The sequence below is a fragment of the Camellia sinensis genome, chromosome 6 (genome assembly GCF_055761805.1).
Source record: "Camellia sinensis isolate YWXY chromosome 6, ASM5576180v1, whole genome shotgun sequence".
NCBI lineage: Eukaryota > Viridiplantae > Streptophyta > Magnoliopsida > Ericales > Theaceae > Camellia > Camellia sinensis.
The window spans coordinates 135,451,702-135,523,790 of NC_138966.1; the positions used below are offsets into that span (position 1 = coordinate 135,451,702).

Sequence of the window (72,089 nt, forward strand, 5' to 3'; positions counted from 1 at the left end):
ATCTTAACCATGCACACATGCAAGGCATGTAACATGTTAGGAAACTTAGCAAGAAATGCATGCCAAATGCAACACCATTTAAACATGCAACAAAATGTCTTGAGCCAAGTACCTAAGCATACAAACATGCATGCAAACATGGTTGAATACCTAAGCATATAGAAGCAACTTTCAAGCACACTTAAAAGGGGCAAACATTGGCACATAGCATACATGATAAGCTTTGAAAAACATGTAGAAGATGATGCCAAATCAACCTACCAATGCAAGCAAAGCATGCATCCAAGCCCAAGGACTTAAACTATGATCATATGACACACGACGCAAATGATCAAAGTGAATCAAAACAGTCCCAAATCATGCCAAATGAAGGTCAAAGACACACCTAGATGGCATTTAAATGGCCTATACATGGAAGCATACAAAAGGGGCCAAACATGGAGCATAAGATGCCAACCTCTTAAAGTATTAAAGGGGCATCAAATGCAAGCATACAAGCATGCTATAGGGACTGAAATGGCATGATAAGTGGTTCTAAACCACTGAAACAAAGCAAGTAAAGCATGCTAGGGGGGTCAACACTCAAGGCCTACAAGGAAGATTGCATGGTAGCTATACAAAGCAAAGCATGGATGACCTAAATGACCAAAAATAGACCTTAAGCACACTAAAACATGCATAAAAGCTTTACAAAGCTAAGCCAAAACAAGTAAGCATAGTGGTCTAAGTGCTAAATACATTTTAAGGCAATTCCATGGCATTACAAGACAAGTATGCAAAGCAAGCATGGTGTGTCTAAACCAAGTAAAAATAGTGCTATATCATGGCAAAATAAGCACAAATAACACTTAAGACATGGCCAACATGAACTTAAAAATGGTGCTCACACATGAGGCTAAAATGGCACTTTTTGAAGACAACAAGGAGAGGGGATGACCCTCTCCTCCTTAGGACCTTAAACCACCATCCTCACCACTGAGGAGGCCCAAACAAGGTGGTCCCGAAGCTCACCAAAAATAGCACAAAATGGGGTCAAACAAGGCCTAAGAGGGGGTAAACGACCCCAAACACAAAAGTGACCTTAATGAAGTATCTTAAACACAAAAAAAATATAACTTTTTTATGTTATACACAAAGCCCAAATCCGCAAGCAAGACAAGCTAAAAGGATGTGCAAAAACGGGGAATAAAGAGGGAAAATGGGTTACCTTTGAAGACCAGCAAGAACCAGCAGCCTTTAGACCCAAAAATGCAACCCTCAACCTCTGAAAACAATCTCCAAGAACCTCCAAGTGATGATGGAAGTGTGTGGCTATGAAGTGGTGTGCAATAGGCCAAGCTTCTCTTAGGAGCTTGGATCAAAAGGGCCAAGCTTCTTGGAGAAGCTAGGCAAAGAGGTCAAGAGGTTCAAGCTTCTTCAAGAAGCTAAAAAAAAAGGGTCAAGCTTCTTGGAGAAGCTAAAAAGGGGCAAAAGATTCAAGCTTCTTGGAGAAGCTAAAAAAAGGATCAAGCTTCTTGGAGAAGCTAAAAAAGGGTCAAGTTTCTTGGAGAAGCTAAAAAGGGTCAAAAGGTTCAAGCTTCTTGGAGAAGCTAAAAAAAAGATCAAGCTTCTTGGAGAAGCTAAAAAAGGGTCAAGCTTCTTGGAGAAGCTAGACAAAGGGTCAAAAGGTTCAAGCTTCTTAGAGAAACTAAAAAAATGATCAAGCTTCTTAGAGAAGGTAAAAAAGGGTCAAGCTTCTTGGAGAAGCTAAAAAGGTTTAAGCTTCCTCAAGAAGCTAAAAAAAAGGTTCAAAAGGGTCAAGCTCCCTCAAGGTCTCAGCCAGGAAAAGTGGCCGATTGATCAAAAACAGTGGCCGGCCGGCCAAACACAATGCCGACCGACCATCAATAGTGCCGACCGGCCATCACCTATGGCCGGTGGCAAGGAAACAAGGCCGGTGGCCTCAAGCCATGGCCGGTGAGGAGTGGGGATGGCCTATAAGCTATTTCCCACCCTCAGAAGCAAAACCACAAGTGTTTGATGCAAAACCAAACACAAAACAAACAAGTCGAGAGGTCTTGAGGTAAGGCGCATAGCCGAAACCTTTGAGAACTCAAGACGAACACAAACAAGGGTAATCATCGAGTGTTCAAACGATGACGTCCAAGTCTTAAGGACCGTCAAAATGGCCTAAAATCAGAGGGCTAGGTTTCAGAAAGAAGATTAAGGGGTTGTTGGGACCTCGGCGAAACCCTAGGTATATGCTGGTAAGGATTGTTTCAGTTTTTTCCTAAGAATTGATAGGTTCTATAGACAAATCCCAAACCTAAATCTATGAAGGCAAAGATTGAAAGCAAAAATTGAAGGTAGAGATCTGGCAAAGACACAAAAAACAGAAAACAAAGGCGAAGTTTCAGAAACAAGAAGAGGGATGGGCTATCAAGAATATAAAGAATACGAGAAATAAAGGACCAAGATCAGTGACAAAAATACAGTGAAGTGGTGCAACGATGCGTGTGTTCAAGATATAGGCAAGGGCCAAATCAAGGAGTAAACACATTCAGATGTATGATTCACAAAATAGATATTTGAGCAAGACAGTAATAACAGGAGATTCCAAAAATAGTCAAGAATTGAAAACAGAAGGAACAGCTGCTTACCAGAAAAAATGAAGCCGATGTGAGGACTGCCGAAGACAGTCGGTAGTTACAGATGTGGCAGAACGACGAAAGTTCCACCAGGAAGACAAATACAGAGCTTGGAGCTTCAGCAATGGCAGATTCGAAAGAACGAGTTTTAGAGAGAGAAACAGCAAATGCAATAGCGAAGAAATGAAAGAAGAAGGAAGAGTTTTGTCAAAAAAAACCAAAAACGGCGGCGAAAGGTAATCAATGCGCCTGGAGCAGCGCATACGTCAGGCGGCGTGCGCAAAAAAAACGTGGTTTGTAGGCGCGTCACAAAGACGGCCCAATAAGGTAAAGACGCGTAAAAGAAACGGTTGAGAAGTGATGCATGACAGCTCATGCGTGTGGAAAAGTTCATTTGAGTTCTTGTTCTTGAAAATCGAAACATGTCAGCTTAAAATAAATGATCTCGGCTGAAGAGTTTGTAAGCCAATGTATAGAAAGAGATATCGATATAGGTTCCATCACCTCAGAATGCCGAGGTAATAGAACCTAGGGGGCAGTTGTGGGGATATATTTTCTGAGTACCAACACGTGGCATGGTGACGCTGAGGTGTCAGCCGAGGTGCCACGTGTCGTGGTAGTTATGCCGAGATTATCTTGGCAAGGCCGAGGTGATCTTCGAAGATATCAGAATCCGAGATAAGCGAATAAGGAACAAAAGTCCTACAGTAAAGAGAAGACTTAGCCAAGATAAGGATAAAACTCTTAGGGAGTTTATCTTTATCTCTTGAAGAGTCCAAAGTCAGTATTGAATTGGAGCCCATAGAAGTCAGGCTTCTAGTGGGACTTGGATTGAGTAAACTATAAAAGAGAGGCACCCCCATGGGTCTAAGGTACACAATTTTATGCTTTGAATAATAAGTTTAGCACTTGATTATCTTTGAGAGATATACTAACTTGATCGTCGGAGTGCCCCCGGGTGGAAGAGCCACCGTCGGAGCCTTTTCTTTCTGTTACAGGTTTGCTAAAGCCATCTATTCTGCCGGTGCTCTCCAGCTGATTACTAAGCAGGGAGTGTGGTCAGAAAATTACCCACACACTTGGTATTTGCCATGATGGCAATGATGGTCTATCTAGAAAACTTTTTATATATAAATTTTTTTTTATTTTTTAATTTAGTTTATTTATTAGAGAGTTGGTTTTTTGGTTAAATCAGAACAATCTGGAAACAGTTTTCTGTTTTATTTGAAAACGGTTTTGTTTATATAAACTATGCTGGAACAATTTATTTAAAACTGTTTTTTTTAAACGATGCTGGTAAGAGTTGTTTTTCAAACTGTTTTTTTTTTATATATTTATTTTCTTATTCTAGAAATTGTTAAACTGGTTTTGAACAGTTTATTTTTCTAGTTTTTCCAATTCTGAAATTTAAACTGTTTTTCTGTATTTCCAGTTCTAAAAATTTTTGTTTAAATTTGTTTTCTAATTTTCAGTTCTGGAATTGTTTTTAGAAACTATTTTTAACAGTTTTGACTGGTTTTCAGTGCTAGAAATTTTAATTTATTTGTGTCCATGCCTACATATGTTATAGAGTTGATAATTAATGCTTACAATTCTTTGTGATATGATATCATTAATTGATATATTTGATATATCGATTTGGTATGTGGTGTATTATAAATGGATGTCAATTATTTATCAATGTATTGATAAAATTGTGAACTTATGTGTTTTGACATAAGAGGAATTATAACTATTATTTGGAATAATGACTGTGAAATTGGTGTGATGACCGATAACTCCGTAATAAAATATTATATGAGTTAAAATATTTCATGGGTGAAAGGCGCTTTGGTAATTGTCGACGTAGTCACCAATACTGGATAAGATAAATAAGATGTAAATGTAATTATACATTGATATTTATATTCCATGTTGAGATTGGAATTAAGGATTGCAGTAAATAAAAAGAAAGAATGCATGGCTAGAGAAATGTTATTTGACAAAGTGTTGTGGACACAACCGGTATTAGCCATTTTTCCTTTGTACTGCAAAAGAAAGTTATGAAGTTTAATTGTATTTTAGACAAATTAGTATTGTGATTATATTCACAAAGCAATTTACATCTTGTTATTTCGTTCAAGCACGTCAATTAACGATATATTCTGATTTACCTCAGAATTATGGGGGTGTATTAATATTTTTGTGTAATTATACATCAGCAAGAGAAATTAAGTTTCCTTAGAATGCTTAAAATGTGGGGGTGCTTTGAGGATTTTACCAAAGCAATGGTTCCGATAATAATTCACAAAAAATCTCAATTCTTTCTATAGGACAAAGGTGGAGTAGAAGCAAAAATGGTTTCATTTACTCCTAAGGAACAACTCTATGTTTATTATTTAAATTTGAAAATGGGAGTGACATAGAGTAACGGTAAGTCTCGATGTAATCAAAGACTTAATATTGTAGGACATTTGCTTTCAGTTGTGAATAATGTCTAAGGATAATATAGTGGATTCACTAACTACTCAATGATATATAACTGAGAACGTCAAACGAAAAATAGCAGCCGCTAAACCAGACAGCAAATGAAGGAAAATTCATCGAGGGGAATGTGACCCTACTTAGATTACTGAAAATCTCAAGAACTAATCTCCTATCCATTCCTATGATGAGAGTGCCATCTGCAACATTTGTTGTATGTAGAGGACTTAGGGTAAGCAATGCTTTTAATGAACACTTATATCTTGAAAACCCTACAGGGGTATCTTTCATGAGGAGTATTTAAGAGACTCAAAATAAGGATCACCTATATGAGTGTGAAAGGGCCACTTCTATGAGAATTGATAAGGCTAAATTTTCTAAAACACTCATGAAACACCAGGACATGCCCAAACCCAAACGGGCACAACCGTGAGAACTAAGCGTGTCTGGAGATATTCTATGTAAATTCTATTGTCTTGGCTTACACAAACTGTTGAACAGTTCAAGGCATCACGTCCACTGATTAGCTAATAAGTCCGATAGGCTTTCACTAGGGAAGGTTCAAAGCCAAAAGCTACCTATCCCGATATAGGATATTTCCTTAATGTACTCTCTCTTTTTTGCATGTTATTGCATGTCCTTTTCGTAAATTTCATTCATGTGGGGGATTGTTGGAAAATTTGAATTAAAATTTACTCAAATGGTTGTGTCTCTTGAGATGGAAGAGTGTGTCCTTTTGAAGGGTCACAACCTTTCTGAAGAGTCATGGAGGAATCTATAAATTCCATCTCCCTCACTTCAATTTGGATAGAGAATTCGTTATTTCTTCTTCATCTTTGCATTTATTCTTCATATTTTCCTGAGTCTAATTTTTTCTATAAAGAGAGTGCATGCACAACGAAGTTTTCTCACCTAATCTTTACTAGTTGATGCTTCAATTTCTCTTTCTCATATGTATACATATATGATTTCTTGGGTTTGATAATCCCAACTTGAAGCTTGAACCCATAGAGGCTACTTTTCCCACTGTCAAATTCCCAGTCAATCTCAACTCCACTACCTATGATGATCAAGATGTTCCCATGCCATCCCATGATGACAAACGAAGGGTCATCAATGAGATGGACTTCTTTGTTGAAGTTGAACACCACCACTCTAAGGCGGCAACCTCCACAAGTGATGAAAATGACTTACCCGGACTTGCCTAATTGGATTTCAATGTCAAGTCAGTTACCCATTTCAATTCTTCTATTTTTTTTGTTCATCATATATATCAAATTTCTTTTTATATGTTTTTTTTAGATTAATTACATTTGTAGTTGTGGGGATGTATTTTCTGAATACCAACACGTGGCATGGTGATGCCGGCGTGTCAGCCAAGGTGCCACGTGTCCTAGTAGTTATGCCAAGGTTACCTAGGCAAGGCCGAGGTGATCTCCGAAAATATCGGAATCCGAGATAAGCGGATAAGGGACAAGAGTCCTAGAGTAAAGAGAAGACTTAGCCAAGATAAGGATAAAACTCGTAGGGAGTTTTATCTTTATCCCTTGAAGAGTCCAAGTCAGTATTGAATTGGAGTCCATAGAAGTCAGACTTCTAGTGGGACTTGGATTTAGTAAACTATAAAAGAGAGGCACCCCCGTGGGTCTAAGGTACGCAATTTTATACTCAAGCTTGTGAGTTTAGCACTTGATTATCTTTGAGAGATATACTGACTTGATCGTCGGAGTGCCCCCGGGTGGAAGAGCCACCGCCGGAGCCGTTTCTTTCTGTTGCAGGTTTGCTGAAGCCATCTATTCTGCCAGTGCTCTCCAGCTGATTACTAGGCGGGCAGTGTAGTCAGAAAATTACTCACACAGTAGTCTATGTTATTTGAGTCAAATTTTAATTTTGTTGATCCTTACACTTTAAATTTTATCTTTAAGTTGGTGTTTCGTTCAAGTTAAAAGCTAAAATCAATAATTTTTGAGTATTTGTAAAAAAAATTAACGAAAATTTAACCCCAAAGTTTGGGAATTTCAGAAGTCCTGTGACTAGCTTTGTTAGTCCCAAGCACGATACTCGATTCTTCCATTTGGGGCTTTAAGTTCATCCTCCAATGGGATAGATTACAAATTCACTTGTTTGTCTTCCAACAAGATACCTCTATCTTCTGAAATTTTTCTTTTCAAAATATTGTTTAGTTCTAATTCAAGATTGTGCAGTTTACTAAGTTGAGAGTGGTCTCCTCAGGTTGTAAGTTTTGGAGGAACAAATATTGATCCAATGGCATGGGAGCACAAAAAAACCCAGGGAATCACGTTTTCCTACTCATGTATGTTAAGTGGATTTTAATGAATTGTAACATTTTTGCCATTTTCTCCTTATAAATAACAAAAAAAATTCTCCTATATATATATATATATATGCACCTAATTGACAAATAAAGTTGTTGTGTAGGTTGCTAAACCTATGTTTTGTTAGAAAAATAATACCAAATTATATGGAAAATATAATTTAAAAATATGTAAACGGTTTTTGGGTAAAACCAAAACTAAAATAAGTCGACATAATAACGTAGCAAAACTTACATTACATAAATATATAAAACCTGATTGAGTCGAGTGTGTGACACTCTTTTCTTAAGATAGATTCGTCCTCCCACCGGTGCTCAGGATTCAATGGACGTCTATCTCGCAGAATACAACGATCAATGTCTTGCACTAGCGGTACTACTATTGCAAGCCTAGGGTCCTTTCTTGGTTTAGGAGTTAGGGCTCTATAATCTAGGGTCTTGTTGTGATCAAATACACAATTTGAATATATAGATTATTCATTCAGAATTCTTATATGGTATTAGAGCTGCGTGCAAAACCCTAATCTTCTTGGTTGTTTCTCGATTCAAAATCTAAGTATGGTTCGTGATTTGAATAACTCTTCTCTGCTGTTTGCCATCTCTGTTCTCTAAAGTCATGAGAGTGTCAGCAGCGTTTCTTGCATCTGCTTTCGTCGTGATCAGCTAATGCTCTCGCTGAAGTCATGACCTAGTCTTCTCTCACTTTTTGGACTCACTTGGTCGTGATTTCCGTCTCTCAAGTGCAATCTATTCGTCTCTCCCTCTGATTCGGCATGATCGAAGAGAAGTCTGCCCTTATTCCTCTCAATTGGCTTGTTGGCTACTTCAATTCATAGTCGACTTCGACTCCTCTCTCTCTCTCTCTCTCTCCCTCCCTCTTTAATTCTGCTTGAGTAGTGTTTTGAGTTTAATACATTTATTCCAGGTTTATTTTAAGAATGGCAACGGGGCAAGTTTTTCGTCTTCTACTCTCGTCTCGTATCATATAGGGAACATAACAAATCAAGAAGATGACATGGTGAGTTAATTATGTCAATTTAAAAATAGAAAAACTCATAAAAAAGTAATATTATAATATATATATATACATATATTTAATAAATAAAATCAAGGCAAAGGAGTAAAACCCATGTCTGTCCCAGTTCTTCGTTGGGGTCGAAAAAATCAAAGCAGGGCAAGAGATGAACGGGTCAAAAAAATTGTCATTCTTAAATTTTAGAATAATTTTTTAAGGTGTATAGGTTTTGTGAATTCTAAGTAGCTTGTCCATATTATAAATCTAATTTAATATAATATAAGTCATATTTAAAATAAATTTTATTTTAAAATATTTTTAACATACTTTTTGTAAGTGTAGAATATTGATTTAAAGGAAAACAAGGGCTCTACGACAAGGCCAAGTTTATCTTTCTTGTCACAAGTTGTCTTTTTTTAATTAATCAAATCTAGGTAATGATGAATCAATAGGTGTCATCTTTTTAACAACAAAACTAAAAAATAAGCCCACATGCATGAATTCCAAAACTCAATAGGATGGGGAAAATATGGATCAAAGGAGATATTATGACTACTTTTGACAAAACGTTTTATTTGATTGAAGGAAACTCTCTATATATAGAGGCTTACGAATAATTACATAGGAGTCATGTCAATATAACACTCTTCAAAGTAATTATGTCTTCAAAATTTATGTTTGATTTTATGATTAAGTTTTGTTTTTTTTTGTTTTTTATGAATAAGTCATAAAACTATGATTAGGTTGGAGTTAGGTTAAGTGGAATTATAAGTAATAAAAAAAAAATTTGATACAGTTAATAGTATAAAAATATTGAGTAATAGGATTATTAGTGTAACAATATCAAAGATTGTTTTGAGAAAATAGTTAAAAGTTGACTTTTTTATTTTTTATTTTTTAAAAAAAAAATATATATATATATATATAATGTAAGAGATAATATGACTTAAAATGGGTTAAAAACTAGAAGACATCTTTCCAAAATATGAAAAATAAACTATATTTATTTATGTATTAGTATTATGATGTTAATTAATATTACATTTACAAAATTATATAAAAGTTCTTATTAAAAACTGGGGCAAAATATTTTTTTCCCCTCCAATCTTATGGGCTTAAATTAACAATCCACCTCAGTATTATGGTCTCATCACATTTTCTTCAACCAGACGCTAAACTTTGTTTTTTATTTTTTATTTTTTATTTTTTATTTTTTATTTTTTTTGGGGGGGGTGGTTACCCACGTGATAATTACTAATCTAGTCCCAGGGTATATGACCTACTGGAGGTTAGGACCACCAATATTCAATGTGTTAATTACTAATCTAGTCCCAGGGTCTATGACCCACTGGAGGTTAGGACCCCCAATATTCAATGTGTCATCCAGTGTTATTTATAGATAACAATAATAATTTTTTGATGTTTTTTCTTGTGTTTTTGATGTTTTGATAACAATAATAATTAGTATGGGAAGTATAGACAACGTGTAGAGTTTAAAATTTAAACACCAAAAAAAAAAAAAAAAAAAAAATCCGATGATTGGTGAATTTTTCCTGTTGACAATTCATTATTATTATTATTTTATTTCAAGTTAATTTTGAATCTCACAAGTTTAGCCCCGGTTTGGTTTTCATTCCATGCTAAAAAATCACAAAAGCACAAAAAAAATCAAAAATCTTAAAAGGGCGAAAAAAAAAATTTCCATTTCAAAGCTAAAAAGTCAAAAAAACTAAACAAGAAAACTAAACAAACAAAAAAGTCCTATGTTAAAAAAGTCAAAAAAATTAAAAAGCTAACTAAAAATGTCATTGCCCAATGACCCTTTAATATAATTATACTGATTTTTTAAAAAAATTTAAATTTGCATAGCACTTAAACTTATTTTTTTCAATAATTTATAAATTATATGAATAATCACAAAAATATATATTTCATTTGATTTATCCTTATATTTAACCATTTCAGCATAGTGTCAATAGGACTCAGTGGGAAGGAGGTACACAAATTCATGTCTGAAAAAAAAAAAAAAAAAAAAAAAAAAAAAAAAAAAAACTAATGGGAAGGAGGTATCAAAAAATGGAACTCTTCCTTTGAATTTGCTCAACTCTAAACTAGGTTTAAAATGTTCTAAAGCCAAAACCCTAGTTGAATAACTTTGAGAATTAGTTGCACAAACTAGGCCAAATATCTTATCCGAAAAAGATTTTTAAAAAAATAAAGAAATAAAAAATAGAAAAAAAACTTTGGATTTATGGTGGAGCAAGCATCTAGGGGAGAGTATGGGTATTTTTTGAATTAATGATTTCATGCATTCATTTTTAATTAGTAGTTAGGAAAAAAATACTTATAAATGAAAAGCTTTGCAAGATTTAAAGATAAGATAATAAACTTTTACATCAAATTGATATTATTTTTTTAACATAACACAGAAATATTATTTTCCCTTTTAAATTTACAAATTTTACCTTAGTTTTTTGTTTTAACCCAATTATAAAGTTACTTAGCAACATTTTTTTTTTAAACTTAAACCATTTTAGATAATAAAAAATAGGGTAAATTACACTGGTCTCCCTTAAAATTTGAAAAAAAAACATAATAAATCTCATAAGTTTAATATAATGGTGGTGCTACATGCACCAATTAGTATACACACTAGTGAACTAACTAGTGTTATGATATTATTATTGATCACATTTATTATACAAGTTATAATTACCCAAAACCATACAAATGAAATCACATCATCTGTTAGTACAATAGTATGTACATTAATTGATACATATAACATTATTCTTAATATAATTACACTAGATTTCCTTAAAGTTTTAAATAACACTTGGCTTCATTTTTATTAAAAATTTATTGATAGTATAAATGAAAAAATAATATTATTATCATTTCATATTAAAATATATATTTTATTTTTTATATCTCTATATTTTTATATTATCTATATTAATTTTGATATTTTTCTATAAAAAAATATAATTATATTAAAATTAAAAAACGTGCTTTATTTTATCTACACGTGAGGAGATGTTAGTGTAATGTATCCAAAAAAAAAAAAAAAAAAAATTTGACAACATTTATTTCAAAAGATGCATGAATGTATAAAAGTGAGGACACGTCTCATTAAATGAGGGTTGTGTTGTACTATACACGTTGAACATTTGCGGTTTTGTAATGGTCAATTTTTGAATGTTGACTTCTTTTTATTTTTTATTTTGTTGGTTTGTATTTTCATTTATAACGTCTCTGTCATTTTTTTTTTGAAAAAATACCAATAAATTTTAAGTTTAGATAGTTTGAATTATATAATCTTGTAATTTATTTTACAGATTAGAAAGTTCCAAGTTAATATTATTTACACTTAAGCCTACGAATGTAATGCTTGGATTTGGTGTTTAGATGGATAAATTGGGTGTTTAGATAATGTTTTAGTTACCAAAACTCCCAAAAGTAGACTATAGCAATTTTTTTTTTTTCCTCCATTGCAAACAAAATGGAAGCTCAAAAATTGGAATTTCAATTTTTCTTTGTAGATATTATAGTGTTGATCCTCATTTTGTGTGAGTTAGACAATGGATTTGGCAGCGTTGTACCTAGCATTTTTTATTTCCCAAATAACATTACAAAACCCCTTCAAAATCCTAGCAAATCCAAAAATCCCTTCTAGCAAATTTACAGAGGTGAAACGACGTGGGTACTAAGACATCTAGGAGTGTGAGTAATGTTGTCGGCGCAATATCAGTGATTTCACATCAATTCGTCGGCGACAACATTGATCGTGTATTGATGAGATAACAACAGGTATGGGTGTCTTCGATATTACTTTAGTTGTTTGTAGAATAATACGACATCAAGGTCAATGTTCGAAATGGGATATTGTTTAAATGGTGCGTAATGTAGGGTTTTAGGTGATATTAACATCGTGGTTTTGGGGGTTACCAGTGACACCAAATGTGATGTTGTGCGTGTACATAATGTGATAGGCGCATGGTGTTTTAGTTAATGTTTCTATGATTAGTTGGGTCTCGTATAATGTTATTATTTCCGCAGGTGTAGAGGTTACCAGTGATTGCAAATGTGATGATGTGCATGTATATAATGTAACCAATGCATTGTTTTTATGTATTGTTGTTATGATTGTTTGGATCTCTTGCAATGCTAGTATTGTTGGGGCTAGTGGGAGGATAACATTAATAATATAATACCAAGTAGGTAACATCAACAATTCTGACAATCACTCCACAAAATCCCTAAAAAAATAAAAATATTAAACCATACCTTAACCACATACACCCAAATTCAAAAAAAAACATCAAAACCAAATCTCAAATAAGGGCAAATAAGTAAACTCTAATATTACGAAATCAAATCAATAATGCATACTACAAATAAAAAAGACTAATTGGTTTATATATATATATATATATATAAAAAAAAAAAAAAAAAAACATGTAGGACTAACATTTCTCCAATGAGATTTATGAGTAATTTTTTATTTTTTTTTTCCAGTCCGATTTGTATTGTATTAATTTGTCATATCAAATATTTTATTATTAATTAAAATATTAAATGTATAAAAAAAATTTAAAAAAAATTGTGCATAAATTAAATTTAATAAAACTAATCTCTATTAACTAAAATTATTAATAAAAATATATAATTTTAGCTCAATTTTATTTTTTGGATCATTTTTTGATAAATTCTCTTTTTAAGTGTTTTATTTCATCTAATCCATATTCTTTTTCCATTAAGTTCTGTTTAATATAATATGACAAAATCATTATTTCTAATTTTTTGACCATGTTTCTATTTTGAGACTAATACATAACAATAATCCCTCATTTTATAGAGAAAAGCTCTCTCTCATTCTAAAGAGAAAATCTTTCCCTTATTCCATATAAAAAATCTCTCTCTTATTTTAAGAAGAAAATATCTCTCGCATTCCATTGAGAAAATCTCAAATTACGAATTTTGAACGTTTTTATAATTTGAAAATTTTAAAAATAACGCAACAAAAAATCAAAATGAAAATGAAAATATAATGTGAATGTTCACAATAAACAACAAATATACAATTAACTTTTGAAAAAATAAAATACGTACTAAAGTACAATGCGGTTATTCACAATAAACAACTAACTTTCGAAAAAAATAAAATTCATACTAAAATACAATGTAAATGTTCGCAATTTATAATTAACATACAACTAGCCTTAAAAAAATAACTCATACTAATATAAACATTTACACTGCAACGTGAAAACACAAAACAAAATTAAAAAAAGTAAAAATCGATTATTTCAATTGTTCAATAATAACAAAAATGATTATTCAACTAACAAGCATAGTAACAAAAATAACAAACATACAATTAACTTTTAAAAAAAAAATTTCTACTAAAATGCAATATGAATGTTCACAATTTACAAATAATATACAACTAGTTTAAAAAAATAATCTCATATCAATGTGAACATTCACACTACAACGTGAAAATATAAAATAAAATTAAAAAAAGTAAATCGACTATTTCAATTGTTCAATAGCAACAAAAATAATTGTTTAATGGTAACAAAAATGATTGTTCAACCAAAAAGCATAATAAAAATAATAATAATAATATACAACTAACTTTCGAAAAAAAAATTTAAAAAAAAAATTTCACATCAAAATACAATGTGAATGTTCATAATTTTACAATTAACATACAACTAACTTTAGAAAAACTAAATTCATACCAATGTGAACATTCACATTGTAATATGAAACAAAATTGAAAGAAAAAAAATTACTATTTCAATTGTTTAATGGTAACAAAAAATGATTGTTCGAACAATAAGTATGGTAACAAATAACCAGTAATAGGTGAACATTTACATATTGCAAAATCTATAATTATGTTCATATCTATATTTCAACACTTATTTCTCAAGCTTTCAAATAATGTAAAATGTGAACATTCATACCAATTGACAAAAAAAAATAAAAACAATGACAACAATAGAATTAAAAATCTAAAAAAAAAAAGACTCAAATCACTTAAAAACAAAAAAACCACCCACATCCTCATCATTATCATTAACAATTTGTACAATTTTACTATTCCACCAACCTAAATCAAACCAAATTCACATTTAAAGAATATGTTTGTAACAAATTGACTGAATATAAATAGAGTTTCGACTTACAACAATAGAGAAACATAGAGTTTTAAATACAGAGTAACAATGGACGAATACAAAATTTTGAACACAAAATGACAATAAAGGAACACAAAACTTCACCGCAACGATAGAAAAACATAATATTATTTCACCATCATATGTAAACTAGAGTTTCTAAACCCTATCAAATAGAGAGTTTCAAAACCCTAACACAATAAAACAATATCACAAATGTAAATGAAACTAATCAAAAAGAAAAACATGAATAACGGTAAATAACAAAATAGAGGTAATAACAAAATGGAAATATGTATATTCTTTTTCTATGTAATACATATCAATAATAGGTATAAGGGTATAATAATCCAACAAACAATATAAATCAAGAAAAAATATAAATACAAATATATGAGACTAATTATGTTATAATTTTTCTTGGTAGATTTATTGGATTAGAACACCTCTAAATGAGACTTATTAATAAATAAAAAAACCCTTTTTTAATTTATCAAATATCATATTTTAATATTACGTTTATTTTACTAGTTAAACTCAAATTGTAGACAAAAAAAACACATGTTACCTTCAATTAAAAATAAAAACAAAATCTATGTAGTCTTAAAATGATACTTTATATATATTTTAATAAATTAAATGGAGTTACATAAGATATTTAAAAATCACACACATCTTTTAATAAAAATAATATTAAGGCCTCGTTTGGGAACAGGCTAATTTAGTAACTTTTTGGCTATTTGGCTAAAATATGAGCTAAAAAAAACTAGTATGTTTGGGATAACTTTTTGGCTTTTTACGAATAGATGTGCAAAAAGTAGAGAGAAAATAGAATCTTTGACTTTTCGGTATGGGTTGTTGGCTTTTTGACTAATTTAGTAACTTTTTGACTTTTTGGCTAAAAGAGAGGGTTCCCAAACCAGGCCTAAATTGTGTGATAAATTCTTTACTAAACGGGTTATCTATGTTGATTTTATGTTACACAAATCTAACACTAACTCAACCCCTTTAACATTAGTGTTATTGAGCCATATTTTTTTTTTTTTTTTTTTTGTCAAAAAATAGTCAATTTTAACCCATTAATTTTGTGTACGATTCAAATTGTATTATTGTATCATTTTAAAAAAATTCACCCAAAAATATATGTTAAACATAATATTTTAATTTGATTATATTAAAAAATAAAAAATACATATTATATATACAAATATATTTAATAAATATAATCAGAACGAGAAGGGATTTGGGAGAGAAAAATTCATTCTCACCTCACTTCTAACACGAGAAAAACTCCCAAGGCATGAGATCTAAACAAAGCGGATTAGAAAAAAAATATATATATATTTGAGATCTTCAATAAAATCTCTACAACTTCAGTCCAATAATGTAGAATGATAAATATTAATTTTGATTTGTTACACAATCATATAAAATTTTATTTTCTTACCACTTTATAAGAGGTGTTATTAAAAATGATAAAATGTAAAAAGTAACAAAACTCTAGAAACATATCATCCCTATCATTCACAAGCTTTTCCATCACCCTTTAATTTATCATTCAATATTCAAGACCTTCAATCGAGCAACACCACCGGTAATAAGGCCCCAATAGAGCACTGCCACCTGTATTACATATATATTAATTAATAAAAAAATACTATATACCTATAATTGTAGTCTGAAAATTACTCATTTTAAATTGTATTATATAAATGTAAAATTAATATAATATAAGGCACACAGAATAAATATAATTCATTGATTATAAACACTTTTTGTGTAATTTTTTTTAAAAAAAAATGTTTGGGATTCTCTTTGAGAATGATCCTTACACTTCTAAAATGATTATAGTCCCCCATGTATGTGTAGGGTCTATTCATATATGTATAAAATTCATATCATGAATGGTTCAGATTTATAGGAGTTTTGTGAGAATTTTGTAGGGATGGGATCTCAATCATTGCTCCTTTTTAAGTTACATAACATTAGTGTTAAAAATTTTAATTAACAATTATGTTATAAACATAACAATTATCACATAATTAAAAGTAAAAAAATTATAATAACTAAAATTTTATTAAAATTAATAATAAAATTAAATATATATTATTAATAAATAAATAATATTTTATAAAATTTATTAGTGATATATTTGTAATAAAAAATATATACCCGCACATATATTAAAGCCAATAGATAATTATCTAGTTGTCGATTAATGAGGCCTCAAAGACTGAAAAGAGTCTCGTCAATTTACAACATATACCCATAGTATTTTATAAATAAATGAATCTGCGTAAATATTTGAAAAAGAGAGATCCTTCCAAGAGCAAAGGTGCTTTTTGAAAACTTTTTTTTTTTCTAAGATCAATGAAGTGTGTGATCATCTTTTTCTTTTCTTTTCTTTTCTTTTTTTGGCTTAATGAAGTGTGTGATCATCATCGCTTTCTCATTACCCTATAAATTATAATTAAAAGAGTAATTCCTACTAATTTAGATTAAATTAAAATTTATTAAAAATTAAATTGATAAAATGTGAGCTCTAGGTAAAATAATTAAGATTTATAATGGTACTATAGTTAAATTTTTTATTTTTATTTTTATTTTTTTCATCATATGACAAAATAGATGTTAGGAAGTTAGTAAAATTATAATGAAAGAGTCACAATCACAATATCAACTAATCTCACTTTGAGCTTGTTTGAAAAGTGGGTTAGTTTTTTAATTTTTTGACTTTTTTTTGACTATTTTAACTTAGGATTAAAAGTCTGGTTTGGAAAAGACTTTTGATTTTTTATATTTTTTTTTGACTTTTTTGTGAGAAAGAATATAATGATTATGAGTTGGATGTGATATTTTTTCTTATAAAATTAAAAAATTTATTTTATTTTTTGTGACTATTTTAACGAAAAAAAGCCTTTTATCACCATCTCAAGAGACAATTACAAAATTCTATATAAAATAAAAATTAAAGTATCAAATATTTTGAAAACAACTTTTTGAACATAACCCTATTGATGAGCATTTTATTTTTTAAAATGATAAAATTTACTATTCATATGGGTCCTATTTGGAAAGAAATAAATAAGTACCGTTTTCGTTAAAATAAATAATTAAATAAATAGGTCTATTTGAAATAATTTCTTTAAAAAAAATCTTTTAATAAATTTGCGAAAAGACTATTTCACCCTTAATATTTTTAGAAATACAACTAGGGGTGGGCGCAGATCGATTGCGACTAAAAAACCTCTAATCCGTCATCCGTTCGTCAGATTGGCGGATTGGAGAAAATCAATCTGTATCCGTTCGCCAATTCGGTGGATATGGATTGAGCGGATTGGCAATTTAGCGGATGGATGCGAATTGGATTGGCAGTTTAAAATTTTATAAATTTTCAATATAATTCAACTTGTGCACTTTCTCAAAAAAATAAAATAAAGAAAGTATTATAATTAATGACTTAAAAAAATATTACAATCACTGCATGCCTCATCTACATAAAGTATTACAATCTGCGGTTCTTAAAATATAAAAATAATTCAAACCACCAAAACCATGAACAGAGCAGTAGTTTCTATTTATTATTTTTAGAGATAGATTTAAAAACCAAAAATATAGATAAATAATACGTTTATTTTTTTCAATTTAAAAAAGATATTCAAGTTGAAAGCTTTTTTTCAACAGAATATTTAAACTGTTTTTAATTGAAAACACAAAATCTTATAAATTATTGGGGGTGTTCGCGGTTTGACGGTTCAATTGTGGCCAAAGGGGTCTCAAATCCGCCATCCGTCTGCCAGATTGGCGGATTGGAGAAAATTGTCCAAAATGCGTCCGCCATCCGTCCGCTCGTTATCACGTATCCATCCAAAATGCGACAGATCGATTTGATTCGATCAATTTTAACGGATTGATATATCCGCTGCTAACCCCTAAATATAACCTTGTCTCATGGTAATGTTTTAAAGAAAAAATGAAAAAAAAAAATTCTAAAACAAAAATTAAAGACAATTGTCAAAATATTACATATCGATAATTTTTTTAATTGTTTTATTATTTGTCTTTATCATTATTTTGAATGATTATTTTGAAACAAATAATCCATTCTCTTTACCCGCTAACCCGCTAAGATTCTCTCACTCTACACCTAACGACATCACTCACTCTCCGCTGAGATTCTCTCACTCTACACCTAACGACATCACTCACTCTCTCTCTACCATTATAGTTTCTGTCTTCTTACGACACACAAACAACCACATATCTCTTACTTCTCTCTCTCTCTCTCATCTCCAGACATAACCTGATATTTTCCTCCACCTCCCTCAACCAATTCTCCGGCCACGCGCCACCGTCATGGCCAAACTAGTGGTGGAAGTCCTCGACGCCTGTGATCTCATGCCTAAAGACGGCCAAGGCTCAGCGAGCCCATTCGTGGAAATTGATTTCGACGAACAGAGACAAAGAACCCAAACAAAACCCAAAGATCTCAACCCCCAGTGGAACGAGAAGCTCGTTTTCCCCATCGACGACCCACGAGACCTTCCCAACAAGACCATCGAAGTAGTTGTTTACAACGACCGGAAAGGCGGTGGCCACCACACCTTTCTCGGCCGCGTCAGGCTCTCCGGCGCATCCGTGCCCCCGCCGGAGCTCGGGGCCGCGCAGCAGCCGCAGCGCTACCCGCTCGACAAACGCGGTCTTTTTTCAAATATTAAAGGGGATATAGCGCTCAAAGTATACACAATTTATAGTCAGTTTGGTCCGCCGGAGACCCAGACCTCCGGCCAACCGCAACCCAAGCTCCACCGGCAAACCCAAGCTCCGCCGCCGCAACCACCACCAGTGCAAGACATCAATAACAACAATTACAACAACAATTTTGGGTTTGGTGATGGTTTTGGTGAGGACTACAAGGGAGAGATGAAGAAAAAGAAGAAGAATAAAGAGGAAGTGAGAACTTTTTTCTCGGTCGGAACTGGCGGTGGCGCGCCAGCTCCGGTGCCGGTGCCGCCACCTCAAAAACCGGCCAATTTCGAAGCGAGAGCAGATTTCGCTAAGGCGGGTCCGGCGGCGACGGTGATGCATATGCAGCAGTTTCCGGGGATGAGGCCTCCGCCGGAATTCGGGTTGGTGGAGACGCGGCCGCCGCTGGCGGCCAGAATGGGATACCGAGGCGGCGACAAGACGTCTACCACCTACGATCTCGTTGAGCAGATGCAGTTCCTCTACGTGAATGTCGTGAAAGCGAGAGATCTTCCAACGATGGACATTACAGGTAGTTTAGACCCGTATGTGGAAGTCAAGCTCGGAAACTACAAAGGCGTTACTAAACACTTGGAGAAGAACCAAAACCCGGTCTGGAACCAGGTTTTCGCCTTCTCCAAAACGAATTTACAGTGGAATGTGATCGAAGTCGTAGTCAAAGACAAGGATTTTGCAAAAGATGATTTTGTGGGTCGTGTTTCATTCGATGTCGCCGACGTTCCTCTTCGCGTGCCGCCCGATAGTCCATTAGCTCCTCAATGGTACAAATTGGAGAACAAAAAGGGTGAAAAATTTTACGGTGAGATTATGCTGGCAGTCTGGCTCGGAACTCAGGCCGACGAGGCCTTTCCCGAGGCTTGGCACTCCGATGCTCATGGAATTAGCCAACAGAGCCTCTCGAATACCCGGTCGAAGGTCTATTTTTCTCCGAAATTGTACTATCTTCGCCTTCATGTCATCGCTGCTCAGGACTTGATCCCAATTGAAAAAGGCCGACCAATCGAAGCATCCGCGAGGGTAACACTGGGGAATCAGACTCGAACAACTCGTACTTCGCAAATGCGACATGTTAACCCGGAATGGAATGATGAGCTTATATTTGTAGCATCAGAGCCTTTTGATGAATACATGATCATTAATGTTATGGACAAGGAACATGTTCTTGGAAGGTTGTTGATACCGGTTCGAGGCATACCGCAGAGAGGGGAGTTGTCGAAACTGCCCGATGCCCAGTGGTTCAACCTCAGTAAGCCTGCGTTTGCGGATGAAGAAGATGGGAAGAAGAAAGAAGCTAAATTCTCGAGCAAAATCCACCTTCGCCTTTGGCTTGATGTCGGTTACCATGTGCTCGACGAGTCCACGCATTTCAGCAGCGATCTACAACCATCTTCGAAGCATTTGAGGAAACCGAGTATTGGGATTCTTGAAGTTGGGATATTGAGTGCCAGGAATTTGCTACCGATGAAAATGGGGGGCGATGGGGGGACTACTGATGCGTACTGCGTGGCGAAATATGGGAACAAGTGGGTTCGAACGAGAACGCTGCTCAACACGCTCGCGCCTTGTTGGAACGAGCAGTATACTTGGGAAGTCTACGATTCGTGTACTGTCATAACTATTGGTGTTTTCGACAATTGGCACATCAATGGGAGTAAAGATGATGCAAAAGATCAAAGGATTGGGAAAGTGAGAGTTCGCCTATCAACATTAGAGACTGATAAGATTTATACCCATTATTACCCCTTGCTTGTTCTTCAACCGTCCGGGTTGAAGAAACACGGGGAGCTTCACTTGGCGCTCCGCTTCACTTGCACCGCTTGGGTCAACATGGTGGCGCAATATGGGAAGCCATTGCTTCCCAAAATGCATTATATCAATCCTATAAATGTTAGGCACATCGATTGGCTTCGCCACCAAGCGATGCAGATAGTGGCGGCTCGGCTAGCGAGAGCCGAGCCACCACTCAGGCGAGAGATTGTTGAGTACATGCTCGATGTGGATTACCACATGTGGAGCTTGAGGCGGAGCAAAGCCAATTTCAACCGCATAATTTCGACCCTTTCTGGGGTTTCAGCCGTTTGTTTGTATTTCAACGATGTATGCACTTGGAAAAACCCGGTGACCACATGTCTTGTCCATGTCCTTTTCTTGATCCTAGTCTGCTACCCGGAATTGATCCTTCCCACTATTTTCCTCTACTTGTTCGTGATCGGGTTGTGGAACTACCGGTTTAGGCCAAGGCACCCACCCCACATGGATGCACGACTATCGCATGCAGAAATCGGCCGTGCGCACCCAGACGAGCTCGATGAGGAATTCGATACATTCCCAACTTCAAAGCCACCGGACATTGTGAGGATGAGATATGATCGAATGAGGAGTGTGGCGGGGAGAATTCAAACGGTGATTGGAGATTTGGCGACGCATGGGGAGAGAGCAATTTCCATACTCGGGTGGAGGGATCCAAGGGCCACGGCTATCTTCATTATCATCGCAATGGTTTTGGCTGTTGTCCTGTACGTTACTCCATTCCAAATCATAGCGGTGCTCATCGGGCTTTACATGCTTCGACATCCCCGGTTCAGAAGCAAGCTGCCATCAGTGCCTGTCAATTTCTTCAAGAGATTGCCAGCCAAGTCAGATATGCTTCTTCTATGACATGGAAATTATTTAGATATTATGTATTATATATTTTGTGTAAATCAAAAAGAAGATTCCATAATAAAAACCCACAAGGTTCTTGGGCTATAGACAATAAGGAAAAGCAGCAGAGTATATGCTAAAGCCCACCCACAAAGCCAGAAGAAGAAAGAAGAATCTCACTTTTCCTCACAAGAGGATATCCTACCTGTTTGTTCAATCATTTCCCATGTAATAGATCCTCCACTCTTTAATTGGATTATTAATTACTTATTAATTGCACATTTTGTTAAATGAATTATGATATCAAAGTGAATTTTGAAAAGCACATAATCTAATCACAGAATCAGACACAAAATTTTCTCGGATCTCACCCCATATGACGCGATCTGTGGAAATCAGATTCTGTACGCCTAGAAGGGTTGTATAGTTTGCTTCAACACAGTTTTTAGAACAAAAGATTAGATTCAAAGCGAGAATAGCTGTGACAACTTGAAAGCAAGTACATTACAGATATTCTTGTAAGTTACTAGTTCAATGAATCAACAAGCAGGCTCTGTTGAAAGAAGTAACCAAAAATTGAAGCTTCCTAGAAGTGCCTCACAAAAATGAATCATTTTTTGCAGTCTTTATTAACAATCAATCCACCTGTTTAGGTAGGTAGAAACATGCGACATTCATTAGGGTCTTGAACCTTAAATATAATAATATACACACACACACGTGAACATACATAAATAAACTGTGAGGGGCAAAATATAGTCCACTAGATGTTGATCTGATAAAAGAATCCACCTTTCTAAAAGTCTATCCAAAGGTTCCCAAAGACACCCTTACAACTCATTGCTCTGCTGTGTTTCTTGTTTGTTGTTTCTTGTTTTTTCATGCAAAAAGGACAGGACTACAATATAAATCCAACATCAAAATTCTGTCTTTTAACATTTACTAATTCTGTAAAATTTGATAACCACTGGATCGACTTATTATGTTTCACCCCAATTTACAACAGTATTTACAACATCACAACATTAATATCAATGTTCCTATACAAATAATTATAGATGTTGAGTACTGTATATTCATATACAAGCATCTTTTCCTCCCGAATCAAAAGACTTAAATCTTCGGGGTTAACACGCTTCATTAAGTCAGTGTACAGACCAAAGACAATTTTTTATATATAAAAATAATAATAAATAAAAATCTCTTTGGCGAGGGCACACAGGACAGGGCAGTTCATCTCAAACCTTTTGCACCATCTCTTCTCCAATAATCCATCGGGTTAACTGGCTTGGATCCTCAGGCAAAATTTTACAAGTCCTGGGAACAATCCCGAGATCAGAACCAATTAGGTCATATTCCTTGAGTGCTGCTTCCATCTCTGCTGCTACAGCAGTGCCATCATCCATGCTGCCATCAATGGTGCCCATATGAAGAAGATTGGCATAGTACTTCTCTTTCTCAGCATCATGCTCAAAGGGTTCAATTGCAGGGCCCTGCATGTTCCATCAATTTACAGGAGGAAAAAGTTGACACTATTGTAAGAGAAAAATGACTTGCAACATACATCTTCAGGAAAGCAGGGAAACGGTTTTCCAGAAAATGGTTTTCGTAGAAATATTTTTTTATGTTTGGTTTCCATAGAATACACAACATTATTGTTATGAAGGAATTTGTCACATAGTTCGTGTTCAAAAAATTCAAGAAGTGTCAATAAAGTGTCCAAAGTGTCAATAAAGTGTTGGATATATAATGAATTTGATTTTTTAATTAAGACATGTTGAAGAAGTGTCGGACATGTCACACGCTTCCTCTGTAGAAATGCCCATGCTTCTTAGTTTCTGACATGAGACTGAATTCAATTTTTGAAGGGCTGTTACATAGCACATTAAATTTTGGAGGGCAACCCTTATACAAAGAGAGCTTTTCAAAATTTCCATGGGTAGGGGGCCATTCCATGGGGTTTAAAATTTTTTGAACAGTAACATGTATAAAAGTGTGCTTTATCAAATTTTTGACAAGCCAAGAACAAAATCTCTAATTCTTCTGGCATTAGATAATTTCAAAGCTACAAATGTCGCGCACCATGGTAGTAAAACTAATAACAACAATAATAATAATGAGGATCAGCCAAAAAATATTTATTTAAATACCTGACAGAGTTCAGCGTAATGCTTATATATCTCACTGTTCTCATCTTGATCACCAAGCAATGAACCACCATACCAACCATTGGCTTCCTCTACTGAGGTCAGTGCCAGATATCTGGGATAGAATTTAAGCGCATTATATAACTACATTTCTAAAGGACTTGCCTTTTGTTTCAAGACATGTTGCAAAAGACATTCAAATATAGCGACATATCAAACATAAATATTTTGTCCAGCCATCTAGAGGTAATTATAGAAAAGGTAAAAACAATAAATAAACAACTTTTTTTGTCTATATGCAACCTACTTATGTCTCAAAACCAGCAAAAATAAATATAAAAAAAAAATTTGCAACATATTGATCAATATTGGATATTTTCAAGAATGTGATATCAAATTAGTATATCTGTATTTAAACTCATAACACATCATTAATAGGGCTGCAAATGAACCGAACTGTTCATAAACAACCTCGGCTCGACTTGTTAAAGGCTCAAGCTCGAGTTCGAATATTAAGCTTGTTTAGCAAACGAGACGAGCTCAAGCTCTAAAGGCTCGGCTCGGCTCGTTTAGTAAACGAGCCGAGCTCGAACTTGAGCTCGAATATTAGGCTCGTTTAGTAAACGAGACGAACTCAAGCTCGTATAAGCTCAGTTTGTTTATCTTTATTTAAATTATATAATAAATATATTATTTATATATTAAATAATATATAAATATATATAAATAATAATATAAATACATTATTTATATATTCAATAATATAAATAATATTAAAAAAAATTTATCGAGCCGAGCTGAACTCAAGTTTTATTAAAATTAACGAAAAGAGCCGAGCTCGAGCCCAGTTCTTTATCGAGCTAAGCTCGAGCTTAATAAACGAGCTTGATAAGTAAACGAGCCGAGCTTGAGCTCAGCAAAGCTCGGCTCGGCTCGGCTCGGCTCGTTTCGTTTGCAACCCTAATCACCAATATATTACACTCAGATATACAACACAAATTTCAGACAAAATTTGACATCATATCAATGAACGAGTGTTAGGATAGCACATGATATAATCACAATAAACTGCAAAGTTACACCCATGTAATGGTTCGAATATCTGTAAGTGTGCGATTCTTTCAACCATACAAATACATATATTTCTAATATTTATTAACATGCATACAAGGCTAGTATTTCCACAGGCCAAAGGGAGCTATGGATGCAGCATCTTTAGCTGTGGATTGTGTTACATAAACTCTTCTATTTCCCCCATTGGATATGACCAAGGTAAGGGCCCAAGATATGTGTCAAACACCCGTACCCAATTTAGATACTTAGATCCACTAGATTTATATAGATAGATAGATAACTTCTTTTTTTTGTTTTTTGATAACCAGGTGTCCGGACCAGCTTATGCGCACCTCAACTAATCCCAGGACCCTGAAGTTAACGATCACCCCAACCTTCAGCGGACCTAAGGTTTGGGATGTTTGGCCTTCGTGAGATTCAACCCTGCGACCTCCTAGGTGGTAAGCCCTTTGGTTGCCTTCTCCTCCCACCAAGCCAAACCCCTTGGGATTAGATAGACGGATACTTGGAAAGATATCATATTCATAGAATATGATTCACAAATAATGGTTTTGAAGAGAAATACCTCTTAAAGACATCCTTTTCATTGACATCACCACCAGAAGAAAGCCACTTGAGGTCACACAAGCCATCTACTCTCTTCTCATCTTGACACCTTCCATTTGCAGTTTCCTGTGAAGCCACCTTGGGTGCAGAGTTACTTTCCTCATACTTCCTCTGGCCAAAAAGCCAGTTCGGACTTTTGAGTTGTATTTCACTGGAAAAAAATAAATAAATAAATAAATTCAGTGTAATCATTATAACATATGCCTAAGTAATCAAATTCAGAAATACAGCAGCATAAAACAAAATTCATTTCAGCACTGGGGTAGTTAATGAGAAAATTGAAGTCCCATATGTAACATTACTGGAGAGAACATAGATGTAGCTATCTTTCAATCTCATACAAACAAAACAATAAGCCAGCAGCCAAGAAATAAGGAAAGGAAAGTTTCTGACTCATTCTTGCTAAATAAATGCAAACTGTCACAGACCAGTGAAAGGTAATACACTAAGAATAAATATGTATGCATACTTTCTTTTGGCAAGTAAAAGCAACCACTGTAATGCCCGAACCCCCAAGAGGGTAAAACCCACGTAAGCACCAAATACATAAGCAGGACTGGAAAATATACGACAAGCTTAAATAACCCAAACGCAAGTCTGAAAAAAATGAAAACCCCAATACAATCTTCAAAAACAGAGGTATACTTCAGAAAATGGATCAGCATCCCCTCCCCTCCAAAGGTTCTCATACTCCACTTCAACCAAATAGGCAAATGCAGTGCTGCTCTTCTCATGAGCCAAACCCTAGCTCCCACAACCCCCTTTCAAGTCTAAAAACATCAAAGACTAATCCCCGGGACTCTTTGCATGCCCCACTTAAGACCATGTAAAAAGATATCACTTTAATTTGATCAAATAAAAGTAATTGGTAGATTTGGTGTAATTATTATTTAGTTAGGATTCAAATAATTTCTAGTCTAGATACTTTGATTGTGTTTCCAAATATTGTATAGGGTTTAGTTTCGTATTTTGATTACTGTAATTAGCCTATAATAGGTCTTTCATTGTATTAATCAGATTTGGTTCTAATAGTATTGTCAGTGTTTAATGCAGTGGCCTGTTGATTCTTTCGTCTCCCCGCTACTATGTTCTACACCAAAAAGAAGATAAATGCAACATTAAAAGAAACACAAACCTCCAAGGATAAATTAATAACACCAACCACATCAAAGAACACAAGGAACAAGGAAGCAAAAACAATCAAAAGCAATTATCCAGAACTTAATGACAAATATGGATGCAAAACTAATAAACTACAGCAGAATATTCTGCAATGATTTGTTGGTCTATGGCTACATTTTCCATCATGTTGCAGGAGTAGAATTAGATGAAGAAAAGAAAAGAAATGCAATGCTAAACCAAGAAGGATATTTGCATAGCTCAAGCAGATAATTACGCTGCATCAGGTGCCACTCCAGAATTCCAAGGTTTATGATCTGGTTCACTGAAAAGCCTTACATTATGTATTGAACTGCATGTTCTCTCTATCAACTTATCAAATGATGTCAGCTTCAACCGTGAGAAGTCCTCTCTGCAAGCCGAAATAGGGGCAAAAGTAGTTCTTGCTCCCATAAGCTTAGCTTCAGATAGGGAACTGTGAATTTAAATTAGTCAATGCATTCATATGTAATTAGATAAAAACATAAAAATTAAAATAAACATTCAGATCAGAGATCACCACTCAAAAAGAATAGGAAACAACAGTAGGTTCAGATTCAGAATTTAACACAATTTCAAAAACATTGGCAAATTTGAATTCTTGGATATATTCTATAGTTGAAAATAACAATGTGCCTGTTTGGTAGAGCTTTTTCCAGCTTATTTCAGCTTTTAGCTTAATTTAAGCTGTTTTATTGTGTTTGGTACAACTTAATAATACAGATTATAGCTTTTTATAAGTCAAAAATCAACTTTTCTTGAACTGGCTGTGGGGGTGCTTAAGTGATTCAGCCTAACCGGCCAGCTGAGAAGGGAGGGGTAAAATTACTTAAATGCCCCTCATCAACTTCAACTATTACCAAAAAAACTAATATATAAACTTTAGACCAAACACTGTTCACTTCTTCAGAAAGAGAAATGCTTGGGGAGCAATTTCCGGCACGATTTCTGGTGGCGATTTCCGGCATCGATTTCTTGACCTAGCTATCTCTCTTTCTCTCTTCGGCGTGAATCAATGTTGCCATCTGTAGCAGAGGTTGATGAAGACGAAGAGCTTGCTCTTGGACCCTTATTCAAAACAGAAGAGAGAGCCAAATACACCCTAAGCAAACCCACCCACAACATCCATGGCTTCCAAATCCATTTCCAATTTCATCTCCTTTTTCACACCACCAAAACCAAAACCACCACCACCCAAAACCCCTCTCCTCTGCCTCTCTCTCTCTCCTTTTCTTCTTCGTCGAAAAACAGAGTTGGGTTTGTTCCACTAGTCACGTCCAATGAGGGCTACAACATATCTTATCTATTAGGTTTGTTCCACTAGTCTCCTCTGCCTCTCTCAACAGCTTCAATTCCTCTAGCGAGCATCCTACGAAGCTCTCCTTTGAGCTGGCTTATGAAGCTCCCCTCCAATTCATCACCAAACTCATCACCTTCGCTTGCACCGCCGGCTCAATCACCTACAATCGCCACTGTGCCTTCCGTGTCTGTGATGGACTCTCTCTCTCTTCGGCAGCTAGGGTTTTCATTGTTTGTTTAATAAAATAATAATAATAATAATAATAATTGATACTAATTAATAATTTTAATATTAATTGATACTAATTAATCCATTAATTGATAATAAATTAAATTAAAAAATATTAATAAATTGATATATTTTGTAATAATAAATAAAAAAAATATTAATTGGTATTTGTAACAATTTTTAATAAATTAAAAAAATATCAATTAATATTCATGTATTTACAAACTAAAATGAATATAATTTGAAAATTTTAATTGGTATTTCACCATTTTTTTTTTTTAAAAAAAAAAAGAAATAAGGAAAGAAGAGAATAAAAAAAGAGAAGAAAAAATAAAAAAAGAAAGAAGAGAAAAGAAAAAAAGGAGAAAAATAAAATAAAATGAAAAAAAAAAAGGGGGAAAAAAGGACATTACACAGCAAAAAGCTATTTTACAGCTTATTTAACCAAACACTACTCTGCTGATTAAATCCATAATCCCACAATTGCACCCAACAGATTAACAACTTATGTTTAAAATTATAATCTATAATCTGTTAAGCCATAATCTATAATCACTTTCCCACAGCTCTACCAAACGGGCCCAATGTTTCATGATGGGCTTTTTCAGATCCTTCCTATTTCATTAAATATATAACATGTGTAAATGCACACGGACACACTTTCGTCCCAGTATTTGCTAAATCTCCTGAAAAATTTACAGTACAACATACTAAAACACGCCATACCAATTGTTTTTAGTTAAACTAAAGGATAAAGCAATCTTCTTTTCTTTTCTTTTTTTTTTTTGGTGTGTCAGATCAGGATAAAACAGTAACTAGATACAATTAAAACTTGCAAAGCAATATACCCCTCCCACTACCCATTCTGATGGTCAAATTAGATAACTGAGGTTAACTTAACTACTTACAAGGAGAGACGAGAGAATAATATAAGGTGAGATGCCTCAAAAATTTGAAACACGTTGAGGTTTACCTGTTATCCGGGATAAAAAGGTCATCTCCAATCCCAGATACATGAAGATAATAATCAGAATCCAGCTCCCAAAGTGCAGGTTTCCCTTCCTGTGGTTGGAAGTAGCCTAAAAATCTGATAAACCCAGCAAACAAAGAAATAAATTTGAAGCATCCTACATTTCCACAAAACTCTGTTACAACCAAGTGAGGAACCATGTGCTGGAGATTCAAATCAAAGGCTTCTTTCATCCCGTATACTGAGGATAGAGGAAACCCAGTACAGTTATAACACCACATGCTTGAACAACATTTATCTATACTAACATATAAAGCCAGAACATCTGTTTGGTGTGAACAAAAAAGTGAAGTTGTGTCAAGTTATAGAATTTAAAATTTTCAAAATTGTCATGTTTGAGTTTTTATTTATGAGAAGTTGTGGACGAAGAATGCAGTTAATAAACCAATTATAGAGAGAGAGAGAGAGAGGAAACTATAGTGGAACAGTTGTAGCTAAATTTCAAATTTCAAATACGATGAGAAGGTTCAGTCAAAAATGGAGATGGGACAGTTATGTAGTATATACCAACCACGTGCATTGTGTGTGACAACCCCTAGAAAGAATAATGGATCAATGAGAAGAAACAGCAGGAATAGATGATTACAAATTAATCGCATCTTGCTTTTCACCATCAGTATAAGCATTACTGTAGTATCGCTTGATAGACTTGAGAAATTCCCTAGACTGCGTCGTAGCTTTCCACTTGCCCTGCCTCTCAGGAAACACCTAGAGATCAAGACAAATGTATTGTTGAATAATATACGAATAGCACATGAAAACCAACATTTCTTGAAACACAAAAGCGGATGATAAGATTAATTTCTTGACATTATTGATGAATAAAATTAACCTATATTAATGTGGGTACATACAGTATTGTGAGCGGCAGAGCCACCATATTGCTGGGCAAGAGCATCACCCATGCTCTGATACATCTCCATTAAAGCTGCAGCAATGGTACACTCAGCATCCAATTTGGGTGTGTCTGACAGACCCATTGCAAGAAGTTGGCGGCCTAAAGCTGCTAGGCCATAAGCATATTGTGCAACATTTGTACGATCCAAGCAGTCAATGCAATTGGTGCGCAAAACTCCACTTTGGAACCGTGGGGCTGAACCACCATAATTATCTTTGCTAATCTGTTCACTAGAATCAGACTGGGAGTCTTGTTTCATCAAAGAATTCAATGTATCATTATTACTTCCAATCATAGCAAGTTCCCCTGAATTGGCTCTCAGATCTCTAAGCGAAGCATCCCTGAAAGAAACAGCCATGAGCTATAAAATATTAAAACTATCCATGTAAAATCAGCCAGCAACAAAGAATATATTTTGCACACTGTTATCACCAATTGCCTAAGTTAAATGGAAAATGCTAACCACTGCCCAATAGTGTATCAAAATATGTGAAGATGGTATAAAAAAAAGAAGATAAAAAATACACTTTATCCCGTGGAGAATCAATGTCCTCTCTTTCATTTGACTTTTAAAAACGAAATAATAAAATAACAAATATCCAGACCATATACAGTGCATAAAAACAAAAAAACAAAAATGCTATTTGTCAGCTCAAATTTGTTCCAAAATCAAGTCCAGAACAAGGGTTACACAGAAGTAGATCAACTATACTAATACAATTTATTATTAACATCATTTAATTTAGTCAAACATCACAGATAAAGGAAAATAATTTGAGATCACCTCGAGAAAAAATTTAATACATAAGATTGATATACACATAATGCCACCACACATGCACAAACAAACATAGAGAGAGGAAGAGGGGGGAAGAGAGGGAAAGAGAATTCCAAGTGCAAAAGGGTCGGAGCTTGTGTAAAATACTAAACAATATACGAAGCAGTATCCAGATGCTGCGAAAATTTGATCTATTTGGTAGTATGAGGAGGCCACCAAGTCTAATCTGTGGCTTGCAGAATAAAGCCTAGTCACTGTCAACAGCATTAAAACAAGCTGGTTGTAATGAAATTCACAAAAGGCAATAAATATAGCTAAATATCACATAAGCATAACAGATCAAAACTACACAAGGTGCACAGCATAAGATTCAACACTCAAGGATTATATTCATCTGTAAACCACGGAAAAATGTATTGAGAAACGTAAACACATTACGACAGAATTACAAAGACATAAACCATAATGCCCTCAATCTAAAAGGCTCTAGAGAGCCTTAAGAAACAGAAACAGCATGCAAAAGAAATTCAAGGTTGCTACTAGTCCAACAATGTCAAGATATGACACAAAACCTTGGGAATTTTTTAAGCCTATAAGTTAGAACCAAAACAATTAGTCCAATAACTAATCCTGAACTTAAACATGTTACTAAAACGAAAATGCAGACAAATCTATCAAAGACAAATAAAATACCTCCCGGTGCTCGTTCGACTGAGTTGGGTGGCTCTCTTTTTAACTATGGTAGGCTTTCCACTATAATAAAACCCCGTCAAATCAAGTGCTTCACTTGCCACACCGCCCAAAACTGCCAAAACATTGGCAGACTTGCTTGAAAACAGAAGAGAAACAGAACAGTTAGCGCAAAGGTAAGCAAACTTTTATTGCATGACAAGCATCACAAGCATACCTCTTTGCAAACTTGTGGAAGTCCCAGTGGATGAATTTAAGATGATTTTCTTCTGACAGAATTTGGTTAAGATACCCAACTGCATTAGTAAACTCACGTCTTAGCATCATTTCTCGAGGCCTTTTCTCAACAGTCTGCAAATTTAACATTCAAATGTAAGCAAATGGTTTCACAAATTACCAATATAAATTGGAGCTCAAACATCAAAGTACAAGACTGGGAAGCCTCAATAAATGTATCTCTCATCCTAACATGTAGAATATCACAACAAATGGAATTAGTAGTAGTAATGAAAGAGTCCGAAATATGACCACGTGAGTTGACACTTTCTGATCTGTGTCGGAAAGAACAGGTTTTGGGCTGAAATGGAAAAGGTGGATCAAATGGGGCATTTACATCAAGCTGCTCCACCAGATCTAAGGGTTGAAACAAGAGATCCTCTATCCTCTTTTTCTTCATTATAGTCATGGAAGTTCTGAGTGGGCTGATCAGAAAGGCACTGCAAGAAGGGGGATGATCATAGGCTTCAGGATTAGAGGTAGAGGCAGGGAAGAGGAGAAGATCTCTCAGCTTCTTTTTGCAGGCAATACCATCGTCTTTTCAGGCAGACGAGGAGAAATTGAGATACTTGTAATGTGTGTCCATATGCTTTGAGGCAGTGTCTAGCAGAGGTGAACAACAGGAAGAGTGAACTCATTCCAATAGAGGTGGTTCAGAATATTCAGGGAGTGGCTAACTCCTTGGGTCTTAGAATGAGAACTCTTCTTATGGTATATATGTGAGTCTTCAGCTTGGTTAAACTCATAATGCTACAGCAGTTTGGGGTGGAGTAGTGGAATGGTTTGAGAAGAGACTTGCAGGATGGAAGCAACAATATCTAAGGGAGGGAAAGTTCTGTTATAAAGAGTATACTAGCTAGTCTTCCTAACTACTTTATGTCTATGTTTTTTATGCCTGCTTCAGTGAGTAGAGATTAGAAAAATTGCAAAGAAATTTCCTAAATCTCTTGTTGCATAGAATTTTTTTGTAAGGAGGATTGGAGTAGTATGAATTGCATCTTGCAAATTGGAAGGGGTGCATGCCTATTGAGAATGGTGGTTTGGGCCTTTGTGCCTTAATTACTATCGGCAATTTAATTAAGCATTGAGAAGAAAGCTGGCTATGGAGATATGTTATGAAGGAGGAACAGTTATGGAGAAGGGCGATTCATTGTTAAGTTTGAAGTGGACTAAAGAGGATGGACTTCTATGGAGAGTCAAGAGCAGTATGGGGTGGGAGTATATAGAAAGCTATCAGAAAGAAACAGTTAGATTTTCTTAAGCATGTGAGGTGTGAGCTGGGGGATGGAAGCAAGATTCAATTTTTGCATGATTTTTGGTGTAGAGAAATCCCTCCATTGGTAACATTTCTGTACCTCACAAAACTCATAAGGACGCTTTGATATCAGATTACGAGCCTGTAGCTCTGGATGGTATGTGACCCTCTCATCATTAGATCAATATAAGATTATGAATTGGAGGCAATAGATGAGTTTCTCGAGCTTCTTCATGGGAAATTCCATCAAACAGAATTGATAGGATGAGGTGGAGGTGGAGGTGTAGAAATGGAATGTTTTTGATCAAATCCTATCATTACTTATTTTTTTGTGGGTTTCTTAAAATATCATCAGGAAGTTGGGGTCAAACAAAAGTGGCTTTCTTTGTTTGAACGGCTGCTTTGAACTCCATTCTCACCACTAGCAATTTGATAAAGAGAGGCTTCAGGATGTCTAATAAATGTCATATGTGATTGTAATGCGGAGGAGATTGTGGATCATTTTCTTCTTCATTTTAATGTTGCTAAGGAGTCATAAGACTTCTTTTTGTCCATTTATCAGGTACAATGGATGATGCCATCCTAGGTGCAAATGTTGTTGGAGTGCTAGGGTAGCAGTTGCAAGTGGAATAGCAAAAAGAAGCTTGGATGGTGGCAACCCCATGTCCTATGTGGTTCTTGTGGATAAAAAGTAATAGATGCATACTTTGGGATAGAGTTACGGGTTTGCAAGCTTAACATGAATCTTTGCATAACTTTCCCCTTCTTTTTTTCCTTTTTTTTTTTTTTTGATAAATAACAAAGCTTTATTAGAAAAGCATCAAGAAGATGCAAAGAAATACAAAACTCAAAACCACCACGACACAGAGAACTAACAAATCAAATCCTCCACAAAATCTAAAAAAGCCAAAACATCAGGATTGACCAAATATGTCACCCAACTATACAAAACCGTAAGAAGGCGACTCTCTAACCAAGGGACCGAATGAGATACCTCTTGGAAGACACGCCTATTACGCTCCAACCACACCAACCATAGAATAGAATGAGAAGCGAGCATCCACGCCTTCCAACGCCTCCTCCCAACATGACCTCCAGCCCAGCTTTGTAGAACTGCCAAGCCAAAGGTTACAACAAGAAGCATCCACAGACGGGAAGCGACCGGGCAATGAACCAGCAAATGGTCCATCGACTCCGCATCGCCACAACACAAGCAGCACCAATTGACCAAAATGTAGCCACAATGAATCAAGTTATCCAAGGTCAAGATACGTCCCAACATGGCCGTCCACACAAAAAAGGCCACCTTGGACAGCGCACCTGACACCCAAACACATCTCCAAGGAAATACAACAACCTCGTCATGAGCAAGCACACCATAGAACGAGGAAACAGAAAACTTCCCCTTAGCCCTAGGACAATCCCACACCAAAGAATCCTGCCCAACCTCCTCAATACACAATGCATATAAAAAACGCAATAGCTCCATCAGCTGATCTTGCTTCCAATCCTGTACATCACGGCGCAAATGCACATTCCAAACAATCGATTCCCCATGCCTAGACCGCACAACCCCTACCAACACCTCCATATCAACGGCAATACCAAAAATCAAAGAAAACCACACTTCTAAGGAAAGGTCCCCACACCACCTATCCCGCCAAAACCAAACTCTATCCCCCACTCCTACCTTCAGCTTAACCCTTCCCTAAAACACCTCCCACCTCAACCAAATCCCTTTCCATAGACCAAGACCATGGGACTGCCCCACCCGCCCGAAACACCACCCGCCCCGCCCTTCACCAAACTTGGCTACCACCACCCTCCTCCAAAGACAATGCTCTCCGCTGCAAAACGCCACAACCACTTGCCTAACAAAGCCACGTTAAACATAGCCAACCTCCGTATCCCCAAACCCCCATTCACCTTAGGGCGACAAATCCGGTCCCAAGCCACCAAATGAGAGGAAGTTTCCCCCCCATTACCCCATAGAAAATCCCTCTGCAACTTCTCAATCCGCTACGCCACTGACACTGGAATAACATGAATAGACATAAAGTAAGTCGAGATGCTGGATAAGACACTCTTAATCAAAGTGAGTCTACCACCTTTAGATAAGTACAGCCGCTTCCATCTTGCCAACCGTCGCTGCACCCGATCCACCACCGCATCCCACATGCCGCGCATCATCCACATAAAACAAATGGGATACCGTCAAAACTGCAAAAGCCACTCCCACGTCAAACCCCTGCGACAGACCTCCCTGCACCGCCCTAGACAACAACCACCCCAACACCTCCATCACCAAGATGAACAACAAAGGAGATAACGGATCCCCTCGTCGAAGCCTTCTGTAAGTAAGAAAAAAGCCCGTTGGGAACCCTTTGACAAGGACCGACATCCGCACTATGAAGATACAAAATTGAATCCATCTCCTCCATCGATCCCCAAAACCTAATATGTGCAACATATATAATAAAAACTTCCAATTTACATTATCATATGCCTTCTCAATATCAAGCTTACAACTAAGGCTTGCCTGCCCCTGCCGAATTCTAGAATCCACACATTCATTCGCCACTAGGATCGCATCCAAAATTTGGCAACCACCCACAAAAGCATTCTGAAACTTAGAAACCACCCCTTCCAACACACCACATAATTGATTTGCTAACACTTTTGCCAAAGGCTTATACACACTACCTAAAAAACTAATAGGCCGAAAGTCCCAAATATCCTCAGCCCACCCTTCTTGGGAATCAAGACAATAAATGTGGCATTAAGGCTACGCTCAAATTCCCCTGTCTGATGAAACTGCTCAAACATGGCCATGACATCTGCCTTCACCAACCCCCAACACTGCTAAAAAAAGGCTAAGGAAAAACCGTCTGGACCCGACGCCTTATCACCAGGCATACTCCGTAAAGCCTCAAGCACTTCATCTTCTACAAAAGGCCATTCCAACAACCAGCTATCATCCTGTGAAATAGCATCAAACAAAACACCATCTAGGCCCGGTCTCCACACCTCCCTCTCATTCCGAAATAAATGCTCACAAAAACCCACGATACCTGCGCTAATCTCTTCGGAAGATGGCAGCTCCACACCATTCACTCGCAAGCAGCCTATCTGATTCACCCTACGATGAGCATTTGTTATACGATGGAAAAACTTAGTATTGCTGTCCCCATCCTTCAGCCATAAGCATTGAGATTTCTGCCGGAAGCTAATCTCCTCCATCCGAGCAACCTAGGCAAACTCTACTCGAACCCTCTCCCGACGAGCCATATCTGCCACAGACAATCCCCCCGTAGTCTCTATCGCATCCAGCTCCTGCAATACAGCCAACGCAGAGGCCTTTTGCACCTCCAGAAAGCCAAAAACGTCCCTATTCCATTGTTTCAGATCGAACTTGAGAAGTTTGAGTTTCTGCGCGAGACGGCAACTAGGCAAGCCTGACACAGAATAACTATCCCACCAACCTTTCACCTGTTCCATAAAACCCGCAAATAACAGCCACATATTCTCAAATCGAAACGGCGTTGGTCCATTCCTGATTCCCCCACTATCCAATAAGACCGGCCAATGATCGGATACTGACCGTGACAAACGGACTTGAGACACTAGTGAGAAATGCTCCTCCCACTCCCCTGTTACTAAAAACCTATCAAACCGAGACATAGCTCCACCCCCAAACCACGTATAGCCACCACCCTGCAATGGAAAATCTACCAACTCCATCTCATTGATAAACAACAAAAATGCCAGCATAGAACTCACCACCGACCTGGCCCCCAACTTCTCCTCCATACTCCTTACCACATTGAAATCACCGCCTACGCACCATGGAACCCCCCACCAGAAGGCAATGCACTGCAACTCCTCCCAAAAGCTTAGACACTCCCCACCACGAACCGGCCCATAAACCCTTGTGAAGGCCCAACGAAAATTATCCTCGACACACCGAAAAAGATGAGAGATCGAGAAAGCCCCCACCTCTTCCTCCTCCTTCACCACCCCCCTCCTGTCCCAACAAAGAAGAACATCCTCTGCCACCCCTACAGCCAGCAAAAAAGCCTAATCCACAAATCGACCACCCCACAACTCCCTAACTAACTCCCCCCCTAGACGCTCCAGCTTGGTCTCCTGAAGGCACACCACATCTGCCCTTGCACTTTTGAGCACCGATTTTACCAACACCCTCTTCCCCCTATCATTCAATCCCCGCACATTGCAAGTCAAAATCTTTAACTGCATTGCAACAGCAACTGGTTTTCGCGGGCCTTTCTAGCACCTCGCCCATCCCCACCCTTACTCCGATCATAATTGATGGAGCACTCTAATTTCCGCAATTCCCGAACACCCTTCCCATTGTTTTTCACAGGCTTCTCCACATCTCGTTTGGGAGCACCGTCCCGCCATGACTCCTCTATAGCTGAAAATAATTTAAGGGCCTCATTCTCATGCCCTTGGAAAGAAACCCCCAAAAATTGGCTAACCTCATAAATACGAGAGAGTACCCATTCCGAAACTTCCTCTGTACTCGGGAACCTATCCTCCTAAAACTCAGTTTCTGACAGTGAGTCACCACCCTCAGCCACAACATCCTCCCCATCTGCCCCAGTAATGACAACGTCAAGTCGGACCACCAAGGCCATCTCGTCTGCCAAATCAGCCCAACAAGAGTCGTTAGGCAACGCCTCCACCTGACACGTACCCTAAGTACCCGCCTCGTCATAGCGCTGCTCATCTACCATGGAGCCAGCATGATGCGAGGGAGAAACAACATCGGCAGAGAAAATGGACTGCTATGCGCCCCCTGGCCGACCGCCGGCATTCCACCCCTGAGCTCCCGTCTCCGCTGCCAACACTCCAGCTCAAAGCGAAGCGAAAACCTAACTAAGCTTCGGGTTAGTTTGACTGGGTTGGCCTGAACCACGTCCTTTTGAATTGGGTTTGTCAAACCCTTGCCCCAATTGACCCATCGCACAGTCCAGGCCCAAAGTTGGTTTTTTTTTTTTGTATTAGCCCACCAGTACTGGCCCTCTGGAATAAACTTTTGGGCCTTAGCATGGCCCACTTGCATGGCCTTAAAACCCCCTTCTAAGCCCACTCCGTGGCCCAACGAAACTGGAGGCCGAAAACAACGGCCCCGATATACGTACTTCCTCTCAAATTTCTGCAGCTATTCCTTCACCCCCAATATCTTCGAGATTCTTCAAAACGATCGCCGTGACTCACGGCTTTCCTTTCCCAGCTGAAGATCCGCACCTACCACAACCGGCGGCACCACTGGCTCCACCGTCGGACCTTCCTCCACCCATACCAGCAACGAATAGTTCCACGACCCCCATCGGATGGAAATTCACGATATTGTGTTCTCCGAAACCCTAACACAATCGAATAGAGCCCAAATCCACTAGTGACTTGTCGGCCTCCACAAAGCCGCCACACTGATTGCCGATTTGACGGAAAACCTCCTCCCTACGAAGATGAATAGGCGATCCCACCACTCGGATCCAGACCCCCTTTCCTGACGACATCGGCTTGCCCGAAGCACATCGCACCAGAGGCGTCCACCATTCCAAAATCAGATCACGACCACCGATAGTCCATTGCCGCCGTAATAACTCCTCCGCCTCACCTCTAGTTGGCAAAACAAACAAGAAAGCCTGATCACCAATTGGTCGTACCTCCACCTTCCCCGAGAGCTTCCACCACCGACTAACCCAGTCTGAGATATCCGCGAGGCTGGTCCCTTTGCCACCCAGTTCCCAAAATTGACCCACCAGTGATCGACCCAATAGACGAAACCAGTCTGCTATCACCGTCGTGTGAACTGCCTTCACTCCTCCACCCACACCACCATTTGGCACCACTCCTGGCCCAGACGTGGGTAACACCTTCCCCTTCAGCCCGCCAGTGCGCCTTACCCATCTATTCCCTAACCCAAACCCTTCAATAACCAAAGCCACATCCCCCCACCCACCACCAAATTCCGATAATGGAATAAAAATTTGTTTCCGACGACTCCCCATCGTCACCACTATTTGAAACGAAGAAAGACCATCTTCCTCCCCTCGAACCCAAACTACTACACTACGACTGCCCCCATGAAGACAACCCAGAAATCGGAGACCTTCTGGTTCCCGTGATGCCACCCGCAATTTGTCCACAATCCATCTTGCTTCATGACCAACTAGCATTACTGCCCGTCTGAGCCCCTATCCCGGCTCGACGATCGATAAACTACGACGCCCAATCGAATCTACCGACGACTTTTCCAGTTCAAAAGACCGACCACCGAGGAACAAAATTCGCCGACGAGATCCAGTTGTCGTCGTTACAGGTAACATAATTAACTCCTAAAAACCCAGAGCATCCTCAAAGAGAAAATATGTTTCCTCTCAACAATATTCTCCATTCTTCATAACATAACTTACATATTCTAAATATGTTTTAAAACATTTATCTGCATAACTTTCCTTTTTGGTGCAAAGGATTTTTTTTTTTTTGTGAATCCTATTTTATTCTTGTAGATTTCATAGGGGAAGATAGAGTAGAGTATGAAAATAATTATTTTATTATGATCTTTGACCAACAATAATCCTTATTATGAAGGATTCAACTACTTTTAAATATGTATCGTAGTAAAGCTCTCAATTTCAACCTTGAAATCCATATCTAAACTATACTATCAATATACTTACAGACTTCCTTAAGAGGTAAAAAAATCCATTACGATAAAGAACTAAAATCTAAGGTGTGGATGTTGAACCCCCCCCCCCCCCCCAAAAAAATAAATAAATAAATAAATATATAAATTTTATTAGATGTCTCCTGCCCATAACCCTCTCAACAAGACACGAACGTGGGATTCGATGGCAAGTCTCTGATAAGACTACCAAACAACTACACTTACAAGCTAAGCTAGGTGGCACCTTCCAGTATGAAAACTAATCAGTTCCAAATAATATATATATTTAAAAAAGACGGCAAAATCCATACGCCAAAAAAAAAAATTAGAAAGCACCAGTTAATCATTCAACCATAAATTCGAAAACAGACCTTGATTAGATTAAGCACGATAATTGGGTTTCCATATCTCTTTGCCAAGTCTTGAAAATGCAGTTTGGTTGCCTCATATGTAGGATCATATCTTTGTACTGAAGTTGAAGAAAAAAACAAGCATCACAAATTACTCCACAAGATAGACACAGAATGATAAACATAGGAATGGAACCCTGCATTTGCACAAAAACATTTTTTTTTTTTTTTTGATAAATGATTTGCACAAAAATTACTCAAAATACAAAATGTTCTTACAGATTATATCAGGTTTAGGGCTGAATCTTGAAGCTTCTTGTGACCAGAAGAGAGGAATTGAACCCCGCATTTGCACAACAGAACTCATTTTTCCTTTGCAAGACCCAGCTTCTTCATCGAGAACAATTTGTTCAGTTTCAACGTCATTTGCAACTCTTCCCCGATCATTGACCCCCCGTTTCAAATAACTGCATCCATGACAAATAACAAAGCAATGAAACCATTTACATACAATTGTCACACTATTTCCCCAATACACACATCAAATTTCCAAAATTATAGTGTCAACAACAGAATTCATTAAATCATAGTTAGATTGATTCATTCCTCAATGAAAAATTTGTGAAATTTTCTAAGAGAAATACAACATAAGAATATTCTATAGTTGACAAGAAGGGTAATAAATCCTGCCAAGAGTGTCCTAAAATTTATTGTGTTTTACGCTTGATTTCTCCATTCCATTCAAAAGATTTTAACACCAAGTCCATCCCACATCAAAAATGCTATAAGCACTTTGGTAATAAGCCTTTGACCTCTCTCTCAGTGTTTTAAAAGGTGCTAGGCACACCGAGACGATAAGGTTTCCTATACCCTAAGCGTGAGGCGCAAGGCAAGGCGCGCGCCTTACCAATGCGAAGCGCAAGTAGCAGAAGAAAACCAAAATTGTAAAACAACGCTCAAATAGTACACATTAAGTAGTAGAAGAAAACCAAAATTATAAAATAGGCAAACTTTCAACATAACAAATATATATAGAATTCCAAAAATAATAAAGCAAGCTTCACCATTTCAAATAATTGATAAACATAACATTCAATCTTCTAAAAACTAGAAATATAACATCCAATAAAAGATATAAAGTATCACATTCACATCCACCAAAAACCTCAAGTTTAAGTTCAAAACAACTAACCTTCTAGTTTGTAGTTCAAAAAAGAAATAAAAAGCACTTAATCAACAGTTGGAGTAGAAAAATAGGTAAAGCCCATGAAACCCACACCTCGTGCCTCTAAAAAAAATCCTCACCTCAGCGCCTAAGTTGCCTCTTGTGTACTGCGCCTCATCTCGACCTGTTCAAAGCGCAAGGCTATGCCTCATTGCGCCTCGCGCTTAGGCACGTGCCTTTTAAAACACTGCTCTCTCTCTCTCTCTCTCTGAGCACTGGACTGGACCAGTAACAAGCAGTCAGTTGCTCAAGAGAAGCTGCCTTAGAAACTATTAAGATTCACTATAAATATTCGATGCACTGAAGCATTCAGGTACGATGACTTTTGGGGAGTATTAAAACACTATCTAAATACATTTCCATAACTCATCTGGTGTACCATTAAGATAATATATATGTATATATGTGTGTGTGTGTGTGTGCGCGTGTGACAAACAACATACAAAGCTAACTCTGTTCATAGTTTCTCATGAAAGAATAAATACTGATTATCACATTTGCCCATTATATACCCAAGCAAATTGATATATAGTACTTCTAACAAACACGCGCACACTATATATATGTGTGTGTGTTTGTGTGTGTGACAAACAACATACAAAGCTAACTCTGTTCATAGTTTCTCATGAAAGAATAAATACTGATCATCACATTTGCCCATTATATACCCAAGCAAATTGATATATAGTACTTCTGACAAACACATGAGAAGGAAATCAAGGAAAACTATACATGTCTTGCATTCATGCAAGATAATGGATTCATTATGTCAACTACAAAACCTTATAATGGCAACAATTAAGTTATAAACAAAAAAACTCCACCCATGTTCTGCTTTGATGTTATCACTTTACATTGCAAGGCTGAGTAAGGAGAATTGACTACAACATCAAGCATTCTAACAATATTACCACCACCACCAACACAAAACAATATATATATATATATATATATATCACAAGCAGCCCAAACCTCGGCTAAAATTGGTTAAAAACTACAAAATAAAAAATGCAGTTTCAGAAACCCTGCTTTTGAGGGATAAGAAGTAGAACGATGCAAAACACAAAGTTCCTGAAGGGGCAGTGGGAGAGGCTGACCTGGTTTGTTGTTCATCCTCCTTCGATCCTTCCCTGAACTTAGCATACAAGAAGAAAAATAAAAAGAACCAAAAATTGCAACATAATGAAAAAGGAGAGTTGGCTTCACAGAAAGAAAGATATGTTTATGGAAATGCATACAAACAGACAGATGTACACAATTCTATATTTACACGTGCAAAAACACAGTACAAAAAAGGAGAAACACTTGTTAGGGACCATTACTCCACACCGACCCACACAACACACAAAATGTAAGCAGTTGCATATTTTGCACACATAACACATTAGTAAATCAGAATTATGCACCTTAAAAGGTACACCAAGACACAGACATGCAAGAAAATAAAAAACACACAAGCCATCTTGGCATGTACACCACATTACCATTAAATAATAAAAAATTGCTTGCACCCACAAAATTACCAGCCATACATTTGTTTAAAGTTACCAGGCATGCATTTTTTTAGTTTATACATGCATTCCACATTTATTAAAAAGTGCAAACAAGAATGAGCAAGCACTCACAGAAGTCCCACCTGACACCTTCTCAAGTGTATGGGCAAAAAATATTTTAAATGTTTTCCTTCTTTCTTTCTGCAAGGACTCTCCCAACCCCTCCTCATCCCATCTGGCAAAGAACTAGAATCATCTACATGAATATATAGAGAAAGATTTCCTATGTTCCCTCAATTTCAGCCACGACGTCATTTTTTTTTTCTTTTTTTATTAGCAGCCACACCATCCTCACTCCCATCAAAACCTCTCTATATGATAATTACTCGTGAATCTCTTGAAGAAAGTGTTTAATAACCAAAGAAGTAAAAGAAAAAACATGTAGTTAGCACATGTATAGCTCCCAACACTACTCCAGGTAAGACTTAAATAATAATAATAATAAACTAAAAAGCTCATTGAAGATTTATTAAAATCTCATAAAACTGAAAGACTTGGATTTATTTTTATTTCTTTTAAAGGTGATATTTTATTGAAATTTAGCATGGAGTGTGCAAGTTTACAAGCCTTTATCTTCATGTTTGCGGATTTACTACCAAAGAAGCACATTAGCCCCTTAAATTAACAAAGAAAAACTGAAGCAATTGAAAGATCGTGTTACTTATTACAAAAATAGTGAGATTAATTGTTGAAATTGAAAGCATTTGCATCTGTAATCATTGTTTTGGGCCTCATACTTATCACTTATTAAACAAAGAATAAAGTGCACATCAAGGTGAATTCAAAATTTGATAAACTGAAGTTAATTGAACTAGCACATACCGTGTCCCTGCAAAATGCCGAGATCGCCTAGAAATCAAAGAAACACTGAAGTCTCGCCCAAAGACTGATAGTCTATGCTGTAACCACCAGATACAACAGAATTCACTAACGAACTTCAGGATACAATCCATTATGCTAAATTGGAACATATTTGACAAAAACATCCAGCAAAAACATATTACTGAGAACTTCTATGAAAAGACATGTTATCTGAGAGCATATTGCACAGGGAAAAGACATTTTTTTTATCGGCGAAGATAATTATGTTAATAACATAAGAAATAAATGAGCTGTTTCGAGTTTCCCCGTTTTGGGGGTTTCATTTTTGTATTCTTTTGGATCGTCTTGATGCTTACTCAATAAAGTTGCTTATTTATCCAAAAACAAAACATAAGAAATAAATGAGTACATAGGGAAATGTAAGATAAGCAATTCACACACACACACCAAAAAAAAACAAAAACAAAAACAAAATTACATGACACAAACTGTTAACCAATCTCTACTGATCAAAAATAATGAAATCCCCTCAGAAGGAGATGAAATCAAAAAACAAAAAGAAGCTATATGACATATCTTATCCCAAATCTCCCATTCATCAATTAAACTTATCATCAAAAATCTAGTATTCCTCTCCAACCAAATCTCCAAAAACATGGCCAGGGCAACACAATTCTTCCAAAGCAACCACGCTTTCTTGTTCATACCAAAATCCCTAAAATCAATCAATAGAATTTGGATGCAAGAGGTAAAACACGAACAACACTTGACGAAGCAAATTAGCCATTTCCACAAGGAATAATTGTATTGACCATTTTTCTCCCTCCCAAGTCCCAACCATATTGAAACTGTAGGGGGGAAATCCCACTTTGATTGGAAAAGAGTTCAACCCATACCAATGAGTTACAATTCTTGTATTTCTTGGGAAAAAAAGAGTTGGTGGCATCGTTTGAGATCATGGCAGAAAGGGTATTCTATAGTCTATAACATTTGAAGCTTGCAAGTGAAGGACTTGGCATTAAAGCAGGATACATCAGTTACTATAGATACATCAGTTAAAATAAAGGTCAAGTATCACTTCTCACTATCAAGAAGATCTCCATACATGGGCCAAACCTCAAGAGAGATTTTTATAGTGAAAACAAATAAAGTTTCAAGACCAACATAATGTTGAAGTGGAGGTGGTAGTGGTGTAGTGGGTTAGGTTTAGTGGATTAGGTGAGGTGGTAGTGGTGTAGTGGGTTAGGTTTAGTGGAGTAGGTTTAAGTGGGTGAAGTAGGTGGAGAGTAGGTGGATTTTAACAGCCCCCCGCAAACTCAAGGGGGATAGGAACTAACCAACTTGAGTTTGGAGAGAGTAACAAAACAAGAAAATACATAAAAATAAAAGAGGATAAGAGACACTGTATGGTCGTGTCAGACCATTGGTGAAGACACTGGATGGTGGTGTCATAACGTTGTAGAGGACACTGTATGGGGGTGTCATAACCATGTAGAGGACACTGTATGGTGGTGTCATAACGGTGTAGAGGACACTGGATGGCGGTGTCAGACCGATGTAGAAGACAGTTTATGGGGTCATGTCGGACCGTTGTAGCAGACACTATGTGGTCGTGTCAGACCGATGTAGAAGACAGTTTATGGGGTCATGTCGGACCGATGTAGAAGACAGTTTACGGAGTCATGTCGGACCGTTGTAACAGACACTGTTGTGACAGTTGTTGTGACAGTTTACGGAGTCTTGCTGGACCCTTGTAGAAACTAACCGGAATCAATGTCGGGACAGTTTACAGAGTCTTGTCGGACCCTTTGAAGGAGCGAACCGGAATCAATGTCGGGACAGTTTACTGAGTCTTGTCGGACCCTTGAAGGAGCTAACCGAAATCAATGTCGGGACAGTTTACAGAGTCTTGTCGGACCCCTGAAGGAGCTAACCGGAATCAGTGTCGGGACAGTTTACAGAGTCTTGTCGGACCCTTAAAAAGTCGCACCCTCAAAAGGTGTGCCCAATCTTTCAAAAAGGCGTGCTATCAAAAGGCGTGCCCAATCCATAAAAAGACGTGCCATCAAAAGACGGGCCATCAAAAAGCGCGCCCATGTTGTCGTCGAGCGCCGAGCGGCGCATGATGCGCGTGTCTGCCTCTTCGTCAGGGTCTTTATAAACTGAGGCGGAGGCTGTGCTTGAGACAGAAGCGAAGACAAAAAAACTTTGTGAAAAAACTTCTGAAAAAACTCTTCATTTTCTGAGAGAGATATTCGTTTTCTGAGAGATTGTCTCTAAGAGCTGCAAATCTTGAAACACTCTGTAATACTCGGTTGCCCAAAAAATGGCCTCGTCGTCCCGTAGTCTGCTCACTCTCTTTCCAGACCTCAACGAGTCAACAAGAGAGATAACTGGTGCGGTGGCCCGTGAACCTCAACCAAACACCTCTGATTTTGCTCCGTTGAACTTTCCGATGCGGTCTGTGGAGCAAAAAATGGCGATGCAAACTGATATTGAGGCCAATCAGTATACTTTGAAGTCATGTGTGGAGACCATGACGGCGGTCACAAACTTGTCGCACCGGCTGCAAAGTAGAACGAATGAGGTGCAGCAGCTAAACGCCCAACTGGCTCTGCTCCAACGCATGTATAAGGATGCGCGAGCAGAGATAAGTGTGCTAAAGGCAGAAAACAAGGAGCTGAAGCGGAAGGCTACCGTGATGTTCCGATTTGGAGGGCCGCCATATGCTGCAGTGGAGGAGCAGGGAGTAGTGATCATGCCCAGTGGAGTGGGAAACACGGAGGCAACACCGGCAAGGGCCGCCCAGGACGGAGGCAAGAAGAAAAGACCGGCGGAATAGGCGAAGAAGTGAGGTCGGTTGGTGGCCGGCCGCAGAAAAGAAAACAAAGCTATTGGTGTTTTTTTTTTTTTTTTTTTTTTTTTTTTTTTTTTGTGTGTGTAAAATGATGATCGGGGTGGATCCCTGAGATGAATAAAATATGGTTTGGTGTGCAAAGCTATATGGTATGAATGGAATTGGAAAAAGATTAAAAATAATGTGAAAGAAAAATAAAGAAAGAAATAATAAAAATATATTTGAAATCAAAAATGAAAGATGGGGGAAATAAGGAAAGTGGTTTGGAGAAAATAAATAAAAATAAAGGAGTTTGAAATCAAACGGAGGAGAGATGATGATAGTTTTTTTTTTTTTTTTTTCTTTTTTTTTTGAAAATAAGAATAATAATAATAAATAAAATGAAGTGTGGGATAAAGGTGAAGAAAAATTTCGGAAGGTTAAAGTAATAAAAAATAAAAAAAAAGAAAAGGGGAGATTCAAAGGTGTTGGCGGGTCCTACCACTAAGGGAAAAAAAAAAGATGATGGGTGTGCAAAACAGTGTGTGGTTCGTGTCCTTGTCAAAAGGAGGAGTAAAAGAAATATAAAAAAATATGAGTGGGGAACAAGAGTGCGTGTGCAAAACAGTGTGTGGTTCCTGTTTTGTTTTCTCTTTTCTTCTTTATTCTCCTTAAGAGAGAGAGAGATGGTTACATGATGATGAGGATGAAAATTGTTCCTTCTTGAAAATTGTTTTCTCAGGAGATATAGCCCATCTTGTCTGCTGCTGCTCTGCCGAATATGGTAGGTAGCCACAGGTATGGTCCATCTCTTGGATGGAGCTCTCTACAAACAACAATTGATGAAATCACGAAATTCTCTCGACGCCGTAGGCGGTGCTTGAGGCGGCTGAGTATTGTTGTTTTGACAGCCACAGGTGCATGTCGGGCAGGGTACAATTGTGTTGTTGTAGAAGGATGAGAGTGAAACACAGCAAGTAGGAGTTTTCTGAGCCAGAAATTGCGAATATGTGCACGTAACATTCCAAGTCATCATAGCTTGTGTGACTTTCCTTACATTTTGGGTAACAAATTTGGTGGGTTTGCCAACTTTTGCCGGACCACAAGTATAACCTGGCCCTGGTGCTTTCAAGGTCAAGGTCTTGGGCACCCTCACTGTTTTGTTAGTAGTTCCAGCTCCACCAACACTAATCTGGAATGAGCTCGCAGCATTGGATGGATCTTGCACCCATGAGTTAATTACTCCCCCCTTGCAGCAATTTGCGATCTGCTGGTTGTAAGGAGTTCCTGGCAACAAGTCCACAACTGTTGGATCCTTCTTACAGCAATGTGGAATGTTCCCTTTGAATTTCGAACAATCTCCTTGCTCTGTGGTTTGGCCTCCCACCATGCTCCATAGGGGGGGTAGCGTGACCAGCTGCAAGCTGTGTGGTGTGTTGCTATCACCCACGGTGGACAGAGGGTCCAATTGCAAAGCTGTCTGCTGGGTGCAAAAAGGAGCTATGAATCCTGTGTGTGTGAAACCCATTGTTGGGAAATTTGGATTTGTCCGGCAGGCGGCCATGGCGAGATTGCCGCCCGCCGGTGAAACGAAATTACTAGGTTCTTAACCTCGCTCTGATACCATGTAAAATTTGATGTATGAAAAAATAGAGAGAATGAAATATGTATTGATGATTGATATTATTGATTGATGTATGTTTATTGATATCTATTACAATGATTCATGATTCCTATATATAGAAGAGGGTGAGTGTGTAGTAGGTAAGGAGTAGGTGAAGTGGAGGTGGTAGTGGTGTAGTGGGTTAGGTTTAGTGGAGTAGGTTTAAGTGGGTGAAGTAGGTGGAGAGTAGGTGGATTTTAACAATGTGTTTTTGTGTGTGTACACCATACATATATACAAAAAAGTGGAGCAATCAACCACTATTTTTGTTGCAATAATTTTCTACGTAATCCACAAAATCTGAGGTGAAAACCCATCACAATAACAAAGGAATGATCAACAAAAAGAATCAAATAGTTTAACCCTATGAATTTTCTCTCTAAAACAAAGCAAAGTTGTCATATAAACAACAAACAACTGTTTATGTTTCGGTAATTATCCATTAAATCCACCGCCTCTAAGATGAAAAAAATGTCACATCAACAAAAAACTATGAAGTACCTGCTTAAAATGCCCATGAACCAGAGCAATTGTCCAGATAGTATTATTGCATCTTGATCGTATTGATTCGGTTAGAAAAGCATTCCAAACAAAAATATTCTCATATCTCATCCCTTCCTCGCCCATTGACAGCACATTTTTTTGCAAACTTTGCATAATAGGATATGTATAACTATAGAAAAAATCTTTCGTCAAATCTACACTGGATAAAAGTTTCTTGTACCTGCAGTTTCAGCAAATCACTTATAAGACAAACCAAGATGATTCAAATGCTTAATTATTAAATAAACTATAACATGGAGGCAAGCAATCCACATGTAGAAAAAAAATTATAAATATAAATGAGATTCTAAACCAATTATTAACAACACCGCACAATACAACACTCTCAAAGTTGTATGTGATATCTGCTAACTTAAGTAAATGCAATTATTATATAATAAGAAAATGAGAATATTATGCTAGTTTCAAGAGCAACCTAGGATGTCCATCTACAAAAGCAATCTCTCCATCAATGGACATAAAAAAAAAAACAAAAAAAACTAAAATCCTAAAACTACCTAAAATGAGAAGTATCTTGCTTCACAAGAACTCCATGTTAAATTTTGTTCTAGATAAGGTATATCAATTCTACAAATTTTGAACCGTCACAAATTTTAACCATTTGACTATTAACTCTAAAAGGCTCCGAGAACAGAGAATTAAAACATCACTTTGAAAAATAAATGAAAACTAAGCAACAAAAAGTAATTGGACCACAAAGAAAGTACCTGAGCTCAGTTTTGGAATGAGCAATGTCAGTTTGAACTGAAGCATGAGGAATGGTAATTAACTGGCTCTCATCTATACTATATATTGCATGGCCACATATGCATCCGATTTGCCGACGCTTTGTTACCAGAATTAAGTAATATGATTCCAAAAAATTAATGCACCCTAAAGCACAGAATAACATCCAAAGTCAAACGCCCACAACCCAAAACTTAATTTTAACACCAATATATATATATATATATATATATCAATTAAAGAACCCAAACTTAACATTAAAGCAACCAAAACTGACCAGCAATGCCATAAACCTTTGCAACAAAGGTTAGTCCACCAGTGGCCCGATTGCCTTCGGCAATCCGCTGAAGCAAGCTCTTGACTTCCTGTGGTGAATAAACCACAGGGTCTTCACTGATGTTGAGATCAGACGGTTCCATGCGGTCAATCTTCAACACCCGGAAGAATCTCTTGTTCCGATCACTCCCAATTAGGTAAAACCTCTAAAATATTTAAACAAAACAGCCAAAAATATTAAACCCTCTGTTTGGTTAATGAGAAAACCGAAGAAAATATGAGAGAAAATGCAGAAATTTAGTTTTATGTTGTTTTGTCATCCGATTTTTTACTTATCCTACATTTTCTTCACAAACAAACAGAAGACTAAAACACAAACAGGTAAATCTCTCCTGAATTGAACAAAAAAACACAAAATTTAAACAAAGCAACCAAGAGTACTAAAACCCGTTATTTGGTTATTGAGAAAGCTCTCGAATCTCAATTTTCTATACGTTTTCTCGACAACAAAGCAAAACACTGATAATGAACAAAAAAATCACAAAAAATTAAACAAAGAAACCAAGATTAATAAAACCCACCATTTGGTTATCGAGAAAGCTCTCGAATTTCGATTTTCTCGACCAAAATAAAAATTAAATTGAGAAAATTGCTTACCGCTTTGGTCTCGTAGAGTCTGAATTTCTCGAGGGAATAGGAGCTGGGGTCGGCATCGGCATCGTTGGAAGGGTGAATTTTGGCAGAGAAAGGAGGTGGATTCAAGGAATTGGGCTTGGAATTGTCTGATTTCGCCATGAAAATCGACAAAAAAGGGTTTTTGAATCGTCACTCTCTCAGGAATCGCCCCAGGACATGGTTTGTTTCCGTGCCGGTGTCGAGGTCCCCGTGTTGTATGCTTACTTCCCAAGCACAATTTTTTTTAGTACCAAATTTTATTTGATTTTAAATCATATTTCTCATATTTTAATTTATATTTATTTATATAATAATTTCATATATTTATGTTATTTTGTAAACATAATTTGAAATTTGTACACATAATTTGAAGGGTAAATTACACTGACACCCTCCTAAGGTTTATATTTATTACAGTTCTTTCTCACATTTGGAAAATTACACTGACCCTATGTTAATTTAGGCTAGGTTTGGCATAACCTATATAATCCATTTTTTTATCTTTTTTCCATCACATCACCTCTCTACTTTTCTGCACATCTTTTCGTAAAAAGACAAAAAGTGTACTTTTTTAGAACACCCCAAACCAACCCTTAATTTTATGTATGATAATTATTACGATGAGGGAGAACTGTTATGAAACTTTAAATCTCATGGAGCAATCTGTAATGAAACTTTAAATCTCATGAAGCAATCTGTAATGAAACTTTAAATCTCAGGGAGGGGATGTAATTTTCAAAAGATGAAGGGAAACTGTAATAAACATAAACCTCAGGGGTGTCAACCCTATAGTTTGTGGCTTGTGCCACTTTGATCCCTAACTTTTCAATTATGACACATTTGATCTTAAATTTTAAACCTTGTTTCAAATAAGAACAATTGAAGATATCATTGCTTAATTTCAGTGGCAAAATCGTTAATTTGATAAAATATAAACTAATTTGACAAAAATAAATATCAAAAAAATATTTTTAAATTTTTAAAAATTATTACTACCCACCAAAAATAAAATTATGTAAAATTGATAAATCTTTTAGACTTTTTTTTTTGTCAAATTAATTTTTATTATGTGTTTAAATGATGATCATGTAATGAGTGGTTGTTAAGATTTTAATGTGTAATCGATATATTTAATATATTAAATATTTTTTGTTTTGGATTTTTTGATTTAATGGATTGGTTTAATAATGATATCAAAGTTGTCGCCATATTTGACTTTTGAAAAAATAAAAACTAATTTAATGAAAATAAAAACAACTACCTATTAAATGATCAGCATCCAAACACATAATAAAAATTAATTTGGTAAAAATAAATAAATATTTAAAAGATTTATCAATTTTACATAATTTTATCTTGGGGTTTTTTTTTAAGGTCCCTGATATTAAGATTGTATAGCATAAAGGACATTCAATATTTTCATAATATCTAAGGTCCCTCAACAATATTTTCATAATGCCTAAGGTCCCTCAACCTTGATCTAGAGAAATTTCAGTCCAGAGAAAATTGGTCCAGAGAAATTTCAGTCCAGAGAAAATTGGTCCAAAGAAATTTCAGACCAAATTTCTCTGGAAAGTCTAATTATTCTCAGAATTTCTCTGGCCCAATTCTTCCTAAAATTTCTCAGCATTTCTCTAATGCATTGGCTGAGTCCAGAGAAATTTTGAATTTCTCTGATCTAATTCTTCTCAGATTTTTCTGGCCCAATCCTTCCTAGAATTTCTCTGATGCATTGACTGACTGGAGAAGTGGTTGATGGAGAAAATTCAATCCAGAGAATTTCTCTTCAGAAAATTTTTTGAAAATTTCTATGGATTTCGAAATTTCTCTCCAGAGAAATTCTCTGGATTCTCTGTTTGTGTTTTAACCAAATTTCTCTGGATTTTAGAATTTCTCTCTAGAGAAATTCTTATACCAAGGCTTCTAGATCTCAACAGTTACATCCAAGGCTTTAACTTACATCTGGAGAAATGGTCTTTAACTTACATGACTGATAACTTACATTCTCTGTAGTATCATGACTGGATTTCTCTCTAGATGGTCTTTAACTTACATCCAAGGCTTTTAGATCTCAACAGTTGAACCAAAAGGTACAGAGAATAAAAAAAGCATCTAAGATCAAGGCTCTACCATAAATATATATATATATATATATAAAATAGAAATTTCGAATAAGCAACAGCAAAGAGAAAGAGAGAGAGAGACCTGGTGAGAGATAGCGTAACAGTGGAAAGAGAAGTGAGATCGGGAGCGGAAGGAGGAGACTGACACCGGCGGTGGCGATCTATCTTCTTGAGTAGATTTTAGAGCTTCATCGATGCAAACTTTCATCTGTAGAGTTCCAAACTAGGTTGGAGGAAGATAAAGAGGCAACTTTGTTTATAAATCACTCAGAAACCTCTCGCCAACGAAGTCGACTCCGTTTCCCCGGGCCACGAAAATGTCACTACTTTGATTGAGTTCTTCCAAGCAGACGGTAGGTGTAATATAAGGATACGGGGTGAGGGACCTTAGACTACAACAGAACAGATTGTGGACCTAATCCATTACTAAAAGTTGGATTGGGACCTTAGACCGATTTTTCCTTTTATCTTTAGTGGGTAGAAATAATTTTAAAAATTCAAATATATTTTTTTGACATTTATTTTTGTCAAATTAGTTCATATTTTATCAAATTGATAATTTTGTCCTTGAAATTAAGTAATGTATCTTCAATTGTCCTTATTTGAAATAACATTTAAAATTCAGGATTAAATGTGTCACAATTGAAAATGGACCAAAATGATACAAAGTCTCAAACTATAAGAACCGTTAATGTAATTCACTCTAAATTATATTTTAAATATATAATTTTTAAATAATAGCTTTGCTTGATTTGTCTGTAGAGAGATAATTTTGGAGGAAAAAAAATTAAAATTTGTTTGGTTGAAATTTTCTTTTTTAAATTTAAAATCACTTTTCTCTCTATTACATATTAATCGATTAATTTTTCTCTCTCATCTCCCATTCTGTCACATCCTACACATCAATTAATCATTTTTTATCTCACAACCATCTATTCAACTAGAAGAAAAAAAAATTTAAATCATTTTAAATTCCAAAACTCTAAAATTATTTTCAAAATATAGAACCAAACAAATTTTCAAATTTTATAACTCTTTCAAAAAAATATTTTACAAATAAAAACTAAAGGTGGCCATTAGGGGTGTAATTTAGGCCCAACCCATCCAGGCTCATGTTAGGCCGGTCCGCCACCTGGCCACGTGGGCTCCCACCATCTTTCGGGTCTGGCCGAGCCGGCCCACGAACTGAGAAGCGCGACCTAGACCTAGACCTACTCAAATTAGGGCCTAGGGCCTAGGCTCAAGCCCTGGTCGCGGGCTGGGTCTCACGAGCTGTTTTTTTTGGCAAAAAAATAAACGATAAATGACATTATATATAGATTATTTATGAGAGATAAAAAATTAAAAAAAATACATATTAGAGTATTTTAATTAAGATTAATGAGATGTTTAGTTATGTTTTCATGTGGTGGTAGTATTTAAATTTAACTATATATGTATGACTTTTGTTTTTTTTTGTTATGACTAAAAAAATATGAAGTTGTGTAATTTTATTATTTTGAAATGAAATATTACAATCATTGAATTAAATAGATAACATTTATTTAATGAATAATTTTTATTTCAAAATAAAATAAAATATTACAAAAATTAATATCATTAAATAAAATGGATATAGATTATTGATGATAGTAAAACAATTGCATCACTATAAGTCAAGTACATCCCAATTAGGTTGGCACCTATTAGCCTACCAATCATTTGCATTATATTATACCTCAATAATCTAATAAGAACATTACGAAATGAAATAGTGAAAAAAAAATTATTGATCAATCATCGGAGGAGGCAGACAATTCACTCGTGTTGCTAAAGGATATGACATCTAAATTGCTTTGAATTCTTTCATTTTCACTATAATTTTGTCTTCTCGTAAGTGCATGCATATGATCTCTGGATATCATCAATACTTCAACCATTTTTGGTGAAAGTCTATTGCGGTAATCGCTCAATAGCTATTTACCTGCACTAAAAGCTATTTCAGAAGCCACTGTAGAAATAAAAATGGTTAATATATTATGGATTATCTGTGAAATTACAGGTCACATAGATTCATTTTGTTTTCACCAATTCAAAATGGTAAAATCTTCGACATCATCCACTGGTGAGCCTTCCAAATATTGTTGTAGTTTAAAACTATTTACGCTTGTATGTTGATATATTCTTTTACTTTTTATTGTTAAAAAAACACTTAATCTTTCTGTAGTGACCCTCATTCCTCACCTTAGCCTCGGGCATGAGCATTTGTATAATCTTGTTTTGCTAAGTTGCAGTTGTGAATTTTCTTGACTTGTCTTAACTAGAATGAGATTTTTATCTTGGTTTGTACTTATGTGAAATTTACTTGTCGAGTCTTGTTCTTTCTGGTGAGTCTAGTCGAGGTCACCTTAAAGCCAGAACCACCTTGAAACCACTTTGGTTGACCTCTACCTTCGTCCTGGCATATTAGCCGAGATGTCATTTTCTAGGTCGAGGTGTATCATCAAGGCCGAGAAGTGTACCATTTGGGTCGAGATGTTATCCTTGAACCCAAGTGATCTTGTTCCGGATTGGTGCGACCTAGACCGAGGTGTGGCACATCTAGGCCGAGGTGTGGCACAGTTAGGCCGAGTGTCGTCCGTCCTAGCCGGGATCATTGATACCTCACCTACCGGAGCCGATGTTTTCACCCGATGTCAGTACCTTGTCAGAATACCATGCCACTTTACTTGTTAAACACCCTTTCGCCATACTCTGTCTGGCCTGTCAGCCACCTTTTCGGGGAGAACCAACCAGCCATTGCCACGTGTCCGAGCTGAGTGTTAAATCAGCCGGTGTAGACACCCCATTTTTGACCGACCTTAAGACTCAGACGTCACTGATTGAGCGCTTGGTGATGTTGTATAATGTGCTCGTTCAGAAGTTTCAGAGTTGCGGCCGTGAGCCCTGCCTCCGGACTTCCGAACCCTCTTTTGTGCTTTGCCTCGGTTTGCGAACCAGGCTCGATTTTCTTTGTTTCTTTTCCTGAGGGGAGGGAGAGGTCCCACAGACCATCTCTCAGTGGCCGTGGGCTACATTTGGTGGCCGTAGGCCATTTTGCCCATTTCGGAGTCCGGTTCCCGGTTTTCGGAGCCGTCAGGCCGTGTGCCTCGGTTCGGGACCGCCTAACCATCTCCGTTTGTTCTGATTTTTGGCATACTTCCTTTCTACTCCCTTTTGAGGGACACTGGGGTCTGAGAAACCCACTTCGTGGCCGAATGCCATTTTCGGTGCTTAACAGCCCATTTTCGGGACCTCGAACTGCGCGTTTTGGCCCCCGAACATTCGTTTTGGAACGGTTTTCGTTCATTTTTGGCAGGTACCTCTGTTTTATCACTGGGAAGGTCACTGAAGGGTGGGAGGCCAGTAATTATTGCAGCAACCAGTTATATATCCTCTGACGCCTTCCGACGCCCGTTTTTCACACTTCCGGGCTAATGTTGAACACCTTGGGCCCACTTTCTTGAACTTTGAACCACATACTTGTGATGTACACACATGGGAGGACCCTAAAAGTTGATGGCCGGCCAGTAATTCCACCTGACCCTTTTGAACCCCTCCTTCCGGGCTAATGTTGAACACCTTGGGCCCACTTTCTTGAACTTTGAACCACATACTTGTGATGTACACACATGGGAGGACCCTAAAAGTTGGTGGCCGGCCAGTAATTCCACCTGACCCTTTTGAACCCCTCTTTCCGAGCTAATGTTGAACACCCTTGAGCCACTTTCTTGGACTTTTAACCACAGGGTTGTATTGTACACACATGGGAGGACACCATCATGTGGTGGCCGGCCACTAAACCAGCTTGACCCTTTTGACCCCTAGCCGGCCGGCTAGGGGATGTGGCCGGCCGGCCACCTGCAACAAAAATACTTGGCCGGCCATGATCCTCACACTGTTCACTTTACAGCTGTATAGCTTTATCCCCCAGAAAATATCTATATCCGGGGGATATTTTGTGGGGGAAAGCTTGCCTCATTTTCCCCCACCTTTTGCCCCCTCTTTTTTGGTCCATATAACCAAAGGCCAGCACTTGTATTAGAGGTTAGAAAAAATTGCTTCCAAGTCTTGCATTGCTTCCCCTCTCCTTCTCTCATTTCTACCCTAAAACATTCAAGTTCCACACTTCATTCCTTCATCACCACCAAGCACCACCATCACCACTTCATTTCCAGCAACAAGGAGGGCTTCTCAAAGGCTAAAGGTGCTGCAACTTGGTCCAAGAAGCAACAAAAGACTTGTCTCCAAGGGTGAGTTGCCATTTCCCCTTTTTTGAGCTTTTCTTTGCAACATTTCTTAGCCATCTATGCTTTTTGCTTTGAGCTCCGGCCATAACTGAAAGTGGCCTTCTTTTGAGCTCATTTTCATGTCTCATTAAGGGCTCAACCCTGTTTGAGCCCTCCATCTTGCACTTGCTTCATTATCCCTCTAAAATGTCATTTTCTTGCATGATATTTTTAGCTCGTGTGTGATTTGTTTTGGAGCATGTTGTAAACTGATAATAGGTTTATTTTGAGCCCCTCTTCAACATTGAAGAAGGGCTCAACACTGTTTGGGACCTCCATGCTATACTTGCCTTTATACTCCCTTTTTGGTCCCATTTTTGCATGCTTTGGCAGCCTATTGTGCTTTGGTTTTTGGCCATTTTACAGCACTGAAAATAGTCTCATTTTGGTCCATTCTTCATGTTTCATTTAGGGCCTTTCATGGTTTGGGACCTCCATATGCCACTTCATGTTATATCTCTCTTTTGGTCCCCATTCTTGCATGTTTTGTTAGCCTATCATGCTTTTGTTTTTGGCCATTTTACAGTTCTGAAAATAGTCTTATTTTGGCCCATTCTTCATGTTTCATTAAGGGTCTTTGGCTGTTTGTGGAATATTTTTCATACCTCATGTTATAGCCTCTTTTGAGCCTTATTTTGCATTGCATTTCTAGCATGTTTGTATACTGTTTTGGAGTTTTTATAGTTCTGTAAATATGCTTATTTTTGGTCCCTCTTCAATGTTGTAGAAGGGAATTTTTCAGTTTGGGCTTTGCATATACCACTTGCCTCTTTGGCCACCTTTTGGCCCTTTTTCTTGCATGGGAATGCAGCCATACCTGTGTTTGTTTTTGGGGTTTTTACAGTTCTGGAAAATATCATATTTTGGGCTCCTCTTCAACTTTGTTGAAGGGCACTAACCTGTTTGAGGACAGCAGCTATGAGTTGCTTCTTAATCCCATGTTTAGGGCCATTTCTTGCCTGCTAGTTTTGCCCTATCTTTGCTTGCTGTTTGGCCATGTTTTGAACTGGAAAAATGCTTATCTTGGGATTTCCTTGCTTCTGTATTTTCATTGCATGTCCATATTGTGCATGTTTGGTATAGCTATAAGCCATTTCGGATGCCAAAATTCATGTTTCGGGAGAAATTCCATGCATCGGGTGTGTTTTCGCCTCATTTCGGGGCTGTTTCCCCCCACATTTCGTTGCTGAAAATCCATTAACATGTTTATATGCCATTTCCATGCCATTGCATTGCATATGCCATTGCCTCGGTTTGCGTGCCCGTGTGCACGCATTTCGAGGCACTTCATTTTCATCTATCGGCCTCTTCTGTGAGTGTGGCTGAGGCTCTCTCATGTTAGTGTAAGCCCATATCATATTTCCATGTCATATTGCATTGCATATGCCATTGCCTCGATTTGCGTGCCCGTGTGCACGCATTTCGAGGCACTTCATTTTTATCTATCGGCATCCTATGTGAGTGTGGCTGAGGCTCTCTCATGTTGGTATAAGCCCATATCACATTTTCATGTCATTTAGATCGCATTTTGTCATTGCCTCGGTTTGCGTGCCCGTGTGCACGCATCTCGAGGCATCTCATTTTTACAGCATAGTGCATACTAGGTTGTATCTTAGATCGCATTCATGCATTTCCTCAATTTGCGTGCCCCTGTGCACGCATTTCGAGACATCTCATTTTCATAGCATTGTGCATGCTAGGCTGTATCTTAGTTGCATTCATGCATATCATGCATATTGCATCGTGTTCGGGATAGGAGTTAGCCCGGGCACGGGAAACGTGGTGCGTTTCGTACTCCGAGTGACGGAACGTGTCTCAATTCCCAGTCACCGACACTCCGGATTACCCATGATGGGGTTAGGTTCTTGTTGTGTTTACATGTGCATTCATTCTATATTAAGTAATGCAAATTGACTCCTCGGCCATCATGCATCGATATGCGTGATTGGTGGCACGAGGATCGAGACATGCATATATTTGTGAAAATACATTGCTATGCCCCTTTCCTGCTCTCTGTTGCAGCAAAATGAAGAATCAGCAAATTTTCGGAGTTTGGCGCGCTTTCCAAGAAAAATCACAAAATAGAGGCTAATTGGGGCATCCCAGTGGATTTCCGCGAAGGCAGCCCAGACATGCATCATTCATCAGGAGCAAGGCAGTCCGTGGCTTGCATGCCAATTTATTTATTTTCTTAGTTAATTTGTTAATTAATTAGGAATTTGTACATATTCGGACTGTAATATTTGGACTGTAATATTCTTTCATTCGGGACTGTATATTTATTCGGACCCTCTGCGCGAGGGCACAACTGTAATAAGTGTGCGTGTGTGTGTTGTATGTTTTCCAACCCCACGTCTTTCTTCCCTTTTTATTTACCAGCTTATGATGGTTAGATTAGGGCATATTTAAATTAGCATACAGTATGACAGCATGTTTGCATCATTCATCTGTTTTGCATGCACCGGGCTCGGCGCACCATACTAACTGCATCGTACTTTCAATTCTAAATTGAATACATGATAGTTGTAGCATCTCATATGCCATGTTTAGAATAGCCGAGCCTGCTATAGTTGCATTTTGCATGTGTTGCATTAGGCATTTCTGTATACTTAGGATTCATGCATGATTTCTAATGTAGTTTCTATTTTGGCTTGGAGTACTCGGTAAGTTTTATGTTTTAGCATCCTTTCATGCGTGTGAGTGACTGCCATAAATAGCATGCTTACCATGAGGCTATATGCTTATGTGATATAACTGCCTAAATGCTTGTGGGTGAAGGTTGGGTTACTTAAATTGGAATAAATCATCAAATGTTTCAAGCCTACCTGCGGGTAGCAAACCATTTTCAAAAAGCGAACATGAAATGTTTTGTTCCAATTCAGGCGACCCGGTCTATACTTGTATGCTGTGCGCATCACATAGTAACCTAGGCTAATAACCGGAATAAGAACTCACAATGTTTTCAAAAATAGATATCATGGTTAGTAGAGGCCGGTCTATGACCGGGCGAGCGGGGGTGCTCACGAAGTGACCTTCCCCAATCGTACCCAAGTTCCCGAGCCGAGGCAACTTTAGTGATGACGGACACGTGGCCTTTGGCAACAAGTCAGGGTTTCCTAAATTTCCCAAAATAAAATATTTAGGTGGCGACTCTGTATCTGGCAAAGCAGTCCATGTTTGGCACTTCTTTCAAAAATCTATTTTTCTCAAAACGATTTGCCGGATTTGGACTCTTTGGTTCAGACTTAGAACCGTGACAAATTTGAGAGTCCTGAGCTGTAGTGACCCCAAAATGAACAGAACGGGAGCTCACCCTCCCAGGGCGTTCGGGGACGTCTACAGTTTCTGGCGACTCTGCTGGGGATTTAGAGAACTTGACTCGAACTCATGATATCTGTTTTTAACTACACTTGTGTGTTTCTTTGCATTGCATTTGCATTGGTGCGCTTAGGACACCGTGTTTGCCATCTGCTATTCCTGAACGGTTTGCCGGAGGCTTGTCTTGTCAAGACATGACCATAAGGCTGACCGGTTGTGGGCTCTGCCAGTATGGGAACACAAACCCCGGTTTTACCGGGGCACCCTCTTTGACCATTCGACCTAGTGCATATTCGGATCTATAGTGACCATTCCAAACTAGGACAGGTTGCTTACCCGTTTATAGGTTGTTTGAAACCGCTCTGTGCGTAGTGAAACCCTAGCTCCTGACAAAATAGGACAGGGAAACCCTACCCCAACATAGGGGTGTTTTGGCTCTCACTTATCTGTTATGTGCTTTAGAGTGCGTCTCTACAGGAATGCATGTATCAGTATATGAGTTTGGGCATCGGGCCTGCGGGCATCAGTTCAGTATTGTCAGTATCAGGCCTGCGGGCATCGGTTCAGTATATGAGTTTGGGCATCGGGCCTGCGGGCATCAGTTCAGTATTGTCAGTATCAGGCCTGCAGGCATCGGTTCAGTATATAAGTTTGGGCATCAGGCCTGCGGACATCAGTTCAGTATTATGGGTATCAGGCCTGCGAGCATCAGCCAGTATTTGAGAATTAGTTATCTGCGGATATCAGATTCTGTTTTAGGGGACAGTGATACAGGGATAATAATCAGTGTTTGAGGACAGTGTGTATTCAGCTTATTGACTGTGTGTTGTTATGCCCGGCTGTGTGTCATGCATTTTATTTTAAGCTGTTATGCTGTTCGTTTATCTGTTTATTTATTTCCTTTTCGCTTTATTTATCTTTTGCTAGATCAGTTCTAGCACAATTGCTTCCAATCCAACAGGCATTCCCCAAGCACTTTGGACACGAGGTCGTCGACTCAATCGATCTGAAGATCTAATCGACGGACAGCCAGTGTTCCATTCTCTACCCCCTGTTACCAGAAGAAAGCAGAAAAAGCGCAGTGTATCTGAACAGAGATCACCAGAACAGTGGTTTCCCCCATCAGTGGACAGTCGGATTGAGATCCCCATTGAGACAGATCTGCCAGTAGTTCAGATAGATCAAAACAGTATGGCAACGCCAACAGGAGTTGAGGAGATGGTGCGCCAAATGTAAGAAACCATGCGGGCCATGCAGCAGGATGCCGTTCGCCGAGATGAACTCGCCAAGCAACAGGCCGAGATTATGACCCAGCAGGCTGAGCTAATTACCCGACTGCAACAGCAGAATGCCGCATCTGCTTCACATCAAGTCCCTCCTCCGACAGGGGCTCCATTACCTGAACAAGCACCTACTGTTCAGAATGCCCCACCAAATGCCCAGAATACCCTGCCGAATATCCAAAACTTTCAAGAGGACACGAATCTTCCAACGGGGCCAGCTCCGCCCCCGCTTCCACCACAACTGTCTAAGGTCCATGCACCCAATCGGCCCGACTCTCCCTTCAAGTTCGAGGTTGATCATACAGCTCTAAAATTGAGCAAACTTGAGAAGCTCTTCAAGAAATCCCAAGGGGTCAAGGCTATGCCGGATATCGAAGACGGATATACCGAGGAGGCTGTGACACTCCCCGATAGGTTCAAAATGCCACAAATCGACCGCTTTGACGGGTCCGGCGACCCCATGGTCCATCTCCGACTGTTCGCAGACATTTTGCGGCCAATGGACCTAACACGACCACAGAAGCTTTCACTATTCGGCCGAACCCTGTCGGGTATGGCCGCCCACTCTTACGCAAAGTTACAAGATGAAGTGAAAAGGAATTGGGATGAAATGGCTGAAGCCTTTGTCGCGCAATATTCGTACAACACTCAGATCGAGATCACAACCCGTGATCTCGAAACGACAAGGCAAGAGCCCAAGGAAACTTTCTCGGACTTTGTAATCCGATGGAGGGCAAAGGCGTCAATGATGACTTTAACGCCCACTGACAAAGATCAAATCCGGATGATTGTGCGCAATCTCCACCCAAAGTTGATGCAGAGAATGATTGTAGTCCCCTTTCCTACTTTCGCAGATTTACATGAGATGGGGGTGCAAATCGAAGACGCAATGAAACAAGGTCTGTTTGACTACGATAAGGAGCAACCGAGAAGGACTTTCAACCGTAACAACAATGCGGGCCCCAGTGGCGCTGCAAATACAAGAGCCTCGGAAGTCAGTATGGTCACCACCACTCCCCCTCCCCCTCCAAGGCCCATGGCTGCCACACCCTTCTCCGGCGCGTCCGAAAACAATACACAAACCAACAGATTCCAACCGCGAGGCCAAAGAACCTTTACCCTACTATATATGCCCCTGTCCAAAGCTCTAGGGGTATTGATAAGGAAAAAGCATTTGAAACCCTTGGAGCCGAAGCTACTACCGAATCCACTCCCTCCCTCTCATGACCCAGCAAAGTACTGCGCGTATCACCAACAACACGGTCATGACACCGACCGTTGTTACAGATTGCGTCATGAGATCCAGGATCTTATTGACAAACAGGTGATCGCGCCTCCTGATAAACCCAATGTCACAACCAACCCTCTCCCACCACATAACCAAGCTCCCCCTCTCAACAGAATCAATTTTATCCAAACTGGGGTCGCATCTTACGATCCCAGTATCTATATCACCCCATCCCACCTACCCAAGCCGGAGGTGTTCCTCCCCGATTGCACTGACTTCTTGTGCATGGTGGACATCTCCAAAACCCAACCAGAACCGACGGTGGTGACCGTCGAAGATAGGGCAGGGCAGATTTTGGGAGAGAATGAGATTGTTGAATCTGGGACTGGACAGAATTTTGCTGGGGTAGCCTATGATCCAAGCGAGTACATCCTATCAACGAGCCGAATTGGGCTAGGTATAGAATTGCCAGAGACAGGGGAGCTATGCATGATCCGGGGGGATGGATCTGGGCTAGGGGCAGATGATCTGACAGCCGTAGAGGAGGACTTTGCTAACCTGCAATTTTTCGATGACCAGGAACCGGGGGATTCGGCAATCAACTGGTTCGACTATGAGGGATCGGCAGAGGCCACTGGATGGCTCGAGGATCAACCAGATGAAGTGGGGGAAGCCCAACCAGAACAGAGCCCGGCAGAGGCAGAGGTATCAGCTGTGGCCGGAATGGCCGGAAGTCAAGTTGTATCGCCGGAGAGCGCCGGTGCTAAGAATCCCGCTCGAGACATGGGCATTATGGATACGGGAATTGTTGAACAAACAGCTGTATTGATGCAGCTGGAACGAGAAAAGTTTGAGGATGCCGAGAGAATTAGGAAAGCTAAGGGCCCTGAGGGGACTGAAAGTGCTGTGTGCACGAAGATAGAGAATGCTGCGAGCATGTGGACAGGGAGTACTGCGAGTGCAACTAAACCGGAGCCAGACAGGTGTCTGTTGGCTGCCGACGGAATGTGGTGGGAAGACGATGACTTATGTCTTGCCCACACGGATGAAGACTGGGGAAATAATCAACCGGATGACACTTGGTACCTCGATGAGGTTGACCATATGACGAGAAGTGGGTGGTACTTCAAACCCCCACACCTGGACCAACCCGAGGCATCCGGGAAGGATAGAGAAGCGGAGAAACAGAAGGAGAAGCAGATTGAAGACGAAGCTGTGCTGAAACAGTTAAAAAAGATACAAGCAGACATCTCCATCTGGGGACTGCTAATGGCATCACGAGTACATAGGGAAGCTGTCCTGTCTGTTATGGACAAGTCCAAACTCTCCATAGACACCACGCCTGAACAGCTGGTTGGGCTGGTTTTTCCGGGAGGAGGTTCCCCGGCATTAACCTTTTCGGACAAGGAGCTACCGCCTGAGGGCACAAATCATAACAAACCTCTCTATATTTCTGTGGAGTGTAGAGATAAGTGGATACCGGTGGTACTTGTGGATACCGGGTCTGCGATTAATGTCTGCCCGACCAGAACGGCATATGCAATCGGGTTAAAGCCCGTGGACTTCATCCCAACTACTCAAGTGATCAGGGCATACGACAATACCAGCAGAGAAGTGATGGGGACTGTTAAAATTCAAACCAAGGTTGGTCCAGGACAACACAGCATTGAATTTCATATCTTGGACGTTCCCGCAACCTTTAACCTACTTTTGGGGCGACCGTGGTTGCACCAGGTCAAAGCAGTCTCTTCCACTCTACATCAGATGCTAAAGTACCCTCACGGGAAAGGGGTAGCGATCGTTTTTGGGAATTCATCAATCCATCCGCCGCCGGAAGTGTCCACACCTGTCTTGGAGATCGAGCACGGCACGGAGGATGTGTTTTTATCGGGGTTCACCTTGGCGGAGGCCCAAATTGTACAGAATGTCATGGCTGTGAATAAGGGTATGTACGTTAGTGCTCAATCTATCTACCTCATGAACAAGCTAAAACATACTCCCGGGATGGGATTAGGGAGAAGCGGCCGGAAGGGCGTCTCAGTGTTGGCCGAAGTGCCACACAACCCTCACACCTTTGGACTGGGTTATCTGCCCACCAAAGAGGACTGGGTGAGGAAAGGAAAAGAAATGGCCGGAAGAGCCAGGGCAAAGAAGGCTGGGAAGCCATTTGAGTTAATGCATAGGCCTATCTGGGGTACCCTAAATGGACGCTTCGTCCGGGAGGGGGAAGATTTTCCATTCTGTGGCTTCCCAGAGCCATGGCTGAACGCGGAGAAGAAGCGCGTGCCTGGTTTCGAAATCTTCTTCGATTTACAATTACCTGGGGATGACGTTGCCGAAGCGCAGACAGACCCACCAACTAAGGTTGAGCAGTGCAGAGCAGTGGATCCTGAGAGCACAGAGTTTAAAAAAGGGGTAGCACTGGCGAGTCTACTATCAGATCCTCCGATCGACCAAGAGTGCTTGGGGGATAACTCTTCGGTTTCTATGATTGGAGATGAAATAGCTGTGGGCTTTCCAGAGCCGATCTTGGATGCATCTATCGCACCTTCTCTCATCTGGCAATATGAAGAAGGCTTTTTATCTAGCAGCTCCGGGTCAGGTAGTGAGCCGGAATCTGATTCCACCGAATTTTGTGCGTCGGAATCAGATTCCAGCTCGACTAAGTCTGAGTCCGGTATTCCTGGGGGTGATAACCCGGATGCCACAGTCCTGTCCAGGTCGTCATTTTCATTTTATTTTGAGTCTGTTGTAACAGAGGAATCTGACGGCTTGGAAATATTTAATGAGAATGATGTGGATGTGGTTTCTGAGTATTTTTCTGTGCCTTTGATTTATTGCTTAAATCAGGATTTTCAAAATTTTGATGAAAACAACGAGGGAGAAATTCCCCCAGTTTTGCAACGGTTAATTGATCAAGAGCAGGAAAGATTTATTAAACCTTTAATGGATGAAATCACTACTGTGAATGTTGGTACTGAGAAGGACCCGCGGCTGGTCCAGATCGGGTCCACGTTGTCTTCGGAGGAGCGCGAGCGCTTAGTCGCTTTATTAAAAGATTTCAAAGATGTTTTCGCGTGGTCCTACGAAGACATACCTGGAATCGATCCTGAGATTGTACAGCACCGGATCCCTCTTGATCCCGAGGCCCGCCCTGTCAAACAGAAACTCAGAAGGATTCGCCCGGACTGGGCTCTCAAAATTAAGGAAGAAGTCACCAAGCAAATTGACGCAACATTGTTCCGGTGCCAAAGAAGGACGGCAGAATTCGGGTCTGTGTAGACTTCAGAGATTTGAACAGGGCCAGTCTGAAGGACGACTTTCCCTTGCCACACATTGATGAATTGGTGGATTTCACGGCAGGACACGCTTTGCTTTCGTTTATGGATGGTTTCTCAGGCTATAATCAGATAGTAATGGCACCCGAAGACCGGGAGAAGACTGCGTTCACTACCCCGTGGGGTACATATTGTTATAGAGTGATGCCATTCGGGTTGAAGAATGCTGGAGCTACTTATCAACGGGCAGCAACTACAATATTGCATGATATGATCCATAAAGAGGTCGAGGTGTATGTGGACGACATGATTGTCAAGTCCAAAGAAAGAGAGGGCCACTACACCGCCTTACAAAAATTCTTTCAAAGGATCAGAGAGTTTCGGCTGCGATTGAATCCCCAGAAGTGCACGTTTGGTGTTACAGCAGGGAAGATGCTAGGGTTTCTGATTACACAAAGGGGCATCGAGGTCGACCCTTCCAAAATCAAGGCCATCTTAGAAATGCCACCACCAAGGACTGAAAAGGAGGTGCGAGGCTTTCTAGGTAAAGTGCAATTCATAAGACGGTTTATTTCTAAATTAACCTTGACTTGTGAACCACTTTTTGGTCTCCTGAAGAAAGGAAAGAAATTCCAATGGGACGGCCGATGTCAAGCAGCTTTTGAGCAGATCAAAGAATATCTACAGAACCCGCCCGTGTTGTCACCACCAGAGCCGGGGAGACCGTTGATATTGTACCTTTCGGTAACTGAGACTACCATGGGCTGCATGCTCGCGCAGGAATCAGAAGACAAAGTGGAAAGGGCCATCTACTATCTGAGCAAAAAGATGCTGGATTACGAGACCCGCTATACACCGCTGGAGAAGGCTTGTTTGGCCTTGGTATGGGCAACCAGGAAGCTGCGGCACTACCTGTTAGCTCACTCCGTAATGTTGGTTTCACGATTGGATCCCATCAAATATCTTTTCGAGAAACCAGCACTTACGGGTAGGCTAGCTCGTTGGCTGCTGTTGCTCTCCGAATTTGATTTGAAGTATGTAACGCGCAAGTCAGTAAAAGGAAGAGCGGTAGCAGAGTTCCTTGCCGACCACCCGGTTGAGGGGGATGAAGCGGTTGAGTACCTATTCCCAGATGAAGCCATTCTGCACGTCGAAGATGAAACTTGGACGATGTACTTTGACGAAGCGTCAAACCAGTATGGGTATGGGATAGGGGTGTTGCTGATAGCGCCTGACGATTCCCGTATCCCTTTAGCATTCAAGCTCCAGTTCAGAGTATGAGGCATGTATTGCTGGCCTGGAAGCAGCCCTAGAACTAGGAGCAAGACGGTTGGACGTCATTGGGGACTCAAACCTTGTTGTGTCTCAAGCAAAAGGAGATTGGAAAGTCAAGGAGGAAAGGATGATAATTTACCACCAAACCTTGGATTTGTTAATTCCTCGATTTGAGAAGCTAAATTTCACCCACCTCGTAAGAGAGAACAACAGGTTCGCATATTCACTAGCAACTCTATCTTCCATGATAGACATCTCGTCCGGAGTCCGGATGCGTCCAGTCATTATTGATCAGAAGTTTGTGCCAGCATACGAGTCGATTTCCGCCATAAATGAGGCTCAAGACGACAACCCCTGGTACTACGACATCTGGAACTTCTTGGAAAAGGAGACGTATCCACTAGGGGCAAATGCCAAGGATAAGAGGGCCATCAGAAGAATGGCTGCTCAATTTATCATCTGCGGGGGTAAGCTGTACAAAAGGGGCCATCTGGGAATGCATAAGCTCTGTGTAGAAGCTGAAGAGTCGAAGCGCCTGATGGAGGCCATCCATGGAGGGGAGTGCGGTGCACATATGAATGGAGTAATGCTGGCCAGAAAGATCCTCAGACAGGGCTACTACTGGTCAACCATGGAGGAGAATTGTACTAGTTTTGTTCGGCGATGCCACAAGTGTCAAATTCATGCGAACCGCATGAACATCCCGCCGTCAAAGCTGTACAACATGACTTCGCCATGGCCTTTTTCGGTTTGGGGAATTGATGTGATCGGAGCTGTTACCCCGAAGGGGTCAAACGGGCATGAGTTTATCCTAGTAGCGATAGATTATTTCACAAAGTGGGTCGAGGCCCAATCATACGCGGTGTTGAAGGCGTCGCACGTCGTAAAGTTCATCAGAAACAACATCATCTGTCGCTACGGGGTGCCAAACGAGATAATTTCAGATAATGGTTCCCACTTCAAGAAAGAAGTGATAGACTTGTTGGAAAAATACAATGTGGCTTTCCATAAGTCATCTACATACCGGCCGCAGACCAACGGAGCGGTTGAGGCCGCCAACAAGAATATCAAGCATATACTGCAGAAGATGGTGGGAACCTACCGGGATTGGCCAGACAAGCTGCCATTTGCTCTGTGGGGCTACAGGACTTCAATCAGAACTTCTACTGGGGCGACTCCATATTCATTGGTCTATGGAATGGAGGCTGTCCTATCCATCGAGATTGAGGTTCCGTCGTTACGAGTATTGGCTGAATGCCAAATAGCCGAAGCAGATTGGCAGCAAAGCAGATTCGAAGAACTCATGCTCTTTGATGAAAGAAGACTGAAAGCACTGTACCACATCCAAGGCTATCAACGCAGAATTGCCCGGGCTTTCAACAAGAAGGTTAAGTCCAGGAATCTGAAAGAAGGAGATTTGGTGCTCAAAGACAACCGAGCTCCCATCCACGACCCAAGGGGCAAGTTCAAACCCAATTGGACTGGTCCTTACATCATCAAAGCTATCTGGTCAGGTGGAGCTGTGGTTCTGATGGATCTAGATGGCTTGGAGTTCTCACAACCGATCAATATGGACAAGTTGAAGAAATATTACCCTTGAGAGGCTCGCTAGGCTGAAAACCCGAAAGGGCGACCTAGGCAAAAGTCAGAGCACAAAAAATTAGAAAATTTAAAAACTGAGCTCGCAAGGTTGAAAACCCGCAAAGGGCAGCCTTGGCAAAAGTTAGAGCGCAAAAGGAGAGTGAAAATACTCGAGTGAACCTTGGCCTGAACTACGTAAGGCTTGATTCCCATCTTTGGGATACATAGGCAACTTCACCTTGAAGTTCAGCCATAAACTTTTCCCCGATCAACTTTGTCCATTCTGATCATCTCAGTCATCTTTGTCCATCAGCATTTATCGCGATCTCCAGTACAGTGCTGTTCAGACTAGGGGCAACTTTCCGTTGCCGCGACGGTGCAAAGTTACTCAGACTAGGGGCAACTTTCCGCTGCCATGAAGTGCCACATTGTTCTTCAGACTAGGGGCAACTTTCCAGTTGCAGGGATCTGGGGTTGTGCATCTCAGTGACAGATCTTCGGCGTGTCCAGTTCTGACCCACATCGAAAATAGTTTTGAAAAGTTTTAATAAAAGTTGACTTTGTTCAAATTAATCTTTTTACGACTAAGACCATTTTTGGACCAAAGCGGAAAATTTTCAGTACCATAACCATCAATTTCATTGATTTCAAAACAGAGTTCTCCTGCTCTTGCATTACAATCGAGGTTGCTTTTTAGTACGTTCATAAAGAAAACTTGAAAATGCTAAATAAGCAATAAATTTGGGGCATAGTTGAATCAAGTATCTCTGCGTCCCCTCCCAGAGCTGGACGAAGCATCTGATGCCAAGCTAGGCCCAACCTGTGCCTCCTCGTTGAGCCAATCCAAGCACTCATCGGACAAAGTGCAACTGAAAGTGGAAGCAGGGGCCAGGAGCTCTCTAGTCCTCCATGCTGTGGCATATCGGGCAAGCTGTGCACTCCGGACTCGGAAAGCGGCTGGGTACTCAATCCCCTCCGGTAGGCAGGTCTGATCATGACCGAACTGACGCAGGAACCGGAACGGAAAATAGAATACGCAATGGGTTAGACCAATCAATTGGATCCCAATCAGACGGGACATACTATAGCTCATTGCCGGGAGGTTGAGCCAAGGACAACGCCAAGCGATGCGGTCTGTAGACAAATTGCGCATCCAATCAAACCACCACCTTTCGTCAAGAGCATTGACTAGGCGCTGCCGAAAGAAGTAGCCTCGAGCTGAATAGACCGGGCAAGAGTCCACAACCTGCAACTTGTCCATTAACCATACCTGGGGGAGGGATGGAAAATGAGAGAATAAAGAACAGAGAGATGTACGATGAGGGAAAAGTAAGACAAGGGTTTTGTGAGAAAAACCGAGCCTGAGGGTCGAGTGATGTGAGCAAAATATATCTGTAAGGTTGGGTGGGAAACATTACCTGCAGCAGCAGTGGACTCCCAGCAAACCTAGTCGCCTCCCGGCGATAGACAGAATCTAAACCCATCAGCGTCTCGGCCAAGGTCATAACGATGCAGCTCTTTCCCTCTCTCAAGCCTTGGGCGACTTCAATCAGGCGAATGCTAGCCCCGCCGAAGCCTGAGGAAAGCAGAAAGTGAGACAACAAACACAAGCAGAGGGCGTGCTGCCGGAAACCCTGCCAATAATGGTTGCTACGGTCACCGGCGTCGGAAAAACGATGGATCAAGCCGAGGATGTCCAGTTCCCCATTGCAGATCAGAGATCGAGCGTCATGCGCTGTGAGCCCACACATCCGCCCTAAAGCCTGAGCATGGCCAAAACGGAGCTGGGGGAAGATCACTTCAGAGCATTCACACTCCATCAAAACCTGAAAATCTTCGAAAGTGGGACACATCTCTTGGCCGCCAAAGCTAAAAATGTGCGTCACTGGGTTCCAGAACCTTGCCGCGGCATGGAGAAAAGGGAGCTGTAGCGGGGTACGGCTCAGCGTGAATAGTGCATTCAAGCCGAAACCCCGGAAGTTCAGCTTTTCCGAGCCATCTAGAGAAGAGATCCAAGATGTGAGATTTTCCGCGAGAAACGTCTCCATCTTTGTGTAAAACTAAGATGAAATGAATGTTCCCGAAGTTGAGGCTTTTATAGAGGGAAAAACACTATTCACGGGGACACGTGTCAAAAACCAGGTGGCTGCAGGAATAAGTGGCCGGCCGACCACCTTTTCTGGCTGGCCGGCCATTTACTTTTTACAAAACTGGCCGGCCGGCTCCCTCTCTCCACAAAATTGGCCGGCCGGCTCCCAAAGGTGGCCGGCAATGCTGCAGTGTATCCCCTTGGCCCTGTTTTACCCTTCGAGGGAAAGTTTCAAGCATTTCCATGCAACGGGAGAGTCAAAGGCCTTCATTTCCCTCTGTTTCGGATGCGTTCCGGTGCCCAGATCGTCCGAAGTACACTCTGTTGTTGCCGAGTTTTGTTTATCGAGTTGTTGTTTTGCTTATCGAGTTGTTTGTCGAGCGGACGTGTTTCGTGTTTTTGAGTCATTGCGCTCTGTTTAAGCAATTTTTTTTAAGTCTTGTTTATTTGCGTTGTCAACGTTATTGCATTTTGTTTATTGAGTTGTAAGCTTCCTAAGGTTCTGTTATATCTTAGTAAGTTGAGTTGCTTAGTTTGTTGCGTCGGTTCACTACCTGACTTGGTGATTACACAATGCACATTACCATTCTATTTCATTTTTGTGCAAAATAAAATGATGCGATACGATGCTAAAAGTTTAAAATACAAACACCTTTTCAAAAGTTGTTTCATTCCATCATGTTTTACAACAAACAAAGGTACAAGTTTTACAAAAAATAAAACTGCCTAACAATGTGCAAAG

General features: G+C 38.8%; 2 protein-coding genes and 1 long non-coding RNA gene across 4 annotated transcripts in view; 1 reads left to right on the forward strand and 2 right to left on the reverse strand.

The window, feature by feature from the left end:
- The first annotated feature begins 18,728 nt into the window (after nt 1-18,728).
- Nucleotides 18,729-22,312, forward strand: LOC114320774 (C2 calcium/lipid-binding plant phosphoribosyltransferase family protein). The gene has a single exon (XM_028267842.2). The coding sequence runs from the start codon at nt 18,985-18,987 to the stop codon at nt 22,051-22,053; it is 3,069 nt and encodes a 1,022-aa protein (XP_028123643.2). The 5' UTR covers nt 18,729-18,984; the 3' UTR covers nt 22,054-22,312.
- A 682-nt stretch (nt 22,313-22,994) lies between these two features.
- ATSAC1 (Phosphoinositide phosphatase family protein) lies at nt 22,995-51,146 on the reverse strand. 2 transcript variants are annotated; one of them, XM_028267844.2, is made up of 17 exons: nt 50,848-51,146; nt 50,192-50,396; nt 49,896-50,061; nt 49,126-49,348; nt 44,126-44,202; nt 42,848-42,880; nt 40,805-40,992; nt 40,547-40,644; nt 32,165-32,298; nt 31,951-32,085; nt 30,436-30,820; nt 30,168-30,289; nt 29,525-29,638; nt 27,262-27,459; nt 25,825-26,016; nt 24,189-24,300; nt 22,995-23,531 (listed from the first exon to the last, which is right to left on the reverse strand). In XM_028267844.2, the coding sequence occupies exons 1-17, from the start codon at nt 50,983-50,985 to the stop codon at nt 23,277-23,279; spliced, it is 2,775 nt and encodes a 924-aa protein (XP_028123645.2). In that variant the 5' UTR covers nt 50,986-51,146; the 3' UTR covers nt 22,995-23,276. The 2 variants fall into 2 exon arrangements, with proteins under 2 accessions (XP_028123645.2, XP_028123646.2); XM_028267845.2 differs by lacking the exon at nt 42,848-42,880 and having other exon boundaries at nt 50,848-51,141.
- A 20,835-nt stretch (nt 51,147-71,981) lies between these two features.
- The window catches only part of LOC145792397 (uncharacterized), a 908-nt gene continuing 800 nt past the window's right edge, over nt 71,982-72,089 (reverse strand). The window contains exon 2 of the long non-coding RNA XR_014331797.1: nt 71,982-72,089. This exon is cut by the window's right edge and continues 492 nt beyond it. This is a non-coding gene — a long non-coding RNA (uncharacterized LOC145792397).

Coding starts and splice junctions, on each gene's coding strand:
- LOC114320774 (XM_028267842.2), top strand. CDS start 18,985: ATGGCCAAACTAGTGGTGGAAGTCCTCGACGCCTGTGATCTCATGCCT.
- ATSAC1 (XM_028267844.2), bottom strand. CDS start 50,985: ATGGCGAAATCAGACAATTCCAAGCCCAATTCCTTGAATCCACCTCCT. Junction 49,349..49,895: donor CATTCCAAAACTGAGCTCAG/GTACTTTCTTTG, acceptor CTGAAACTGCAG/GTACAAGAAACTTTTATCCA. Junction 44,203..49,125: donor TTCATGGGCATTTTAAGCAG/GTACTTCATAGT, acceptor TGGTGGTTACAG/CATAGACTATCAGTCTTTGG.